Source organism: Lolium rigidum, chromosome 7 (assembly GCF_022539505.1).
Source record: "Lolium rigidum isolate FL_2022 chromosome 7, APGP_CSIRO_Lrig_0.1, whole genome shotgun sequence".
Classification (NCBI taxonomy): domain Eukaryota; kingdom Viridiplantae; phylum Streptophyta; class Magnoliopsida; order Poales; family Poaceae; genus Lolium; species Lolium rigidum.
In genome coordinates, this window is record NC_061514.1 from 83,273,722 (window position 1) to 83,342,512 (window position 68,791).

The 68,791-nt window shown below is 42.8% G+C and overlaps 2 protein-coding genes across 2 annotated transcripts in view; both read right to left on the bottom strand.

The window, feature by feature from the left end:
• The window catches only part of LOC124674684 (serine carboxypeptidase-like 35), a 7,756-nt gene extending 3,670 nt beyond the window's left edge, over positions 1-4,086 (bottom strand). Inside the window, exons 1-5 of the mRNA XM_047210730.1 lie at positions 3,834-4,086; positions 1,948-2,055; positions 1,657-1,845; positions 1,461-1,549; positions 1-119 (exon numbers count right to left, since the gene is read on the bottom strand). The exon at positions 1-119 is cut by the window's left edge and continues 202 nt beyond it. Of these exons, the coding sequence (XP_047066686.1) occupies positions 1-119; positions 1,461-1,549; positions 1,657-1,845; positions 1,948-2,055; positions 3,834-4,086 (758 nt within the window). The remainder of the gene's footprint in view (positions 120-1,460; positions 1,550-1,656; positions 1,846-1,947; positions 2,056-3,833) is intronic.
• A 26,126-nt stretch (positions 4,087-30,212) lies between these two features.
• Positions 30,213-47,302, bottom strand: LOC124671599 (putative ankyrin repeat protein RF_0381). Its single transcript, XM_047207956.1, has 4 exons — positions 46,989-47,302; positions 33,725-33,902; positions 30,881-31,027; positions 30,213-30,494 (listed from the first exon to the last, which is right to left on the bottom strand). The coding sequence occupies exons 1-4, from the start codon at positions 47,300-47,302 to the stop codon at positions 30,360-30,362; spliced, it is 774 nt and encodes a 257-aa protein (XP_047063912.1). The 3' UTR covers positions 30,213-30,359.
• Positions 47,303-68,791: the final 21,489 nt, after the last annotated feature.

Here is a 68,791-nt window from a genome sequence, read left to right on the forward strand (position 1 = left end):
AAGGAGTCGCACTCCCGCGTCACCGCCGCGTGGAGCTCGTCGGAGATGATGGCGTGGCTCCACGCGTACTCCACCATGCCCAGCTGGTCAGTCTCGTCGTTGATCACCGCGTTCCCGATCTGCTCCAGCAATCATTAGCTAGTCAATTCACACGCACCACCATGTGAGCATATAGATGTAGGTGGTCCGGTCCGACCCATTGGACCGTTGGACCGCCCCTGATTTTTGGCACCATCAGGATAAAGGTCCGGCCCATCTAAACGCAGGGTCAAAGAGGGTCGGAGCCTGTTGGCCCTAGGGTCGCACCGCACCGCAAAAGATGCCTTATCCAATCGCGGCCAGTGGCTGCGGGGAACAGGGTAGCCGGTTGCTCGTCGGCGGCCAGGCCAGCGGGTGCGGCGGCCATGGGCGTGTGGCGTCGAAGGACTTCGGATTGCTGCAGTTGATTTCATGGTTGGATGCTCCATGCAATTCGAGAGGAGAAAGATCTCATGATGCAGGAGATCGAATCTGCTGGCTTCACCTGAATTGTCTCCCGTCGGAGACCCTCCGCGTGCTGGAGCTCATCAATAGCACCAAACCAGCAGCGCCCATGGCCGCCACCATCGCATTCTTCCCACTGCTAGTGTCACTGCAGCTGCATCCTGCAATGTTCTGCAAGTTACGGGACCCTACCGCCACTGCCAGAATAAGACATGATCCACTCCCTCTGCTTGTGAGACAAATTCATCAAGCAATTATTTGCTAATTTTTCAATTGTGTTCTGATTGGATTATGCATACAGTCAGTGAATTGATATCTTGATCCGCTTCCATCTAAGCAGCAGCCAATTATCCTACACAAGCACCCGGAGCAAGCAGCGAAGCAAGCCACGCAGCCCTGCAGCGGTACTTCAGTAGCAGCAAAGGGGTCGAACCTGGGTTACCCACTACCCTAGTACACGAGGTTCGGTCCGAACCTATAACCTTTGTTTTTTCTACAGGTCCAGGGGTCCAATAACAGGGCCAACCCGGATCGGACCATTTGCATCTTGATGTGAGCAAGCGCAACGGTGCAAGTGAAATCGTGTCAGCTTCAAGTACAAAAGCAGGTGTGCTCGTCAGCTTTCACAGGGGCACGCTGAAATTATTACCGCGCGCGCGCAGTGAAAAAAGGTTTGACGCAAACAGTTGGCTGTCAGCTAAAGCGAGCAAAAGATACGTAGAGCGGGAGTATATAGCAAGTCCGTATGCACGCTCGTGCTCATCTTTGGAATAATCTTCTTTTGACAGCACTGAATCTTTTCTCTCCGGGGTACGCTCTTTTCCTCTTTATCTTTTGGGATCTTTTTAGGACACTAATTTTGTTCCATTTGCTGCGTCAGAGGCTGGTTTACGTGCCAGTTATATAGCAATCTTATGGCATGATTGCTAGCATAAGACGGGCCTATATGTCCTGTTTCGGGGGAGGAGCTTGCTTACCATGAAACCTTTGAGGTTGATGATCCTGTCCCTGCTCGCCGCTTTGTTCCCCTCGTAGATGCGATCTGCGAGCTGCGGGACGTAGTGCCCTGCAAAAAGAAGCGTATCAAGGCAGCTTCAGCAACAGATTATCTTTAGCAACAGATTACGATGCATGTAGCTTAACATAAGAAAAGAGGTTGGGCTGCACGTGTACCAGCATAGCTCTCCCCGGAGATGTAGAATTCGCGGGTCTTGAACTCCGGGAACTTGTCGAGCCAGTTGAGCATGAAGGTGTACGAGTCCTCCGCCGTCACGCGGTCGCCCAGCTGCTTCAGGTCCGACGTCTTATTCGTGTAGGAGAACCCCACGCCAACCGGCGATTCCAGGAACAGCAGGTTCACAGCTGAAATCGAACACCGATATATGTGGCGAATTGCAATTGTGAGATCAGACATGATCCAATGGAATTTAGCAAGGATGGACTAATATGGCCTTGTGTGTTTGCCTTTGTTCCACGCGTAGGGATTGCGAGTGAGCCTCTCGCCGTAGCCCCTCACCAGAAACGGTCCCAGCTCCTGGGCGGCGCCGTAGGCGATGGAAGAGCACCCGGGCCCTGCAATGGCGCGTTTAAACAACAATTTTGTTAACAGTAAATCATACAGATGCTCCCTCCATTCCATTTCGTTTTTGTGGTTTCTGTTCAAATCTAAGTTCAAATCATGACAAGAATTATAGCACTAAAAATTCAAAACTGCACCGCACTTATCGACGGTGCCAGATGGGGCTATCGAATAGTTTAGTCTAGGTGCTTAGGCTATGCATACTGTAACTAAGTTAGTATACTGTAGTTCAGAGAGAAATGTTAATCTAATCATGCAAAGGCAAGGACATGAAGATGAGACAGCTGATTTGCCAAGTACTATTCTGTGGCGTCATCTGCCGGTCAACAAAACGTCAAAGACCCTCATCTGAGTCATCTCCACCTCCACGCTCTACTACTTATCTACTCTGACACTTCACATCACTGTTTTCTTATCCTGCGAGAAATATCCATGCTTGTCCCAAGTGGAGCATCTTCCTAGTAAACAGTAAGATTAACACTGACAACCCTGACACTAATATGTGTTAGATACCCGGACAAAGGTGTAACATCAGACCGTAACACTTACGAGATATTCCCAATTCCCAATAGTTTTATACGAACACATGCTCATGGAGTAGCAGGAATTTACCTTTAATTAACCGTTGAGAACTAGCATGTGGTTTTAAACTCTAGCTTTGACGCTTTGGTGTCTCATAAATGTGAAATATTTTTCTGTGCGAGGCAATCTTTCTGTCGACAGCGAGGTGCCTGTGGTGACTTCGTTAACCTCAAAATCCATCGGATGAAGTTTTTAAACTCAGAGATGCTCATAGGGTAGGGTGTGGGAGTATAAGCGTCTTCATCTGTATTGTGTTTTCGAAAAATAGCAGGAATTAATCTTTCTAAAGTCCACAAGGATCCAGATCAAGGCATCTCTCCTCTCTATCTTTTATTTTTTCCTTAATCGCATCACTGCACGTCCTTTGGTGGTGCCCCATTTGCCGCTCTAGAACCATGTGGGCGCCGATTGCCCAGGGAGTAAAGGACGACGGCAGAGAGAGACGACGATGAGCCGTGATCTAACAGTGCTACAGGGCAGGAATGCAGAAGAAAACCGCCACGGCCCCTCTGTCCCTGTCGCTCGTCGGCGCAGGCTAATTAAGCTAGCTTCTTCTTCCAAGCAGGATCTGCTTTGCTAGCTCTCCCTGTAGCGCTGCCTTGCGCCTTCTTTTACATCCTTTTGCCATCTTTTGCAGCGTCTTTCCTGCGCCGCGAGGCTATGCTCCCTACTGCTCCGAGATCGGGATGCATGTGTGGATTCTGGCGCCTTCGCTTTGGAGCTTTTACTGCCGGAAAGCATCGTTCTCCCGGCCGTTGCATGCGACAGGGTGGTCGCAGGGCCCCCGGCCTGCGCTCTCGAGCTTTCCGAATAGGACTTCCCAAATGCCAACGGCGGCAAGAGAGAGAAAGAGCATGTCAATCGAAGTCTAAGATTTTGCCTCGGGTTTGTTGCATCTATCCTCCTCTTGGTGCTGTTTCTAGTAACTTACCACAACGCAAGCAAAAGTTAGGAACTGAAAGCCCTCTATTATGCCAGGAAATTGCGTATACGTTGTCCAAATTTGCAAGTTGCAACAGATAGACGCACTTGCCGCCTGCAATTTTCGCATGATACGGCAGTAATACTAAAATGGTTGAGGCAGTTCGTTTCAAATACGGGAAACAGAAGCAAGAATCACAAGTGGGCTGGGCAGCAAACAAGAGATGCAGAGCTAGGGACGAACTGAACTGAACGCATGCGCGTGTACCTCCGTTGAGCCACAGTAGCAGGGGCTTCTTCTCGGGCTCCTTCTCGGCCTCGAAGAACCAGTAGAAGAGCGCCCTGTCGCCGCCCGTCCCGACGTCGACGTAGCCGGCGTAGTGCTTGAACCCGACCTCCGGTTGCCCAGGGAGCCCGGTCACGCGGTCGGCCTCCGGCCGCGGACTCCAGGACGCTCCGGTGACCGCAGACGACGCTGTTAGTAACGCCGTGGCCAGGGAGAGCAATGCCATGTTGGCCATGGCCGATGCCGTTTCTGTGTGGAGCGCTTGTGTGTGTGCGTGCTGTTTGCTCTGCTCTGTTTGGAGTTCTGGCTCTTCCCTCCGCTTGGGGTGTGCGGGTTGAAGAAGAAGGAAGGTTGGTTTAATAGGCAGGGAGGTTGTAACCAGTTGTGGTGAATTATTTGGGTTAGTGGGTGGTTTTAAAAACAGTGAGTTCTTTTTTTCTGGATGGAATACAAGTGTTTCTGGTGGGTGGTCTGGGCGTCGTATGGGCTTTGGGCGCACCGGCGAAGGATTGGGAGCCTGGAGAGATGGCACTGACTTGTGCTCACTGCCTGCAGTTCTGTCGCAATGTTTAGATAATATAATGGATAAGTTTACTGCATCGGGTACGACGAGCTGCACCGATGTTTGTCTTATAATGTCTGGGAAATACAAGCAATTTTCGCATAATTTAACAAGAAATAGTAAATAAAATATGACTAAGAATATATGAAATAAATCAGTCCATCTAACCGGTAATATTAATTCTAAACAAGATGCCACAGCAAGAAAAGGCAGCATGATCTCAACTACAAGACAATGGAAGAAGATTCGTCAAGCTTCAAATGCTTCAGACACGAATTGTTATGCACAAGTACCAAATCGTCAGCTCTTTCAGTAGTCAGCATATTTCTCTTGAAGCCCCATATAAAAGAACGCAAAATCTAACTCTTGGCTGACCACTGTGTGACTTACAGCGTGCTCACGCGCCGAGGCCGCGCGATTCCGATCGGACGGCTCGCGTCTGTTTCCATCTTCCTCCTGCTCACGTGGTGGGGACCCACGGCCACGGAGACAGACGCGCGTCGTTTGCGGCACACGCGTCGATTCGAATTTGCTCGCCCGAAGAGAGAGACCAAATCCCCATTCGCTCCCCCGAGCCGCTCGCGATAACCTCGTCGCCGGCGGCCGATTCGCTCGGTTTTCCGGCTGAGAGGTGGTCTCTGCATCTCCAATCGACGTATCGAAGAGGGGGTGGGTGGATTTGGTAGGTCCGGCGGCTTGAAGGGAGAGGAATTTCGTGGCCGCCTTCCTTGCACCAACCTCGTCGCCGGCGGGCGATTCGCTGTGGTTTCCGGCTGAGAGGTGGTTCTCTGCATCTTCGAATCTACGTATCGAAGCGGGGTTGGGTGGATTTGGTAGTTCCGGTGGCTTGAAGGGTGAGGAATTTCGTGGCCGTCTTCCTCGCACCAAACTCGTCGCCGGCGACGATTTCGCTGCGGGTTCCGGTGAGGCGTGAAGAGGCGGAGGTTCCTCTGCAACTTCGACCCTCCGTATCGAAGCGGGTGAGTTTCGATTTGCCATTTCCTGCCATATTCTCCACTTGATTTCATTTCTCGAACCGCAGTAGTCGTCGCCGGCCATGATTCGCTCGTATTTTCGGGCGTAGATTGGTGAGGCGCAACCTATGTTCATCCGGGACGACCCCTCTCGCTTTTGTGTTCACGAATTTGTGACCCTGGCCATCTTCATCGTTTTTGTAGGGATTTCATCTTCGATCAAGCTCGCACTGCAGTCCTCGTGGGCGTCAAGTTCACCTCCAAGTTCACCTCCAACATATGATTTGACTTCCTTCCAAGTTCGTCCAGGAAGTGTGTTCAGGTTCACAAGGTAATCCATGGTTGAGTTCAAGTTTTGGTGTGTTTTCAGCATTCATGTTTTAACCTGCCGCATTGTACTCAGCAATGTTTAGTAATCCATCTGACTTGAACTATGAAAATGTAGAAGTAATTATGCAATGAAGAAGTATTTGGTGTCGCTGCAGGGTTAACTTATGTTGTATACATGCTTTTGTAAACTTAGTTAGAAGTAACTAACTGTTTTTTCATTGTTACAAGTAACATAAAGATGTTTTGATTGTAGAAGTAACTCATTGTTATTTGTGCTTATGGCAAGTAACTCAATGTTTTTCATTGTTATTTGTGCTTCTGGCATGTGTGTTTCAGTACATGTACATAACATTATAAGTTACTTTTGTAGATTCAGCATTAGGTGGTGTTGTTAGGATTTTTGTCCGAAGTAACTATGTTGCCTACTCCTTTTTTTGAAGTAACTCGTGTGTTTTATGAAGTTGCATGAAAAGTAAACTGAATTTGATTTGAGAATTTTGATAATTCGGTGAACTTACTTTTCTTTGTTACAGATTCACTACATGAATGTTATTTTTGCTGAATGTTACTTTGCCTTTTGTCGGGTAGTTGCTTATTTTCGCTCCATTCTTGTGCTAACAATTGGGATCATTATGACGCCTTATCGTAAGTTTAGTTATTCTTGTGCTTTTTTTTATTAGGTACTTGTTTTGTGTTTAAGGTTTTCATCCAAGTAATCCAAAATCTGTTCATGTCATGCGGAAGAATGTTAAAACACCAAGGTCTGGTCACCCAAAATTTAAGAATCTAAGGAAAAGGTTGCGGTACAAGCACAAAAAAGAGGACTCCGAGAGATGTTCCGGATGTTGAAAAACAATTACCTTCGGAGATTCATAGTGTACCCAAAGATGTTGAAAAACAATTTCCAGGAAAAAGGAAAAAAAGGTAAACATGCTTGGTTTGATGTAACTTTCTTCCTGTCCTGCAGGCTTGTTTTTGTATGTACTGGTATTTGACATGCTTGGTGCTTTATGCAAGCAATCTGTTTTTTAACAGAGCATCCCCAATGAAAGTTGTTAAACTATACAAGAGTCAAAATGCAAGTCATCGTCAATTTATTTCAGACAATGGGTTTGGCAGTTTCCTGGGCATAAAATGTTCAAAGTTGCACCCAGATCTCTCCAACTACTTGATGGGCAGCGTCAACCATGAGTCATGCTCTCTTGATTTTCCTGGCAGAGGAAGCATTCCAATAACAGATGAAGTTGTCAAAAAGGTTCTTGGTTTACCATTGGGAAAATATCCTGCTCTATACACAGGTGGATTCCGAAGCTACTTCATTTGTTATGAATACCCTTGGTTTCGGCAATGGCAAGCAACCAAAGTTGACGGATGTCGAGACTAAGTCGAAGGCGATGGTAAAAGGCGATGATTTGTACTTTATGACATGGGTGATGTATGTTGTCTGCTCTGTGCTAGCTCCAACTACTGGTATTAGAGTTTGTCCCAAGTGCTATCCAGCTATAATGGATCCATCAAAGATAAAAGACCTCAACTGGTGTCGATTTGTGATCAATGTCCTCATTGAGATAGCGAAGGCAAAGGGAGTTAAAAATCCATTCAAAGCTTGCATGGCATTTTTGGAGGTGAGCATATTTAACTTATGTACTATCAACTTGTATTATATGTTACATCTCTTTCTATTTTTTCATCTGCTTCTTTTTGACATGCGATTCTTTACATTGACTCACCTGGATACTCGAAGATGTCAATGTCAGTCGAGATGGTCCAAGAATATGTGCCTGGGATAACAAATCGGCAACTCAAGCTATCGAACAAGACTTGAATGATGACGTGTCTTTTGGAAGATTACCTGTAAGTTACTTCGAAGATTTCATGCATTTTTACTTCTTTTTTTATCCGGTTCATTTTTAACTAATTTTCCATGTTTCCTTCCTCAGCTGAAGAAATGTTTCAGGACCACTGGTGTGTTGATGCTAAGCACACCCATTATGATTGAGAACTTCGTTAAGGCAAATGCGCCCTCAGATTGCGGAGAAGAAGTAAGCTCAACCACATCACAAGCATTTTTCCAACTTTTTAAACTGTTTCTTACCATGTTTCCCTACATCCTTGTATTCTAACTATGTATATTGCCTTCGAAAATAGGAAATCTCAAGGTATAGGGAAGTCTGCACAAGAGATGTATAGCGAAATTGATGTAGCAATTGCAAAGTTCTCGATGAAAGTTTCAACCATTAATATCGCTAAAAAACGAAGAAATCTTCAACCAGATCTACACCATCTTCAAGAGGTCCAACTGAGAACAAGACTCGACAAGCAATTTTCGGGAGAGGAAACTGATGGTTCAGATTCTGATTACCAAGTCAACTTGTCTGGGTTTGAAAGCGAAAGTGAAGGCGAAGGAAGCAAGGAGAATGCATATGGCAGTGATTATGATGATTTTGTCTGTGTTCCCAGGAAGAGGAAGAATTGCAATCAAGTTGTGCAGCAGAAGCGTCAATCAGATGACTTAGGAAGAAATGATGAGTTACCTTGCAAGGTGGTTCAGTCACATGTACTCAAAGAACTCACAAAAGCATCAGAAGTGGTTTTGCCTGCACCACAACTACTGGATGACAACATAGCTCGAACAGTGAATGACGCAACTTGTAAGCTGCCAAGGCCAAGCAAACTCAAACAAAAGAAGAAGATCAAGGCTGCCAATGTGAACTCCGATGCAGTACCCGAACAGATGATAGCACCAGAAGTAGTTTGTGTTCCACAACAGCATCAAGACACTGTTGGTGCAACTAATGTCACAACTACGAAGATGCCAAGGCCAAGCGAACCCAATGGAAACAAGAAGAGGAAGTCTGCCGATGTGAACTCCGATGCAGAACCGTCTAACAAGGCGGCAAGATATGTGATTCTTCCTCAGGAAACCAGAGGGACTTTGCAAGTGGAAGAAAAGGTTGCCATATCTGCTCTGGAAAACTTGAGATTGTATGCTTCTGATTCACAGTCAAGTAATGATCTTATTGGATGTGAAGTGAGTGCACATCCAACTACAGCTGAGTCACGAACACTTGCATTACCAGGAAGAGGATGCTTGAAGCAAACCGAGGACTGGTCATCTGTGCATGCCATCAGGAAAGTAACAACTTACTGTCCAGCTATAGACATGTCTGATGCGAGAACCATTCACGCCAAGTTGATCGATGCCCCTCTCGAAGGATCTGTTGCATCTGCTGTTCATCCTGAAGAGGCATCTATTACAAAGAAATCAGTGTCTTGGGCAGCCGACGCAGTGGTCAATCTTAATCAACAGTGCATACCACCTGTTCATCCTATCAAGGACTTGCATACTACCCAAGAAAATGAAACTACAACATTACCTTTGATTACACCTATTCTGCAGAAGGGAAGCCCGACCACCATTGCTAGGAGGCCTGTAACCAGATCAATGTCTCCATTGAAGGCAGCAAGTTCTACCAATACTGATGTCATTCCAGTTACCAGATCAAAGTCGTGTCTGAACCCAATATTTATTTCCAGAGAAAACGCCAATGTAGAAGAAGGAAGATATAGTCCTCACACTGGAAATAACAACAACGACACTACAACTCCTGGTAGCCATGGAAAGTTTGAAGTGGCGACTAGCATACAAGGGAAGAAAACATTCGGCCTACTCGATGACACGACAACAAAGAAGCTTGATTTACACATCACTGCATACAAGGACGAGACAAAGTTTATGGCTGCCCGGGGAAGCGGAGATCATTTGATCTGGGGTTTGATAGTCCAAACAAAGAAAATGATAAAGGTAAAGAAGAGGTTGTCACTGGGCTTCCTGTGATTACTTCAAGCAATGAGGATGAGTTCTATGGACCAGCTGAAGATTATGAAATGCTTGCAGCCATGGTGGGTGAGAAGTATTTCCCAACAAGCAGCTGCACTTTGAATGTTACTTCAGTTGAGGACACTGCAAAGCAGAAAGTAACTTCTGAACATGTAACTTCAGAGGGAACATCCAGTAAAACTCCTATTCCTCAGGCTCACAAGAAAAGAGTAATAAAGCCAGCAAAGACGCAGATTATCTCCATATGTTCAGCAGGGCAAAAAAGCTGAAGAAACTATTACAAAGGAATCAATTGACATGTACAACCGAATATGTATGCATGGATCGAAACAGAAGACACATCTGAAGGGTCACCTGATAGTTGATTATGGAACATATTTTGTTCATGTCCCAGATTTTGCTGATTCAGTCCAACCTGAAGGTTGGATAAGTAATTCGACTATGGAGGTTGGATTACATGTTCTCTCTAAAGAATTGGAGCCACAGAAAAAATGTGTGATGCCTCTCATCATAGCTGTAAGTGTTACATATAAGAACCCCCTCACCTTTTTAATATCCATGTTTAGTAACTCAAATCCATTTGTAACTTGGTTTTGTCTGTAGCTAACCTGTATACTTCTCATCAAATGTAACTCTGTTAAATTTTGAGAAGTGACTCTGTTAAATGTAACTAACCTGTATACATATGTTTTTCACAGTTACACATCTGTTTTAAATTTTGAGAAGTAACTCTGTTGAATTTTATTATGTACATGATAACATGTTAACCTTTTTTAAAAGATCATAATAATATCATTTTAGGCTACTTCAAATCCTGATCTATTTTCTTGCTATTCTTGCTGACTAGAACAAATTGCGAGACCATGCCTTCACCGGCAAGGACATTAAGAGGGTGTTTTCATTCACGAGAGAATAACCGTCTTGACCACAAAGAGCAGGTTACATAAACTACTTTTTTTCCCTCCACATAGTTGTTTGCTTTTTAACTTCCAACTGTGTTGACAGAGTTACATATGCAGGTCATGTTTCCTGTACTACAGAACTTATCTACTATCGACGATCCAAAGTAGTTTTGTGGACACTACTACCTAATCAACCTCAATCTCAAGGCTGAGAGGTTCGAAATTTTTGATTCCTTGAGGAATCTTGGGGACAAGAAGCTCAAGAAAGATAGTGCAATCATAATTGATTCTGTTAAGACTCTCCGGGCCGAAACTACAAGTCTGTCAAATGTATCAATTCAAAACTATGAAACGATTTACATCCCATCTCCTAAACAACTTACAACGTAAGTTACCCCATATTTTCTCTCTTTTTTGTCTACATTTTTTCAGACATTTGCATTCTAGCAAAACTTCAAAAACTAACACTGTTTTTGCATTTCCTTGTTGTTGTAACACACGTTAGTTGTGATTGTGGATACTCAATGTTGAAATGCATTGAGTTATGGGATGGAAGAAAGTTGGGTCATTTCGACCAAAAGGAAATGCCACTATACAAGATGCTATACAGCTTCAAGTGGCTTGACTGGTGGGAGAACAAGATTTCATGGCGAAACAAGTTCAAAGCCAAAAAAATGACAAGTTTTACAAAATGGTAATTCATGTAATGTTTTTTCCCAAATCATTTTTGTGTCTTCTATTTATGCAAGACAACACGGTTCACCGAGTGTTATGCTTCTGGTCATACATTGCAAATCAACATATATATCTTTCACTTGGGAAACACAAAGTAGTTTTCAGTAAACTCAATACTAGAAAATGAAACACAAGTAAACACCACTAATCTAAACACCCTGCATCTTCGATCCATATGGCTCAAGCAGTACAAGAAATTTTTCTGTCCAACTTTTGTTTCTACTTCTCATGTGCTGACACAATTTTTTACTTCCTCATCATTGGAAAAGCTGAATAATTGGTGTCTTCTCTTTCATTGCAATCTTAGATGGACAATCTCTTGGATTATGCAAGCTTGACCCACAAATTGTACATTTTGTTGGTTTTGCGGAGTTTAAGATGTAGTCCACTCTTCTTCCTCTTCTCCTCCGGCCTCCCTTTGTTACTGTCAAAGGTGGATCCCTAGCTTTCTTGTTTACATGCATATTATGTTCAGCACCAACAGTTGAGCTGCTAGGATTTTCTGTAGTTTCAGCATGTTCTGCACATGGAGGAACTGTTTCCTTCTGCTTCTTTTTTCTCTTCAATGCATCTGCCGCTTGTTTCTTCATTGCTGCAAATTCAGCTTCCATTGCACGCATATGTTTCCTAGCCACTTCATCTGTTTTTTCGAAGCACATGCATTAACCGCTAGTTTTGCGAAATCTTTAGTGAGGTTACCATAGCGAAGTAACCTCATTTCCTTCCTAGACAATTTGCCCGCCGGCATCTCGCTGGGGTTCGATCTGAGGAATACGTATGTCGGGAGGGGGAATTGACCACCTAGGTAGAATGTAACGTTCTGGCATTACTTCTACTTTACCAACAGCAGACATAACCTTTATTATATGGCAACAAATCAACCAATCTCTAGTAAATTTGCAGCATTCACAACTGTATTCGTCTTGCTCCAGATTTGCAGTTATCCTGTAATTCCTTGCTCCATAACCAAATGATGGCGTGTATTTCACACGTTCGTTGGGCAACCCCAAGAGGAAGGTATGATGCGCACAGCAGCAAGTTTTCCCTCAGAAAGAAACCAAGGTTTATCGAACCAGGAGGAGCCAAGAAGCACGTTGAAGGTTGATGGCGGCGGGATGTAGTGCGGCGCAACACCAGGGATTCCGGCGCCAACGTGGAACCTGCACAACACAACCAAAGTACTTTGCCCCAACGAAACAGTGAGGTTGTCAATCTCACCGGCTTGCTGTAACAAAGGATTAACCGAATTGTGTGGAAGATGATTGTTTGCAAGAAAACGAGTAAGAACAAGTATTGCAAGAGATTTGTATTTCGAGTATAAAAGAATGGACCGGGGTCCACAGTTCACTAGAGGTGTCTCTCCCATAAGATAAAAGCATGTTGGGTGAACAAATTACGGTCGGGCAATTGACAAATAGAGAGAGCATAACAATGCACATACATGTCATGATAAGTATAGTGAGATTTAATTGGGCATTACGACAAAGTACATAGACCGCCATCCAACCGCATCTATGCCTAAAAAGTCCACCTTCGGGTTATCGTCCGAACCCCTCCAGTATTAAGTTGCTAACAACGGACAATTGCATTAAGTATGGTGCGTAATGTAATCAATAACTACATCCTCGGACATAGCATCAATGTTTTATCCCTAGTGGCAACAACACAACACAACCTTAGAACTTTCATCCATCGTCCCGAGTGTCAATGCGAGCATGAACCCACTATCGAGCATAAATACTCCCTCTTGGAGTTACTAGCATCAACTTGGCCAGAGCCTCTACTAATAACGGAGAGCATGCAAGATCATAAACAACACATATGCAATAACTTGATAATTAACATAACATGGTATTCTCTATCCATCGGATCCCGACAAACACAACATAGAGTATTACGAGATAGATGATCTTGATCATGTTAGGCAGCTCACAAGATCCAACAATGAAGCACAATGAGGAGAAGACAATCATCTAGCTACTGCTATGGACCCATAGTCCAGGGGTGAACTACTCACTCATCACTCCGGAGGCGACCATGGCGGTGTAGAGTCCTCCGAGAGATGAATCCCCTCTCCGGCAGGGTGCCGGAGGAGATCTCCAGAATCCCCTGAGATGGGATTGGCGGCGGAGGCGTCTCTAGAAGGTTTTCCGTATCGTGGTTTTTTCGCATCAGGGGTTTCGCGACGGAGGCTTTAAGTAGGCGGAAGGGCAGAGTCGGAGGGCTGACGAGGGGCCCACACCACGGGCGGCGCGAGCCCCCTTGGCCGCGCCGCCTTGTGGTCCGGCCACCTCGTGGCCCCACTTCGTATGCTCTTCGGTCTTCCGGAAGGTTCGTGGCAAAATAGGCCCCCGGGTCTTGATTTCGTCCAATTCCGAGAATATTTTGTTACTAGGATTTACGAAACCAAAAACAGCGAAAACGAGCAATCGGCACTTCGGCATCTTGTTAATAGGTTAGTTCCGGAAAATGCACGAATATGACATAAAGTGTGCATAAAACATGTAGGTATCATCAATAATATGGCATAGAACATAAGAAATTATCGATACGTCGGAGACGTATCAAGCATCCCCAAGCTTAGTTACTGCTCGTCCCGAGCAGGTAAAACGATAACAAAGATAATTTCTGAAGTGACATGCCATCATAACCTTGATCATACTATTTGTAAACATATGTAGTGGATGCAACGATCAAAACAATGGTAATGACATGAGTAAACAAGTGAATCATAAAGCAAAGACTTTTCATGAATAGTACTTTCAAGACAAGTATCAATAAGTCTTGCATAAGAGTTAACTCATAAAGCAATAAATCAAAGTAAAGGTATTGAAGCAACACAAAGGAAGATTAAGTTTCAGCGGTTGCTTTCAACTTGTAACATGTATATCTCATGGATAATTGTCAACATAGAGTAATATAACAAGTACAATATGCAAGTATGTAGGAATCAATGCACAGTTCACACAAGTGTTTGCTTCTTGAGGTGGAGAGAAATAGGTGAACTGACTCAACATAAAAGTAAAAAGAATGGTCCTTCAAAGAGGAAAGCATCGATTGCTATATTTGTGCTAGAGCTTTTATTTTGAAAACATGAAACAATTTTGTCAACGGTAGTAATAAAGCATATGAGTTATGAAAGTTATATCTTACAAGTTGCAAGCCTCATGCATAGTATACTAATAGTGCCCGCACCTTGTCCTAATTAGCTTGGACTACCGGATCTTTGCAATGCACATGTTTTAACCAAGTGTCACAATGGGGTACCTCCATGCCGCTTTGTACAAAGGTCTAAGGAGAAAGCTCGCATTTTGGATTTCTCGCTTTTGATTATTCTCAACTTAGACATCCATACTGGGACAACATGGACAACGGATAATGGACTCCTCTTTAATGCATAAGCATGTGGCAACAATTATTATTCTCATATGAGATTGAGGATATATGTCCAAAACTGAAACTTCCACCATGATTCATGGCTTTAGTTAGCGGCCCAATGTTCTTCTCTAACAATATGCATGCTCTAACCATAAAGGTGGTAGATCTCTCTTACTTCAGACAAGACGGACATGCATAGCAACTCACATGATATTCAACAAAGAATAGTTGATGGCGTCCCCGAAACATGGTTATCGCACAACAAGCAACTTAATAAGAGATAAAGTGCATAAGTACATATTCAATACCACAATAGTTTTTAAGCTATTTGTCCCATGAGCTATATATTGCAAAGGTGAATGATGGAATTTTAAAGGTAGCACTCAAGCAATTTACTTTGGAATGGCGGAGAAATACCATGTAGTAGGTAGGTATGGTGGACACAAATGGCATAGTGGTTGGCTCAAGGATTTTGGATGCATGAGAAGTATTCCCTCTCGATACCAGGTTTAGGCTAGCAAGGTTATTTGAAACAAACACAAGGATGAACGGTGCAGCAAAACTCACATAAAAGACATATTGTAAACATTATAAGACTCCACACCGTCTTCCTTGTTGTTCAAAACTCAATACTAGATGTTATCTAGACTCTAGAGAAACCAAATATGCAAACCAAATTAGCAAGCTCTAAGTATTTCTTCATTAATGGGTGCAAAGTATATGATGCAAGAGCTTAAACATGAGCACAACAATTGCCAAGTATCAAATTATCCAAGACATTTTAGAATTACTACATGTAGCATTTTCCAATTCCAACCATATAACAATTTAGCGAAGAAGAAACTTCGCCATGAATACTATGAGTAGAGCCTAAGGACATACTTGTCCATATGCTACAGCGGAGCGTGTCTCTCTCCCATAAAGTGAATGCTAGGATCCATTTTATTCAAACAAAACAAAAACAAAAACAAACCGACGCTCCAAGCAAAGTGCATAAGATGTGACGGAATAAAAATATAGTTTCGGGGGAGGAACTCGATAATGTTGTCGATGAAGAAGGGGATGCCTTGGGCACCCCCAAGCTTAGACGCTTGAGTCTTCTTAGAATATGCAGGGGTGAACCACCGGGGCATCCCCAAGCTTAGAGCTTTCACTCTCCTTGATCATATTGCATCATACTCCTCTCTTGATCCTTGAAAACTTCCTCCAGACCAAAAACTCGAAACAACTCATTAGAGGGTTAGTGCACAATAAAAATTAACATGTTCAGAGGTGACACAATCATTCTTAACACTTCTGGACATTGCATAAAGCTACTGGATATTAATGGATCAAAGAAATTCATCCAACATAGCAAAAGAGGCAATGCGAAATAAAAGGCAGAATCTGTCAAAACAGAACAGTCTGTAAAGATGGATTTTATTAGGCCACCAGACTTGCTCAAATGAAAATGCTCAAATTTAATGAAAGTTGCGTACATATCTGAGGATCATGCACGTAAATTGGCTTAATTTTCTGAGCTACCTACAGGGAGAGTAGACCCAGATTCGTGACAGCAAAGAAATCTGGAACTGCGCAGTAATCCAAATCTAGTACTTACTTTACTATCAAAGACTTTACTTGGCACAACAAAACTCAAAACTAAGATAAGGAGAGGTTTCTACAGTAGTAAAAAACTTCCAAGACACAAATATAAAACAAAAATACTGTAGTAAAAACATGGGTTGTCTCCCATAAGCGCTTTTCTTTAACGCCTTTCAGCTAGGCGCAGAAAGTGTAACTCAAGTAACATCAAGAGATGAAGCATCAACATCATAATTTGTTCTAATAATAGAATCATAAGGTAACTTTATTCTCTTTCTAGGGAAGTGTTCCATACCTTTCTTGAGAGGAAATTGATATTTAATATTACCTTCCTTCACATCAATAGTAGCACCAACGGTTCGAAGAAAAGGTCTTCCCAATATAATGGGGCAAGATGCATTGCATTCAATATCCAAGACAACAAAATCAACGGGGACAAGGTTATTGTTAACCATAATATGAACATTATCAACTCTCCCCAAAGGTTTCTTTTTAGCATTATCAGCGAGATTAACATCCAGATAACAGTTTTTCAATGGTGGCAAGTCAAGCATATCATAGACTTTCTTAGGCATAACAGAAATACTTGCACCAAGATCACATAAAGCATTACAATCAAAATCTTTGACTCTCATTTTAATGATGGGCTCCCAACCATCCTCTAGCTTTCTAGGAATAGAAGTTTCAAGTTTTAGTTTCTCTTCTCTAGCTTTTATGAGAGCATTTGTAATATGTTTTGTGAAAGCCAAGTTTACAGCGCTAGCATTGGGACTCTTAGCAAATTTTTGCAAGAACTTTATAACTTCAGAGATGTGGCAATCATCAAAATCTAAATCATTATAATCTAAAGCAATGGGATTATCATCCCCAAGGTTGGAAAAAATTTCAGCGGTTTTATCACGAAGCGGTTTCGGCGGTTTAGCGGTTTCGGGTAATTTTGCGCTTTGCACTAGGAGTAGAAGCATTGCCAACACCAATTATTTTACCATTGATAGTAGGAGGTGCAGCAACATGTGAATCATTAGCATTGCTAGTGGTGGTAATAGTCCAAACTTTAGCTACATTTTTCTCTTTAGCTAGTTTTTCATTTTCTTCTCTATCCCACCTAGCACGCAGATTCAGCCATTAATCTTATATTCTCATTAATTCTAACTTGGATGGCATTTGCTGTAGTAACAATTTTATTTTCAATATCCCTATTAGGCATAACTTTCGATTTCAAAAGATCAACATCGGAGGCAAGACTATCAACTCTAGAAGCAAGAATATCAATTTTATTGAGCTTTTCCTCAACAGATTTGTTAAAGGCGGTTTGTGCACTAATAAATTCTTTAAGCATAGCTTCAAGTCCAGGGGTGTATTCCTATTATTGTTGTAAGAATTCCCATAAGAATTAGCATAACCGTTACCATTATTATAAGGATATGGCCTATAGTTATTACTAGAATTGTTCAGATAAGCATTGTTGTTGAAATTATTATTTTTAATGAAGTTTACATCAACATGTTCTTCTTGGGCAACCAATGAAGCTAACGGAACATTATTAGGATCAACATTAGTCCTATCATTCACAAGCATAGACATAATAGCATCAACCTTATCATTCAAGGAAGAGGATTCTTCAACGAGAATTTACCTTCTTACCTTGTGGAGCTCTTTCCGTGTGCCATTCGGAGTAATTAACCATCATATTATCAAGGAGCTTTGTTGCTTCACCAAGAGTGATGGACATAAAGGTACCTCCAACAGCTGAATCCAATAAATTCCGCGAAGAAAAATTTAGTCCTGCATAGAAGGTTTGGATGATCATCCAAGTAGTCGATCCATGGGTTGGGCAATTTTTAACCAAAGATTTCATTCTTTCCTAAGCTTGAGCAACATGTTCATTATCCAATTGTTTAAAATTCATTATGCTACTCCTCAAAGATATAATTTTAGCAGGGGGATAATATCTACCAATAAAAGCATCCTTGCATTTAGTCCAGGAATCAATACTATTCTTAGGCGAGAGATAGCAACCAATCTTTAGCTCTTCCTCTTAATGAGAAAGGAAACAATTTTAATTTTATAATGTCACCATCTACATATTTATACTTTTGCATTTCACACAATTCAACAAAATTATTGAGATGGGCAGCGAGCATCATCGGAACTAACACTGGAAAATTGCTCTCGCATAACAAGATTTAGTAAAGCAGGTTTAATTTCAAAGAATTCTGCTGTAGTAGCGAGTGGAGCAATAGGTGTGCATAGGAAATCATTATTATTTGTGCTAGTGAAGTCACACAACTTAGTATTTTCAGGGTTGGCCATTTTAGCAGTAATAAATAAAGCAAACTAGATAAAGTAAATGCAAGTAAACTAATTTTTTTGTGTTTTTGATATAGCAAACAAGACAGTAAATAAAGTAAAGCTAGCAACTAATTTTTTTGTGTTTTGATATAATGCAGCAAACAAAGTAGTAAATAAAATAAAGCAAGACAAAAACAAAGTAAAGAGATTGGATTGTGGAGACTCCCCTTGCGGCGTGTCTTGATCTCCCCGACAACGGCGCCTGAGAAAATATGCTTGATGGCGTGTATTTCACACGTTCGTTGGGCAACCCCAAGAGGAAGGTATGATGCGCACAGCAGCAAGTTTTCCCTCGGAAAGAAACCAATGTTTATCGAACCGGGAGGAGCCAAGAAGCACGTTGAAGGTTGATGGCGGCGGGATGTAGTGCGGCGCAACACCGGGGATTCCGGCGCCAACGTGGAACCTGCACAACACAACCAAAGTACTTTGCCCCAACGAAGCTGATGAGGTTGTCAATCTCACCGGCTTGCTGTAACAAAGGATTAACCGAATTGTGTGGAAGATGATTGTTTGCAAGAAAACAGTAAGAACAAGTATTGCAGCAGATTTGTATTTCAGTATAAAAGAATGGACCGGGATCCAAAGTTCACTAGAGGTGTCTCTCCCATAAGATAAAAGCATGTTGGGTGAACAAATTACAGTCGGGCAATTGACAAATAGAGAGAGCATAACAATGCACATACATGTCATGATAAGTATAGTGAGATTTAATTTGGCATTACGACAAAGTACATAGACCGCCATCCAACTGCATCTATGCCTAAAAAGTCCACCTTCAGTTTATCGTCCGAACCCCCTCCGGTATTAAGTTGCTAACAACAGACAATTGCATTAAGTATGGTGCGTAATGTAATCAATAACTACATCCTCGGACATAGCATCAATGTTTTATCCCTAGTGGCAACAGCACAACACAACCTTAGAACTTTCGTCACTTCGTCCCGGTGTCAATGCGGGCATGAACCCACTATCGAGCATAAATACTCCCTCTTGGAGTTACTAGCATCAACTTGGCCGAGCCTCTACTAATAACGGAGAGCATGCAAGATCATAAACAACACATATGCAATAACTTGATAATTAACATAACATGGTATTCTCTATCCATCGGATCCCGACAAACACAACATAGAGTATTACAGATAGATGATCTTGATCATGTTAGGCAGCTCACAATATCCAACAATGAAGCACAATGAGGAGAAGACAACCATCTAGCTACTTCTATGGACCCATAGTCCAGGGGTGAACTACTCACTCATCACTCCGGAGCGACCATGGCGGTGTAGAGTCCTCGGGAGATGAATCCCCTCTCCGGCGGGTGCCGGAGGAGATCTCCAGAATCCCCAGAGATGGGATTGGCGGCGGCGGCGTCTCGGAAGGTTTTCCGTATCGTGGTTTTTCGCATCGGGGGTTTCGCGACGGAGGCTTTAAGTAGGCGGAAGGGCGAGTCGGAGGGCGACGAGGGGCCCACACCACGGGCGGCGCGGCCCCCCTTGGCCGCGCCGCCTGTGGTCCGGCCACCTCGTGGCCCCACTTCGTATGCTCTTCGGTCTTCGGAAGGTTCGTGGCAAAATAGGCCCCTGGGTCTTGATTTCGTCCAATTCCGAGAATATTTCGTTACTAGGATTTCTGAAACCAAAAACAGCGAGAAAACGACAGCGGCACTTCGGCATCTTGTTAATAGGTTAGTTCCAGAAAATGCACGAATATGACATAAAGTGTGCATAAAACATGTAGGTATCATCAATAATATGGCATAGAACATAAGAAATTATCGATACGTCGGAGACGTATCACCAAACACTGCATTTCTGATTGGAGAAACCTCAAACAATGAAGGATTAATTTGCTGTATGTTGTAGGATGTAAATTTCTTCAACTCAAGTTGAAATCGCCTGAATATGGGTAGTGTGTATATGGATAGTACTTGCTCCTCCATTGGAAAGTCACACCAAGTTTTAGAGTTTTGTCCTCACCCATAAATTCATGTGAATCTTCGAGTAATATCTATCCTCTCTTGTAACTTCATGTATTGTTTGAAGAAACGTATGCGGGCTTGCATTTGGGTCAACATATCTCTTCGAGCTTGCATTGAATCCTTCACTTGCGAGCAGATAGTTTGTAGGAAAGGGAAGAACCTATCCATAAAGTAAGCTGGGACAAATTTAGCTCTAATTTCATATAGGTAAGCAAGGTCTGTGTTGTCCGATACACCATGCCTCTCAATCATCTCTCCCCATCGGTTCTCAAACTCGACAGGTGTCAGGCTGTAGTCAACAATTTCATTGAACTCCCTTCGTAGTTCCTCATGCTTCGCCATGAAAGGGCCGAGAGGGGATCCTTGTGCATTTTGCATTATATGCCACCGACAGTTCCTATGGCATGAGTTAGGAAACATTTCCTGGATGGCGGTAGTAATAGCGAGCATCCTGGTCAGTGATGATATTCAGAGGGTGTAAACCATCCATAGCATCAAGGAACTGCTCAAACAACCAGACAAAGTTACTTATCTTCTCATTCCTCAAGAAGCCACATCCCAACTGGATTGTCTACCCATATCTGTTAATTCCAATGATGGGTGCACACGGCATCTTATAAGCGTTTGTCATGTATGTAGTGTCAAAGGATATGCAGTCATTGTAATTCTTGTAAACTTCTCTAGTGGGTCCATCGACCCAAAATATGTTTTCAACCTCTGTCCTCACTATCAAGTTTGTATTTGTAGAAGAAATTTGGATCTTCTTTCTTCGGTTCCTCAAAGTAACTAAGAAGCTCCGGTATGTCTTTCACATTTTGCTTCTCATCTATACTTGCCATGTAGTTGCTTATTGTCTTCGTGTCATAAGGAAGCGCTTTTCCTGTTCCATAAAGCTCAGACATGATGTCCATTATTCTTCCTGCTGAGAGGTTCACACTGTCTAACAGATCAATGAACTTCTTTTCTTCTTTTGGTATTTTCTTGTGTGATCGTAAATACTTCTTCAGACCAAGCTTCTTGATAGTTTCATGAGTGTGCTCTTCAATGAACTGTGTTACTTCCCATATTGAACCCTTCCTTTTTACACGCATTTTTGCTTGACAGTTAGTCCGTATCGTGATTGCTCTGTTCCTCAACTTCACTGCCTCAGTCTCTTCCTTCTCTGAATTAGTTCCAGACTTGTTGCACACAAACAAGTACTTGTCCTTCTGCTTGTCCAATACTGAATTTCTGGAAGAACTCATCTTCATAGAGAAACCAACATGTTCGGCATACCTGTTGTAGTGCACTTTAGCAGCCTCCCACGTATCAAATTTCATCCCTAGGTATGGTTTACGTGGTGCAAATCCTTCTGGCGTTGACTGCACCTCACCATCACTGCCACTTTCTTCACTAGATAGCGTTTGACCAGTCGGAGCACCATCAGTAGTATCATCTACGACATGAATCCGGAATTAGCACCGAGTACCATCTACCGATGCGCCTTGGACTGGTGCTTCGGTTCCATCCGGTTCAATGAAGTCATCATAGTCGGGCGGATGGTTCGAGTCAATACCATGCAGTGTTAAACCAATCCATTGCCTGCAAAGAAGAAACAAGTTAAAACATTTTTTTGTTACTTCACCCATGTTTGGCATCAAAACAAAACAGCAAAGGGCAAATCACTTCTTCACATTGTTTGATTAACAAGCATCAGCTACTGTTAGCTTTATACAAGTACTGTTTTATGGTTCTTACACCCTAATTTTCTTTCTTTTTTCATGCAGATATCATTCATGCCTACATCAGTGTTCCAAGATATCATTCATGTTTGTTTTACTGCTTGAATACTTCCTGCTGTCTACAAGATCAACACAACCAGGTTCTCAGCTTGCACCTCCCTGATGGCTTCTACAGAATTCAAAGGCCATCAACTAGATTACTTCCTGAAGGCTAGAATGTCAAGTAGATTACTTTCCTGAAGACTTCTACTGACTTTGGTACAGACAACAACTCAGCAGGAACTGTGAGTAACATGTGAGTTCCATCCAGTATGTAACTTTTTGGTTGTGGTAGATCTGGATGGAATAGCTACAACTGGATGGAACTGCTAGATGAATACTGGTAATACTGGATGGAACTGGATGAATTTGAATCATGTTTTTTTCTTTGTTTACCTTTCTTACTTCTCTGGGCGTCGTCCAGATGAAGCAGCTCCTGTTGTGTTACTTCCTGAAGGATCTGGGGATCAATTCATGGAGGTTCTAGGGTTTGCCTTCCCTTCCTGCTGCCTCCTCTTGCTTCGCCGGCGGCGGTGGAGAAACAGGGGAGGAAGAAGAACCCAGATCTGGTTAGGTAGGATCCTTTTCTATAGCTGCTTCCGTCGAGACAAAGTAACGTGGGTTGTTTTCTTCGTTGTTTTAACGTGGGCTGTGTGGTCCTCTCATTTCCTTTTTGGGAAAGAAGAAAAAACGCGTTTTGCCCCTAATGGGCTGTCCGAACTGACCATCGGGGTAGGCCCAATAGTGGTTGACCACTGTGTAGTCAAGCCCATAAAAGAATATGTCCTCCAATTCGAAGAGGATGATTCAAAAAAAAAAAAAAAGAGCTTGGAGCCATGGATTGGAGCTTGCCTGCGTACAGATTCTCAAAGATTTACAAACGACAAAGACTTGAAGACGATCGGCGAGGCGCTGCCGGCGGCGCCGAGAGGACCTTTCTGATGGGCCGATACTTGAGTCTCCGAGATGTGGCAACTGCAGATGACGGCGAGAGGATTCCATGCGACTATGGACAAGTTACAGGCCGTACGTATCCCTGAAGTATCCCCAACTGTATTCTTATTTTTTTTCCAATACTTCAATTCATAAAAAATGGGATACTTCGTATCCCAGCGTATCCCCGCGTATCCCCGTCCGCGTGCAGTATCCTGCGCTGATACGGCACCGTATCCCTGCAACGTAGTGCAGATGTGGGGCTGTGGGAGCCGATTGCCGAAGGAGTAAAGCACGACGGCAGAGAGAGAGACCATGAACCGTGATCTAGCAGTGCTACAGGGCAGGAATGCAGGAGAAGACCGCCATGGCCCCCTCTAGCTCTGACCGTATCGCACTCGGAGCACAGTAATTAGGACATCTCTAATGTGACGACGCGAACGTTTGCCACCGTATGGATCGAAAATGCGTCTCGACCCGTTCTAACAGGGCGATACATAGTGATCGGACTGTCCGCAGCGACGCAAACGCGGCCCAAAAATGCGGCAGGTTTACGTCTCTGCGGATGGCCCGCCTGGCAGCGGTAGATGTTTCGTCTTCCGCGGCATAACTTACAAGCGACATGTTGCACCTTTTCAGAGCCGCGTTAATGGCGCGCCTCAGCTTCCGCGAGCATGCGTTAGTGGCAATGGCAGGACATTGAAAGCGAGATGTTTGCGTGTGTGCAGCGCTTGTGTGTGTGCGTGCTTCTGTGTGGAGCGCTTGTGTGTGCGCGTGCTGTTTGATCTGCTCTGCTTGGCTTCCTGGCTCTCCACTTGGGGTGTGCGGGTAGAAGAAGAAGGAAGGTTGGTTTAATAGGCAGGGAGGTTGTAACCAGTTGTGGTAAGGGTTGTGGTAAATTATTTGGGTTAGTGGGTGGTTTAAAAACAGTGAGTTCCTTTTTTCCCTGGATGGAATACAGTGTTTCTGGTGGGTGGTCTGGGCGTCGTATGGGCTTTGGGCGCACCGGCGAAGGATTGGGAGCCTGGAGCTCACTGCCTGCAGTTCTGTCGCAATGTTTAGATTATATAATGGATAAGTTTACTGCATCGGGTACGACGAGCTGCACCGATGTTTGTCTTATAATGTCTGGGAAATAGAAGCAATTTTCTCATAATTTAACAAGAAATAGTAAATAAAATATGACTAAGAATATATGAAATAAATCAGTCAACCATCTAACCGGTAATATTAATTCTAAACACACAAGATGCTATAGCAAGAAAAGGCAACATGATCTCAACTACCAGAATTAAGCTGACATAAAGACAATGGAAGATGATTCGTTCGTGTTGCCAGGTTGTCGCCAATATAGTCGTAGAGGCTTCTGATGTCGAGGAAAAATTGTTAATGGGGAAGAAGTCATCGATGTTCGTGATGAAGTGAGTAACCACGGAAAAACGTTCCCAAAAATCTTATCGCCGCTCTCCCGTACATGATCACAAGAGACTGGGGTTTCGGTAGCCTACTGCCCCGACTCGCGTTGCACGCCACAATACGGGGTGGGGAATACATCGGTCGACAACGCAAAGCTCTGGAACCGATAGGAGGCTATGGCGTTTATGTGGTGATGTGTCTTTCTGGAGAGGGGCGACCTTACTTTTTTAGGCATAGATGAGGAGGCAAACTAGCTGCATTGGAAAATGAAAGCAGGAGATGGAAGAAAAATTGAACATACAACGGTATTCATTGTCAATTCAGATTCGTATTTTACTATCCACTGGCACAACAGGATGAGCCCGCATGTAGTAGTCCCATTCTCATGGTCATACAACAACTATAACAACACCCCATTATAAAGATCTTAAACTCTCTCTAACCTACCAATATGAGACTGAACTTTTGTCCCATCTCTTGCCTTACTTTTTTTTGGCGAATTAAAATATATCAATCAAGGCTAAGGAGTTTGATCCTAGTTACAAGCATCTCTAATAATGTCTGGTCCTCCCGGAACCAAGTCTTGGAGCATCTAGACATGCTACCAAGTCTTAGAGCATCTCTTGCCTTACATGAATGGAACATTTGAGTCTTCTATGATTTTCAGAAATTATGGAAAGACTAAATGGGCTGTGGCGCTGTGCCATAATACACACAATTCCAACATACTTTTCCGCGAGCGCAATTTTAATTTGGCTAGTGTTTAGATTTTTCACCAATTACGTTTAGTTTTTGTTCATGTAATAATTCACTAGTCAGTATTTCATGAGCTTGTTTTCGACTGTTATTCCAGTAGTTCGTGGTATACTATTTGGGTTAGTGGGTGGTTTAAAAACTGCGAGCTCTTTTTTCCCTGGTGTAGGTGGTTTGGGGGTCGTATATATTCTGGGAGCCTGGAGAGATGGCACTAACTTATGCTCACTGCCTCCTTATCACTGCCTGCAGTCTTGTCCCAATATTTAGATTCTGGATGGATAAGCTTATTAACTGCATCGGGTACGACAAGCTGCACCGATGTTTCTACTCGAAAACTCGGAAGTCAGCCCGAGCTCCGGTGATCCGCATATCCTAAGTGCATCGCACCGTTGCCTTTTTAGATGACGTCATGGCATGTGTCTTTTGTACGGTGCAGCCTATGTATGCAAATACACGGTGGTTTTGTTGCCAACCACTTTTCATCGTAGGAAACGTTCTGATGCTCCCCCGATAGTGTGCTGGCATCCCGTGTTCATGTTCTGGCAACCGGCAGAATCCTGGACCGTGTCCTGTTCCTAGATGGTTTGGAACGTACAGGAAATGCGCGTCTTCCTGTTCCACCAGGTGCCTCTCTGTTTATCGGATCCAATGACTATATGACCTAATCCCCTGCCCCTCCCCAACACAGGTCAAGAACAGAGCAATGGCCCGATCTAGATGCTCAAGCTCCGGCGCCGCCTCCCACCAGCGCAGGGTCGTGGACCGCACCCCTCCTCTTTTTGTTATAAGGCATCTCCAGCGGCGCAACGCATTTTAATGTCCGCGAGCGTCCGTTTGCGTCGCACTGCGAACGCTAAAATGACCGTTTTTATCCGCGCGTCCGTTTGCGTCTGGGGGTGCTCCAGCGGGGCGACGCATTTATTTTTTTCTTGTTTTTTCCTCTTCTCCATTTAAACATAAACATAGTTCCAAATATTACATATTGAAACATGATTTTACACAAACTAACACATAGTTTGGAACATGGTTTACACAAACTAACACATAGTTTGAACCATGGTTGACACAAATATAACATTTTTTAAAAAAGAAACCAGTTGTGTTGATTTCCGTATGTTCGCTGCCAAGAAAGAACATTCGAGGGCACACCCAATCACCCAAACTGGAAAATCCAGCGGGAGGAGACGGTGCCCTTGTTGGTTCTACCGAGGAAGAACATCCAGAAACCTCGATTACTGGCTTCGTCTGGCCCGTAGCCAGATTCGCTACAAAGAAAGAACACTCTAAGTTCTAACTATCGGTGTCCGAGCCGGATTCGCCGGTGTGATAGTGCCTGCGGCAGGCTGTGTCGTCGAACACCTTGACGATCATCTCGCCGTCCCCCTCGTAGAGGAAGGTGAGCTGGCAGCCGGGCTCGAGCGCGAGGTCACGGGCGAACTTGTCCCACCCCGTGTGCAGGTACATCTTGCCCTGCCCGTCGAACAGGACCTCCACGGGCCAGCGGCAAAAGTTGAAGCTGGCCTCCCGTAGCTGCAAATGCGCCGGCTCGACGCCATCGACGAACTTGTCCGGGAGCCGCTTGATGCCGAGTGGGTCGTCGTCGATGCGGAGGAGGAACTCGATGCAGCGGTCGTCCTGAGAAGACGAGGAGGGCGCATGCGACGGCGAGCGTGGGGCCGTTGCTGCTCCACCACGGCGGCCCCTTCCCCGGCACCGGGGGCGCCCAGGGCCGCGGCCTCGACCGCCTCGCCGGTCACCAGGACCGGCCATGGACTTCCTCGCGGGCCTGGATGCGTGCAGGAACACCTAGGCGGCGCTACGGTCGAGCTTTGTGGCGGCTAGGGTTTCTTTGGAGGAGTGGATGAGGAAGAAGAACACGCGCCCCCTTTATATAGGCCGGAGGCATGCGGTGGCTGCGGGACGCGTGGCGTCGCCATTAACGTGGTTGGCGGAGGTGGGCTGCGGCCGCTCGGCAGCGCCATTAACGTGGCGCAGGCTGCCGAAGCGACGCAGTCACTGGCGCGTTTGAGAAGACGCATCGACGCAGAGTCGCTGCCAGGCGGGCCCGACGAAACGTCTGCCAGACGCGAGCGGACACTCTCCGGACATCCGTGGAGGCGCATATTTGAGCCAGGTTTGCGTCTCCGCGGATGGCCCGGTCACTTTGCGTCGCCCCGCTGGAGGAGGTGCCAGACGCATTTCCGGTCACGGCGGACGCAAACGGTCGCGGTCGCTGAGCGACCGTTTGCGTCGCGGCTGGAGATGCCCGAAGATCTACCTGACACCCAAGGCAGTGCAAGCCTAGGATAAAAAAAAAACCCAACTGAGCGGGAACCAACATTATGTATAATTATCTATCAAAAAAATCTGCCAGAACTGCATATCATGCAGGCCCCCACAAGTGCCATCTATGCGGAAAGAAATTGTTGCAAATTTTATGAAACACAAGTGTGGAATCGTCTGCTTAAATCCCCTGGATCCTCATCTGCCCCAGAACTTATAGGGTTTGTGTAGATGAAAAATCATATCAGCACCTCTGTTGTGTCGAAGCACCAAAACCCGCGCACTTGCCCCCACAATGATATGAATCCACATTGTTACACACATTCGGTGCCATGACATGTGTGGCATGTAAGCATGAAAATTGTTCACAATCGACTGTCATAGCCCCTGCAACTATCTGGATTTTCAGTTTTTTACAGACAGAGGCAAACAATTTGAGCAACAAGAGATGCCAGCATCTTTTTGTTATAAGTTCTACCTGACATCCAAGGCAGTGCAAGCCTAGGATAAAAAACCCAACTCCTTTGCAAGATGTAATACCAACGAGGCATATAGGAATTAAGATCGACCTCCCACATACACATCATTACAATACATATGTTCTTACATAAAACAGGACAATGCCACGCAGGGCAGCGAAATACTGTCAATATTACAATACCAGGATCTATGTATCAAGCTACATCCTTGCAACGCACAACCTAATGGTTTACCAGGAGCACCTCCATCTGCGAGACGCGCCATCGGATTAGCCCACACACACTAAGTGCTTACATGCTTTCCAAAACAACAGGCCTTCATGCTGCCACTCGTATGGTGGTTAACAGCTACCCCAGCTATGTGCAAAATGACCAAAATGTTAACCTACTCCTAGGTTAACACGCACCGGCCCGTTATCCAGATAGTCCTAATAGTCAACTACTAAATAAGAGAATAAGAAACCCACACCAAGCAATTGGTGCAGCATCTACCAGTTGTTGTGAACCAGGTAACCAGGGACCTCCCCAGAATTGGCCCTGGAAGCATTGATCTGGTATAGCATCTTCCTCCTTAGTTGGGACACCTGTCTCTGCACAAAGTTGAATTTTTTGGGTAACACAATCAGGCAAGCATTCATACAGTAGGTGGTACACTGGTAAGAAATACAGTACATCAGGTCAACACTTTTCAAATCATCAATAAAGCCGCTTACGTGGCTTAGCCCGTCCTGTAGGTTTGGGACGGTCTCCCCATTCAATTCAGTTGCATATAGGAAAACATATACACTGGTGTTCTCGCTGGAAAAACAAATTAAACAAGCATTTTGTACCGATCGTTAGTCACTGGATTTTTGCATAGCAACACACATGGACACATTGGATGCATTTTTTCAGGGTTTTTTCCCACAACTTACTGGCTGCATCGAGGGTGCATCGAACTGTGGTAACGGACCACCCACTCAGACTCCACAACATTCCACCTGTAACCATGCCGCTCACCGCAACGCCTCAGCCCAGTCAGCAAGCACTTAGTCGAGTCACCGTGTTTTGACACGAATGATGCATCGGTTGCGCCCTGGTAGAGAGGGTCCAGCACATTTATTACTTTGTCAAGCAAATTGAACCCATAGAGCGACCATGAATCCATCAGACGGACCGTCGCCATTATCTGTAAGTTCCGTCGAAAGCAACAAGCCCCCTTCCACCCCCATTATCCGGCTCATTATCAGATGGAATTCAGCCACCGCATCATTTTTGAAAAATTCCTGCAAACCCAGAGGATCCTATTCCTAACACCACCAAGGCAATTACCTGAAAGCTGACTACCTACCAAGATCTATCTGTGCCAAATGCGCTCCCAGAAACTAACCATATGAACACCCAAGTTTGTCCCAATGAGCAGACGAAACACAATTAGAGGTTCTACAAGCAGGAACAAAATTAAACGTCTATCCCGCACGAAGAAGGTTCTCTGGCAGTGTCAGTACCTCCTCTTCCACCTAGAGACGAGGGCGCATCCACTCGCCTCACTTGCACCGGCGAGGGACGCACAAGCTGTTTGCTCCGCAGCATCCCCAGCAACCAGCATGCCCATTCGCTCCGACCACAGAATTACCAGACCCGTGGCTGCTGCTGCTGTCCTCCTTGACGGCCATCGCCGTATGGGCGAAGGCAGCTTGGTTGCGACGAGCATCCCACGATGGCCTCGACCTCACCAACGCAGCCCCCACCTTGCGCGAGCAATGCTTGCAGGCTAGGAAAAAAACACCCAGCATGAATTAGATTTTGCCCAAGAAATGGGAAAGCAAAGGGGATCAACCTATCCGTGTGGCTGGTACCTCGGCTCCAGATCTCCAAAGAAGACGGCTTCCATACCGCGCCCAGCAGCTTCAAGCAGAAATGAGTAATGCCCGGGATCCTCTTCCCTCGCTCCAGCGCGGTGATTGAGCGCCTCCACATGCAGTTTCACCTGGCCATGGCCGAGGGCTGGAGAAGCGAGCGGCGGCGGCTGGAAGGAGGAGATGCTAGGTTATTTTTTCACTTGCCACCCCGATCCGTCTACTAGTCACCACATAACGAGCAGCGGGTTAAGTCTAGTTGGTCAACCTGATTTTTCTAGATGGCAAGTGTTCAGATACTTAAAACAGGGAGTACATAACAAAATTGTTCTTGAGGGCAACTTTGTCTATTCCAGATGGTCTCCCCTCTTTTCTTCACCTTAGGGCAGCAACAGCATTTGTCAGCCTTCAAGCATTGCCTTGGCTGCATCAATCAGCGCAGGTCTGAAGCTATCGGATGCTCGACCAAGTGCAGTATACCCTTCTTTATCCTCAATGTCAACATCAGCACCATGTCTAATTAGCAGAAGGGCAACCTACAAAGTGATTGCAGTACAAGAATTAAAATAACAATAAAGACAGGCCCATTCACTTGGGCAATCATAAGATAATCGATCAAGTATATGGCCTATTGAAAACAAACCAATTCCTGCTCTCCTGGAGATATCAGGATTTACTACATGAACTTCTGCAAGGCAATATGAACCAGGTGGTCAACACAGTGGCCTAAACGCCAAGGCAGCCTAACATCGTGGCCACGATATTCTAAACGTATAAAGTAAGTGGATGCTCAGGGTGCACATTAAAAAGAACACAAAAGTCTTAGGGTATTATTTGGTTCCAACTATTTGAAATTGAAAGTGCATCAAGTAACCTATGGGTGCCAATGATGAGGTAGTACAAGAGAGCAAGATTAAAGTACCCCTCTGTCCTCGCATATAACGGCGTGCATTAGAGGAGATTGTCCTGTCTTGTCAACCGCATCAATATCTGCGCCTTCCTCGATCAGGCCTTCACACATATCAGCATTTCCAGTACTTGCAGCTCTGTGTAACGGTGTGCAGCCAAACTGACAAAATAGTAATTCAATATTTAAAATTACATGTCTGCCAAGTCAATTAAAACTGCGGCGGCAATGAAGATGTATAAAGCAGGTAAGTAGTGGACAAACAAATTTCACAAGAAGTGCTGAACAAGACCATTTACACTTAAATGATAAATTGTATTCCTAGATATAGACGGAAGTCATATTCTATGCCCAAACAGGATCAAGAGGACAGATAAGTTTTGGAGAAGTAAATGTCCACAAAAGATTATTCTGCTGTAAAACTTTCAGTTTTTGTTTGTATTTTTATTTATTGACCAACTAAATGTCAACATTTGATTCTCTTTATTGCAATTCAATCTTTCTGGCCAGCCACGAAAGCATAATTATAAAGGAAACTCAGGCTTGAGAGTTTGCCTATGGTATCCCTTTCTATACCATTAGAGCATGTCTAACAGGCCCCGTATTTTTTCGCCCCGTAAAACGCGAGTAGAGGGCCCTGTATCCGGTTTTCACCGGCCGAAAACTCGGACGAGCTAGCAGACCCCGTTTCCCACCCCGTAAAACAGAATATTCTGTTTTACGGGGTGGGAAACGGGGTCTGCTAGCTCGTCCGAGTTTTCGACCCCTCAAAACAGGGTTTTTTGACAAATTGCATATTAGAACCAACACACCATTCACATAAAATAAATGTTTTACATCACACAATAATCGTCTTAATTATTACAATAATGTTTGTCGGAAATGTCAACAAATGTTCTAATGGAAGAATTAAACAAATAACAAATGTTTCACACATACAACAAATAGGAAATGAATGTTCCACACATACAACAATGGGAAATGAATGTAAAAACTCATTGGCCATGCAATCGCCAATGGTGATCAATCGGATCTTGGGTGAGCTGGTGATGAGTCTCGGCATTTTCAATGCCTCGATGAGCTGCAAGAAAAGCTTCAAGCCGATCAGGGTTCCTCTCGGGCTGCACTCGGGTGCCAACATTGTCATAGAAACATGGCAAGTTTAAACCTCTTTCATCTTCAATGATCATGTTGTGAAGAATCACACAACATGTCATGACATCAACAAGAGTTTCCTTGTCCCAAAACCTAGTAGGACCCCTGACAATTGCAAACCTTGCTTGAAGGACACCAAAAGCTCTCTCAATATCCTTGCGGCATGCCTCTTGATTTCTGGTGAAGCAAGCTTCATTTCTTGTCAAAGGCCTGTCCTTTTTCTCTTTTATGGACTTGACAAGGGTTGCATAGTTAGGGTAAATACCATCTGTGAGATAGTACCCCATGGTGTACTCATTGTTCATAACTTTGTAGTTACAAGGTGGAGCATCACCCTTAACTAGTCTTGCAAACAAAGGGGATCTATTCAAGATGTTGATGTCGTTGAGTGTCCCCGGCAATCCAAAAAAGCATGCCAAATCCATAAGTCTTGAGAGGCCACGGCTTCAAGAACAATGGTAGCATCACGGATTTTGCCACAATACATGCCATGCCATGCTTTTGGACAATTTTTCCATGTCCAATGCATGCAATCCAAACTACCAAGCATCCCCGGCCACCCCCTCTTTTCATTGATCTCCATGAGCCTTTTTGTATCATCCTCATTTGGAGCTCGGAGATACATCTCTCCATACAACTTGATCACCATCTTGGCAAACATACGCACGCAATCCGTGGTTGTTTGCACACCAATGCGAAGGTACTCATCGGTATAATCTGCTGGTATACCGTAGGCAATAACCCTCATGGCGGCGAAATTTTTTTGGTATGGGCTAAATCCCATGACTTGGGCAGCATTTCTTTTTTGCTTGAAATAATCGCAATTTGCCTCGCAATCTTTGACGATTTTCTCGAACAAAGTCCTACGCATTCGGTACCGTCTACGGAAGAGGCGGGGAGGATAGGTCGGTACCTCGGCGAAATAATCTTGCATCAGCTCGCTCGTGGCCGAGCGCGCGGTTCCGCGGAATGCACATACGCCCCATCACGGATCCTTTCCGCTGATCCAGCAGCTTCATGCGGTCCTCCGTTTGCTTCAATCCGAACAGGAGCAGCATCATCTCCATCTCATCGTCGTTGAGCAGCTCGTCGATATCCGAATCGCCGGAATCCGACGACGACCAATCGGTGGTCGTCGCGTCCAAATCCGCCATGTGCACATCCTCCGAAGCCATCTACCACGGTGTACCATACATCAGCCCCAAATCCGACCAATTTACCGGCGGCAACGAAGAAGAACGCGGCGGAATACTCACCGGCGGAGAAGACCACGGCGGGAGGGCGGGCGGCGCGCGCGGAGGGACGCGGAACTTCGGCGGGGGCGCGGCGGAGGTGCGGCGGGCGTCGAAGAACCTCGACGAGGCTGGGCGGACGGCGGAGGGGCACGGATCTGACGGATTGCGGCGGCGGCGCGCGGGGTGGCGGCGGCGGCGCGCGGGGGAAAACGGGTGGGGGGAACCGAAATGTCCGCGCGCGCTTTTGGAATTGGGATGCCGGCTTCGCCCACTATCCCCGCTCCCACCCCGCACAAGTAGGGGGCGAGGACCCGCCCCGTACTCGAAAACAGCAAAACCCGATTCGGGGGGCGTTTTTACGGGGCGTGCTAGACGGCCGGGTAGAGCCGAAACCCTCAAACCGGCGGTTATTATACGGGTTTGCCCCTTTTACGGGGTCTGTTAGACCTGCTCTTAGAAGTTTACATACCTTATCTTTTTTGTTGACATTTGCACGACGAGCTATTAGCGTTTCATCAATGGCACGGCGTCCTTTGCTAGCAGTGTAATGAAGAGCAGTTCGGCCAGCATCAGTAGCCAAGTCAACATCAGCATCTGGTGTTATAAATTTAGTTAGGAAGAACTTAAGAGGACCAAAGTTTAGACTACTGGAATGCAAATTCAAACAGATACATTATGTTTTTTCTTTAATTCCAAGCCTACCCTACAAAAAGTTTGGCTGGTGGAAATTCTGGTTTAAGATTTTCCCTATAAGTTGGCCAATGTTAGGCATATCAAAATGTTGGCAACGATATAAACAAAGACCAAAAACAAACCAAACACACCCTTAATCCTTTATAACAAAAGACAGGTCTACTACAGTCTGCAGGGTGATAGTAGAACTAATAATTTCATTGCAAAAGAGTTTACGCCGTTATACATTGCTATAGACTGCAGAGTTAGCTTTTCTGAAGAATAGGAACTCACTCGGGAACTTAGAAACAAAGATATGTTTACATAGACATGAACTTTTCAGAAATGAATATACAACATTTCCTATAAATCAATCCTATCCTTGCCATGCATGGCAGAACTAATTTTCTTGCAAGATTGATATACAAACTAGAGTGCCATATCATAGGAAAAATACTGAATATGAACTATCACCAGGATAATCCTCTTGTGATATTCATGAGTCCTGACAATTTTTTCCTGGAAAAATAAACACCACAGAAATAATGAGCTCAAGATCACAGCAGCCCGGGCGCTATTCGTCCGCCCTCTGTTTCTACTGTCTTATAATGTTCCACGAGCACAATTTGAATTTGGCTATCGTGTAGATTTTTCTAGCAATTATTTACAGTTCTGTTCATTTACTAGCTCACTAGTGAGTGTTTCATGAGCTTCCTTTCGATTATTATTAGCTGATCCAATAGTTTGGTTCACTATAGTGTTTGATTAACATGTGTACATAACGGCTTATTTTCTTTTGTTAACTAGTCCGTCCCTCCCAAATAAATGTTGCGTGAGATTTCTTTAAATTCGGATATAGATAATAAATAGCATCTAGATACATCTAAAATTTTAATAAATCTTAGACAAGTTACATGAGACGGGTTAAGTATATCAAAAATGATACCGTCCCACACCTGGTGAGTGAAAGATGTCAACATGGGTTAGGTCAATAAAGTTCTCCTAAATGCATTTTTTAATCTATACCTAATAATAAAGGTTCTAACGCATTAATAGGTTTTTACTGGGCCTTTTGGCCGGCTGGTCCAGTGACTCATTTTCTTTAATTTCAACACACATCAAACAATTTCTCTGTCTAGCAAAAATGAACTGAGCTTGCAAACACAAATCCTGATACCGGGTGTCCTTTGTTGTGAACCTACTCTAGTGTTCGATGCAATGCTCGTGAGACTAAGAGCGGGGGGCTATCGCACCACTAGGGTCCAACCTGTTTTTTTTTCCTTAGTTGTTCCGTTGGAAATTTGCCAAATTTTCAGACAAGAATGATGGAGTGGAATGGGATAGATTGAATTAAATTAAAAGCATATAAAAACCAAATATAATAGTAATACATTTAATAAAAACTATAGTCAAATTAAGTATATGAGTGTATGTATATCAAAAAGAAACTTGCGAGAGTATGCCAATACATTGTATCACTTTTTCTTAATGTGTGGATTGTTGTGTTATATAAATTTTGTAGTTAAAATCATGTACATTATTGAAATATACATAGTGCCAATAAAGACCACCATATTAATAAAAACCGAATCGGATTTATTATAGAATTTTATAATTGGACATATAAATAGACATATTTTTGCCCCACATGCATACTATGTTAGAGGAGAAAATGGGGAAAAACCCTAAAGTAAGGCTAGGGCTATGGTGTTCTGCTCACTAGATTATCATGTAAAATTTATTTGAGCCATATACATGTTTTTACTACAAATTTTTTGAATCATTAGCAAAAAAACTATTTTTGTACTAACTGCAAATTCATCCAAATCCTTATTTTCAATAAAATTTAAGAATGAGGTCCACTATTATTACCGGTTTGCGGTATTACAAGTCGGTGGCGACTGTTTTTTTAAGTGTTTTATTATTTGTTTCCCCCGGTGCAACGCACGGGCACTTTTGCTAGTTTCTAATAAAGGTAATATATTAACAAAAGAAAAGTACATCCGGCAGCTGCAACTCAATACCACCAATAATTGAGTCATCGAGGATGCACATGGCTAAAATATTAAAAAGAAAAATAACCAAGACATATGGCACACAATAAGCAACGCTGGCATCAACTACTCCTCTAGCAACACATGAGCCGCGTGAAGCCGAGAAGGCTCTCCAACAGCCACGACTGCACGAAGGTAATACCACACAAGTGTCACTATCACCGAATCCAGTAAGACTAGACCATGAGTTTTACTTTGTTGCGCATGAAACTTGCTCAGTTGGTTGACGACCGCGTCGATGAGGCGTCTCGCCCCCTTCATGATGAGGTGGCAAGTATCAAGTTGTTGTTGGCACGCATTGGTTATTCTTTGGAGTCGACAGAGGCATGTTACTCTGGTGGGCAGGACTTTGCCATTGTGCAGGCTTCGTTTTCGCTTGGCTCCGGTAAGCAGAATTCATCAGTGGTTGAGGAAGAACATCTCTATAGTTGTTCATCTCCTCATGGTAGCCCTGCTAGTCGCCGTAGCATGTTGTGATGTCTCTAAGACCGAGTGCATAGACGGTTCTCATTCGCGACAAAAGTGTGGTATGTCTTGTCGTACCATTGGCTTGTCATTCGCGAACATCCAAGGCTTCTCAATGGGACATATTGAATGGATCATAACGAACAAGAGGGGGGTGAATGGGCGCTACACAATTTTCATGTCTTTTTCAGTTTTTATGTGATGCGGAAGTAAAGGTGATAACTTTGGTGATAGGGGTGTTCCTAGTATGATCCTAGGCTAGTGCAACAAGCAAAGGAACCGAGCAAGGTAGTAAAGCGAGGGAGCGAACAACCGGGGACGCGGAGATGAGGCGAGGTTTGTTTCCCGTAGATCCTCCCACAAAAGGGAGTACGTCTGCGTTGAGGAGGTGCTAACCACGAAGACTAGATGGCCACGAAGGCCTCACCTTATTCCTCGAGAAAGCCCCACGAAGGAGCTTCCCCTTCTCCACTAAGTAGCCGGTCGAGGCGGTGGTTCCTTCACAAGGTTGGGGCGAGCTCCGGAGGCTCCCAACACCCTATGGGGCTAGCACAACTCGAAGCTAGCCTTCATAGGAGCACTTCCTCCAAGATCCCACCATAGGAACCCTAACTCCAAGATCCACTAAGGACTAGATGATATTGGTGAAATCTCTCTTGGTAGAACTATAGATCGGGGCCTCCTCCACCACTCCTCAAAGTTTGGGCAAGATTGGTTGGGTAGGTGGGGAGATCCTCAAGGTTTGAGCTCGGCAACAATGGAGGAGTGAGAATGAGAAGAGATAAAATCGAGCTGGAGAAGAAGGGGCCCTTTTATAGGCTCCCCCAAATCCAACCATTATGTGCAGATCCCGCCCAACCGGTAGTACCGCTTGGGCAAGCGGTAGTATCGATGTCGGTTCCGCTGAGGTACCGGCATGGCCTCTCCGAGCCCCGGACTCCATCCGGTAGCTTGGCGGTACCAGAGCGGTAGTGTCGTAACTCAAACTACGGTACCAAAGCGGTACCATGTAGGAACTACCGGTTGGGAGCGGTACTTCCGCTCAAGGTACCGTCAAGGTACCACACTTTGCTCTGTGGGATTTTCTGCGTGCAATCCCAGAGTGGTACTTCAGGAAGGTACCAATAGGGTAGCGGTACTACCGCTACTGGTACCGGTAGTACCGGTCAGGCAGATTCTGCATTTCCTGTTTCCTTCTCCAACCACGTCACCACACGACACACACACACAAAACCAGAAAACCTATAAGCTACGCTTGAGTCTTCCGATCGTGATGTGTTCAGCGAGGGCACCGTGCACCTGCAAATCTATCAAAGATAATCTATGCGCACGGTTAAATTCATTCAAGTGTTGTTATCAAACACACAAAACACGAGGTATAGATCTTGCTCTTTCAATCTCCCCCTTTTTGGTGTTTGATGACAACACAAGAATTTGGAACATAGTATAAGATATTATGATAAGGTTCTAGATTTGCAAAAACTAGACGGAGCTCCCCCTAGACGTGTGCATAGTTAGAATATGCATTTGAATACAAATACACACATCCTAGAGATACAACTCCCCATAGATTCTACAAACCATGCACATAGGCAACAAGGATATTTGACATGTTCATATAGCATATGCACACTATGGAGGTAACATATGGTAATACAAAGATTTTTGGGTGAATGTGTCATACCTTTGCCTTGAGAAAGCCCCAAATTCCAATAGTAATGCCTCCATGGAAATGGTGTAGCCACAATAGATGAAAACTGAATACAAATATAGGCTACCACGAATAGGTCTTATTACAAACCGGGAGATCCACGAATAGAGTAGCAAAGTAGCAAGCATACGAATAAGTCTCTCGAATAACAAGGGATATAAAGTGATGCCAAGGCCGAAAAACCAAAATGAAGCACCAAGCCCTTGGCATCCCCATGCAAATACCCGTCCTAATAGAGCAACTTCTCCCCCTTTGGCATCGGAACACCAAAAAGGGAGAGGAAGTTGATACGTCTCCGACGTATCGATAATTTCTTATGTTCTATGCCATATTATTGATGATACCTACATGTTTTATGCACACTTTATGTCATATTCTTGCATTTTCTGGAACTAACCTATTAACAAGATGCTGAAGTGCCGATTCTTTGTTTCTGCTGTTTTTGGTTTCAGAAATCCTAGTAACGAAATATTCTCGGAATTGGACGAAATCAAGTCCCAGGGGCCTATTTTGCCACGAACCTTCCAGAAGACCGAAAGGGATACGAAGTGGGGCCACGAGGGGCTGCCACCATAGGGCGGCGCGGCCCAGCCCTTGGCCGCGCCGACCTGTGGTGTGGGGCCCCCGTGTGGCCCCCACGCTGCCCTTCCGCCTACTTAAAGCCTCCGTCGCGAAACCCCTAAGGCGAAAAACCACGATACGGAAAACCTTCCCGGAGACGCCGCCGCCGCCAATCCCATCTCGGGGGATTACGGAGATCTCCTCCGGCACCCTGCCGGAAGGGGATTCATCTCCCGGAGGACTCTACACCGCCATGGTCGCCTCCGGAGTGATGAGTGAGTAGTTCACCCCTGGACTATGGGTCCATAGCAGTAGCTAGATGGTTGTCTTCTCCTCATTGTGCTTCATTGTTGGATCTTGTGAGCTGCCTAACATGATCAAGATCATCTATCCGTAATACTCTATGTTGTGTTTGTCGGGATCCGATGGATAGAGAATACCATGTTATGTTAATTATCAAGTTATTACATATGTGTTGTTTATGATCTTGCATGCTCTCCAGTTATTAGTAGAGGCTCCGGCCAAGTTTTTGCTCTTAACTCCAAGAGGGAGTATTTATGCTCGATAGTGGGTTCATGCCGCATTGACACACGGGACGAGTGATAGAAAGTTCTAAGGTTGTCGTTGTCTTGTTGCCACTAGGGATAAAACATTGGCGCTATGTCCGAGGATGTAGTTGTTGATTACATTACGCACCATACTTAATGCAATTGTCCGTTGCTTTGCAACTTAATGCTGGAAGGGGTTCGGACGATAACTTCGAAGGTGGACTTTTTAGGCATAGATGCGGTTGGATGGCGGTCTATGTACTTTGTTGTAATGCCCAATTAAATCTCACTATACTTATCATGACATGTATGTGCATTGTTATGCTCTCTCTATTTGCCAATTGCCCGAGCTGTAATTTGTTCACCCAACATGCTTTTATCTTATGGGAGAGACACCTCTAGTGAGCTGTGGACCCCGGTCCATTCTTTAATCTTGAAATACAAATCTGTCTGCAATACTTGTTTTACTATTTTCTCTGCAAACAATCATCTTCCACACAATACGGTTAATCCTTTGTTACGGCAAGCCGGTGAGATTGACAACCGCACTGTTTCGTTGGGGCAAAGTACTTTGGTTGTGTTGTGCAGGTTCCACGTTGGCGCCGGGATCTCTGGTGTTGCGCCGCACTACATCCCGCCGCCATCAACATTCAACGTGCTTCTTGGCTCCTCCTGGTTCGATAAACCTTGGTTTCTTTACGAGGGAAAACTTGCTGCTGTGCGCATCATACCTTCCTCTTGGGGTTCCCAACGAACGTGTGAGTTACACGCCATCAAGCTCTTTTTACGGCGCCGTTGCCGGGGAGATCAAGACACGGCTGCAAGGGGAGTCTCCACTTCCCAATCTCTTTACTTTGTTTTTGTCTTGCTTTATTTTATTTACTACTTTGTTTGCTGCACTTATATCAAAACACAAAAAAATTAGTTGCTAGTTTTACTTTATTTACTTGTCTTGTTTGCTATATCGAAAACACAAAAAAATTAGTTTACTTGCATTTACTTTATCTAGTTTGCTTTATTTACTACTGCTAAAATGGCTACCCCTGAAAATACTAGGTTGTGTGACTTCACTAGCACAAATAATAATGATTTCCTATGCACACCTATTGCTCCACCGCTACTACGGCGGAATTCTTTGAAATTAAACCTGCTTTACTTAATCTTGTTATGAGAGAACAATTTTCAAGTGTTAGTTACGATGATGTTGCTGCCCATCTCAATAATTTTGTTGAACTATGTGAAATGCAAAAATATAAAGATGTAGATGGTGACATTATAAAATTAAAATTGTTTCCTTTCTCATTAAGAGGAAGAGCTAAAGATTGGTTGCTATCTCTGCCTAAGAATAGTATTGATTCCTGGACTAAATGCAAGGATGCTTTTATTGGTAGATATTATCCCCCTGCTAAAATTATATCTTTGAGGAGTAGTATAATGAATTTTAAACAATTGGATAATGAACATGTTGCTCAAGCTTGGGAAAGAATGAAATCTTTGGTTAAAAATTGCCCAACTCATGGACTGACTACTTGGATGATCATCCAAACTTTCTATGCAGGACTAAATTTTTCTTCGCGGAATTTATTGGATTCAGCTGCTTGGAGGTACCTTTATGTCCATCACTCTTGGTGAAGCAACAAAGCTCCTTGATAATATGATGGTTAATTACTCTGAATGGCACACGGAAAGAGCTCCACAAGGTAAGAAGGTAAATTACGTTGAAGAATCCTCTTCCTTGAATGATAAGGTTGATGCTATTATGTCTATGCTTGTGAATGATAGGACTAATGTTGATCCTAATAATGTTTCATTAGCTTCATTGGTTGCCCAAGAAGAACATGTTGATGTAAACTTCATTAAAAATAATAATTTCAACAACAATGCTTATCGGAACAACTCTAGTAATAACTATAGGCCATATCCTTATAATAATGGTAACGGTTATGCTAATTCTTATGGGAATTCTTACAACAATAATAGGAATACACCCCCTGGACTTGAAGCTATGCTTAAAGAATTTATTAGTACACAAACTGCCTTTAACAAATCTGTTGAGGAAAAGCTCAATAAAATTGATATTCTTGCTTCTAAGGTTGATAGTCTTGCCTCCGATGTTGATCTTTTGAAATCGAAAGTTATGCCTAATAGGGATATTGAAAATAAAATTGTTACTACAGCAAATGCCATCCAAGTTAGAATTAATGAGAATATAAGATTAATGGCTGAAGCTAGCGTGCTAGGTGGGATAGAGAAGAAAATGAAAAACTAGCTAAAGAGGAAAATGTAGCTAAAGTTTGGACTATTACCACCACTAGCAATGCTAATGATTCACATGTTGCTGCACCTCCTACTATTAATGGTAAAATAATTGGTGTTGGCAATGCTTCTACTCCTAGTGCAAAGCGCGCAAAATTACCGAAGCTGCTAAAGCTGCTGAAGCTGCTTGTGATAAAGCTGCTGAAATTTTTTCCAACCTTGGGGATGATAATCCCATTGCTTTAAATTGTAATGATTTAGATTTTGATGATTGCCACATCTCTGAAGTTATAAAGTTCTTACAAAAACTTGCTAAGAGTCCCAATGCTAGCGCTGTAAACTTGGCTTTCACAAAACATATTACAAATGCTCTCATAAAAGCTAGAGAAGAGAAACTAAAACTTGAAACTTCTATTCCTAGAAAGCTAGAGGATGGTTGGGAGCCCATCATTAAAATGAGATTCAAAGATTTTGATTGTAATGCTTTATGTGATCTTGGTGCAAGTATTTCTGTTATGCCTAAAAAAGTCTATGATATGCTTGACTTGCCACCATTGAAAAACTGTTATCTGGATGTTAATCTCGTTGATAATGCTAAAAAGAAACCTTTGGGGAAAGTTGATAATGTTCATATTATGGTTAACAATAACCTTGTCCCCGTTGATTTTGTTGTCTTGGATATTGAATGCAATGCATCTTGCCCCATTATATTGGGAAGACCTTTTCTTCGAACCGTTGGTGCTACTATTGATATGAAGGAAGGTAATATTAAATATTAATTTCCTCTCAAGAAAGGTATGGAACACTTCCCTAGAAAGAGAATGAAGTTACCTTATGATTCTATTATTAGAACAAATTATGATGTTGATGCTTCGTCTCTTGATGTTACTTGAGTTACACTTTACGCGCCTAGGCTGAAAGGCGTTAAAGAAAGCGCTTATGGGAGACAACCCATGTTTTTACTACAGTATTTTTGTTTTATATTTGAGTCTTGGAAGTTTTTTACTACTGTAGCAACCTCTCCTTATCTTAGTTTTGAGTTTTGTTGTGCCAAGTAAAGTCTTTGATAGAAAAGTAAGTACTAGATTTGGATTACTGCGAGTTCCAGATTTCTTTCGTTGTCACGAATCTGGGTCTACCTCCCTGTAGGTAGCTCAGAAAATTAAGCCAATTTACGTGCATGGTCCTCAGATATGTACGCAACTTTCATTCAATTTGAGAATTTTCATTTGATCAAGTCTGGTGGCCTAATAAAATCCATCTTTACGGACTGTTCTGTTTTGACAGATTCTGCCTTTTATTTCGCATTGCCTCTTTCGCTATGTTGGATGAATTTCTTTGATCCATTAATGTCCAGTAGCTTTATGCAATGTCCAGAAGTGTTAAGAATGATTGTGTCACCTCTGAACATGTGAATTTTTATTATGCACTAACCCTCTAATGAGTTGTTTCGAGTTTGGTGTGGAGGAAGTTTTCAAGGATCAAGAGAGGAGTATGATGCAATATGATCAAGGAGAGTGAAAGCTCTAAGCTTGGGGATGCCCCGGTGGTTCACCCCTGCATATTCTAAGAAGACTCAAGCGTCTAAGCTTGGGGATGCCCAAGGCATCCCCTTCTTCATCGACAACATTATCAGGTTCCTCCCTGAAACTATATTTTTATTCCGTCACATCTTATGCACTTTGCTTGGAGCGTCGGTTTGTTTTTGTTTTTGTTTTTGTTTTGTTTGAATAAAATGGATCCTAGCATTCACTTTGTGGGAGAGAGACACGCTCCGCTATAGCATATGGACAAGTATGTCCTTATGCTCTACTCATAGTATTCATGGCGAAGTTTCTTCTTCGTTAAATTGTTATATGGTTGGAATTGGAAAATACTACATGTAGTAATTCTAAAATGTCTTGGATAATTTGATACTTGGCAATTGTTGTGCTCATGTTTAAGCTCTTACATCATATACTTTGCACCCATTAATGAATAAATACTTAGAGCTTGCTAATTTGGTTTGCATATTTGGTTTCTCTAGAGTCTAGATAATATCTAGTATTGAGTTTTGAACAACAAGGGAGACGGTATAGAGTCTTATAATATTTACAATATGTCTTTTATGTGAGTTTTGCTGCACCGTTCATCCTTGTGTTTGTTTCAAATAACCTTGCTAGCCTAAACCTTGTATCGAGAGGGAATACTTCTCATGAATCCAAAATCCTTGAGCCAACCACTATGCCATTTGTGTCCACCATACCTACCTACTACATGGTATTTATCCGCCATTCCAAAGTAAATTGCTTGAGTGCTACCTTTAAAATTCCATCATTCACCTTTGCAATATATAGCTCATGGGACAAATAGCTTAAAAACTATTGTGGTATTGAATATGTACTTATGCACGTTATCTCTTATTAAGTTGCTTGTTGTGCGATAACCATGCTTCTGGGGACGCCATCAACTATTCTTTGTTGAATATCATGTGAGTTGCTATGCATGTCCGTCTTGTATGAAGTAAGAGAGATCTACCACCTTTATGGTTGGAGCATGCATATTGTTAGAGAAGAACATTGGGCCGCTAACTAAAGCCATGAATCATGGTGGAAGTTTTAGTTTTGGACACACATCCTCAATCTCATATGAGAATAATAATTGTTGCCACATGCTTATGCATTAAAGAGGAGTCCATTATCTTTTGTCCATGTTGTCCCGGTATGGATGTCTAAGTTGAGAATAATCAAAAGCGAGAAATCCAAAATGCGAGCTTTCTCCTTAGACCTTTGTACAGGCGGCATGGAGGTACCCCATTGTGACACTTGGTTAAAACATGTGCATTGCAAAGATCCAGGTAGTCCAAGCTAATTAGGACAAGGTGCGGGCACTATTAGTATACTATGCATGAGGCTTGCAACTTGTAAGATATAATTTACATAACTCATATGCTTTATTACTACCGTTGATAAAATTGTTTCATGTTTTCAAAATAAAAGCTCTAGCACAAATATAGCAATCATGCTTTCCTCTTTGAAGGATCATTCTTTTTACTTTTATGTTGAGTCAGTTCACCTATCTCTCTCCACCTCAAGAAGCAAACACTTGTGTGAACTGTGCATTGATTCATACATACTTGCATATTGTACTTGTTATATTACTCTATGTTGACAATTATCCATGAGATATACATGTTACAAGTTGAAAGCAACCGCTGAAACTTAATCTTCCTTTGTGTTGCTTCAATACCTTTACTTTGATTTATTGCTTTATGAGTTAACTCTTATGCAAGACTTATTGCTTGCTTGTCTTGAAGTACTATTCATGAAAAGTCTTTGCTTTATGATTCACTTGTTTACTCATGTCATTACCATTGTTTTGATCGCTGCATTCATTACATATGTTTACAAATAGTATGATCAAGGTTATGATGGCATGTCACTTCGAAATTATCTTTGTTATCGTTTTACACTGCTCGGGACGAGCGAACTAAGCTTGGGGATGCTTGATACATCTCCGATGTATCGATAATTTCTTATGTTCTATGCCATATTATTGATGATACCTACATGTTTTATGCACACTTTATGTCATATTCGTGCATTTTACGGAACTAACCTATTAACAAGATGCTTGAAGTGCCGATTCTTTGTTCTGCTGTTTTTGGTTTCAGAAATCCTAGTAACGAAATATTCTCGGAATTGGACGAAATCAAGTCCCAGGGGCCTATTTTGCCACGAACCTTCCAGAAGACCGAAAGGGGTACGAAGTGGGGCCACGAGGGGCTGCCACCATAGGGCGGCGCGACCCAGCCCTTGGCCGCGCCGACCTGTGGTGTGGGGCCCCCGTGTGGCCCCCCACGCTGCCCTTCCGCCTACTTAAAGCCTCCGTCGCGAAACCCCGAGGGCGAAAAACCACGATACGGAAAACCTTCCGGAGACGCCGCGCCGCCAATCCCATCTCGGGGGATTCCGGAGATCTCCTCCGGCACCCTGCCGGAGAGGGGATTCATCTCCCGGAGGACTCTACACCGCCATGGTCGCCTCCGGAGTGATGAGTGAGTAGTTCACCCCTGGACTATGGGTCCATAGCAGTAGCTAGATGGTTGTCTTCTCCTCATTGTGCTTCATTGTTGGATCTTGTGAGCTGCCTAACATGATCAAGATCATCTATCCGTAATACTCTATGTTGTGTTTGTCGGGATCCGATGGATAGAGAATACCATGTTATGTTAATTATCAAGTTATTACATATGTGTTGTTTATGATCTTGCATGCTCTCCGTTATTAGTAGAGGCTCTGGCCAAGTTTTTGCTCTTAACTCCAAGAGGGAGTATTTATGCTCGATAGTGGGTTCATGTCTGCATTGACACCTGGGACAGTGACAGAAAGTTCTAAGGTTGTGTTGTGCTGTTGCCACTAGGGATAAAACATTGGCGCTATGTCCGAGGATGTAGTTGTTGATTACATTACGCACCATACTTAATGCAATTGTCCGTTGCTTTGCAACTTAATACTGGAAGGGGTTCGGACGATAACTCGAAGGTGGACTTTTTAGGCATAGATGCAGTTGGATGGCGGTCTATGTACTTTGTCGTAATGCCCAATTAAATCTCACTATACTTATCATGACATGTATGTGCATTGTTATGCTCTCTCTATTTGTTAATTGCCCGACTGTAATTTGTTCACCCAACATGCTTTTATCTTATGGGAGAGACACCTCTAGTGAACTGTGGACCCCGGTCCATTCTTTAATACTTGAAATACAAATCATCTTGCAATACTTGTTTTACTATTTTCTCCGCAAACAATCATCTTCCACACAATACGGTTAATCCTTTGTTACGGCAAGCCGGTGAGATTGACAACCTCACGCGTTTCGTTGGGGAAAAGTACTTTGGTTGTGTTGTGCGGGTTCCACGTTGGCGCCAGGATCTCCGGTGTTGCGCCGCACTACATCCCGCCGCCATCAACCTTCAACGTGCTTCTTGGCTCCTCCTGGTTCGATAAACCTTGGTTTCTTTCTGAGGGAAAACTTGCTGCTGTGTGCATCATACCTTCCTCTTGGGGTTCCCAACGAACGTGTGAGTTACACGCCATCAGAAGCATGCTAGCGCCCCAAGGGGATCACTCGTCATCCTCATCCTCTTCTTCGTCCTCGTCCTCCTTGTCGTCCTCGTCTTCATCATCCCCATACATGTGCTCGTCCTCCTCTTCTTCCTCATCTTCGTCTTCGTCTTGGACATGGCCCTTGCCATGAGGTGGTGAGAGGGGCGCACAATGCGCTCGGGAATGGATTCCTCGGAGCTCGACCAAGTGTGCTTGGACTTCCATTCTCCGGGAGGAGTGATGTTGTTCTCGGAGCCATCGGAGATAGGGAGATTTATATGAGCCATCATCGCCTTTTGGTGTTGAAGGATCTTCTTGTTGTTGACGTGGGCTTGGTACATCCTATCTTGGAGGTCCTCCTTGAAGCAAAAAAAACTTATTGAGGCGAGCGACGAGCTTGGCGAAGAGGCCTTTGGTCTTGACGGAGTTGGGCACAAAGTCGGAGTCGTCACTATCGGCTTCCTCCTCCTCCTTTTCCTTGGGAGCATTCTTGCCATACCTTGGTTGAGAGTGATGCTTGACATTGGGGTTGCGCTCTTTGTGGATAGTGATTGGGTAGCATTGTTCAAGGAGGTCTCCACGGTTGGCTTCCGCCCACTTGAGGCAAATGAGCCTCATGATGTATGATGCATATTGGGGAAGCTTGCGGAGGAAGGAACAATCTTGCATCTCATGCCATATGTAGTCCATGATGTCCAATTGCTTGCCTCAACCCTTCATCTCTTGAGTACGCACAAGAAGGTTCACAAGGAAACCATGCACTTCATCGTGGTTGGTGTGCTTGGGGTTGATGTTGTTGCGGTATATGCGATTCATGATGTCGTAGGTAGGAAGGAGGTCATAGGCACTTCCACAAAGTACTCGCCCGGGGAGGTAGAGGTTGACCATCTTGTCCTTGCTCATAGGCTTGTGTTGAAGATGAATCCAGAAGTAGTTGATATCATTTCCGGGGAGATGATAGCCAATGCCCCTTGCAAACTCCTCCGAAGTGGCCTCCATCACATGCTCCTTAGTCATTCACTTGATAGAGCGGACACCGGACTCTTCTTGAAGGAACACCGCGGTGGCATAGAATTGATAAATCACCTCCTTGGAGTAGTTGTGGGTGAAGGTCATCAAGGGGATAAGTCCTTGCTCTTCGCATATCTCAAGTACCTCTCCAAAGTATTCGGGCATCGAGCGGAGCTTGTCCATGTTGATGGAGAATTGGGGCGACAATTGAACTCCTTTGCCCTGTAGACTTCATTGTATATTCTCTCTTGGTTGGGGTGGTAGAAGTAGTTGTTGGGGCATAACCGAGGATTCCTTGGCACCACATAAGGGTTGACTCCCCTTATCTCCAAGACTTGAGACTTGTTGAGCCCACTCATAGGCTTTTGGGGACCCGAGGTGGTCCTCTTACTAGCTTCTGCTGCCCTTTGACGCTTGGTGGTCCTTGGTGAGAGAATCTCCTCTTGTTCTTCTTGCTCTCGGTGACGACGAGGAATGGGAGGCTTGACCTTGGCGCCACCACGGGGCTTGGATGAACCTGTGAATCAGCATAGGTTGCAGGGGGAATAGGGGATAAGTGCACAAGCCTCGGAATTATAGCGCAAAAGGACACTAACAAGCAACAAAAGTGAAATTTCACATAGCGGTAGTACCGCAACCTAGCCCGGTAGTACCGGTCACGAATGACCGGTACTACCGCTCGAGCACAACACCACTAGATTTAGGTCGAGATTCATAGCATTGAGGCACAAAGTTTCACATAGTGTTGCTAGCTAGTATCACTCTACATGGAAGAGCTTTCTAGGATGATTCTCCACCAAGAACTCCAACAAACCCTAACCTATGCATCTAGGGAATCCAACAAACCCTAGAGAGAGAGGTTCGAGTTCACACCGGAGGCCATGGTGAGGAAGGAGGTGGGGAAGCTTCTCCACGGAGGAGATTTGGCCGGGGATGGCCGGAGGAGGAGATCGGGGCTGGTCTCCTCGGGTTCTTCGAGCTTGGGAGTCGCCTTTGACTTGAGGTGGGTGGGGAAGAGTGATGGATTTGATAGATCCATCCCCACCCGGTACCTTAAGTCAGACTCGAAAGCGGTAGTACCGGTCACATGAGTGGTAGTACCGCTTTCCGGTACTTAACCGGTACCTCCAGCGGTAGTACCGCTCCTAGGCAAAATCCTGACAGTCGTCAGGACACTGCACAGGGGTGGTAGTACCGGCCTGACCACCGGTAGTACCGGTCTCCAAAGCTCAGAAAACCCAGATTATGGTGTAGGCTTGTGCTTTTAGACTGAAATGGCTCAAGAGGTGGGTATTGGCTTAGGATTAGATGGAGAAACTGTTAAGGTACTACTCAACCAAGCTTGCAAGAATCAACATGAAAAGCCAAGCTTGGGTGAATCTCCCACAAAGAACATGGAGAAAAAAACCAAAATAAAATGGGAAAGAAAACAAAAGAAGGTCAAAGAAAATAAAAAAAGAACCAAAAGCTCCTCAAAGAGGAGGTTGGTGGCCGAGGCCACCATGTAAGAGTATAATAGCGTGAGGTAGCGTAGATGTATCTAGGACTCACAACTAAGACTCAACATGAAGCTCATTAGTCACTTATTTGACAAATAGAGTATGTTTTGGATTTCTTTATCCATTATGGGGGAAGGATAGCTCAATAAGTTTAAACCACACTCCCCCTATGTTCATGCGTGCTTTCCATCAAGACATTAGCTAAAGAGTGGTATGTGTGCACGGCGGTCAAGCGAAATTCGACGGATCTATGATATTTAGCTCATGCCACAACTCAATGAAACGCTTCTCATCCAAGGGCTTTGTGAAGATGTCCGCCAATTGCTCCTTGGTGCCAATGAAGGATAGGACAATATCTCCTCAAGCAATGTGATCCCGGATGAAATGATTCCTTATATCAATGTGCTTCGTCTTGCCATGGAGAACCAGATTGTAGGCGATCTTGATGGCGCTCTCGTTATCACACAAAAGAGGAACCTTGCTGTACTCAAGTCCATAATCCCGCAAGGTTTGCCTCATCCATAAGATTTGAGCACAACTACTCGCCGCGGCAAAATACTTGGCTTCCGCGGTAGAGACGGAGACACAATTTTGCTTCTTCGAGTACCAACACACCAATGATCTCCCAAGGAAGTGACAAGCGCCGGATGTAGACTTCCTATCAAGCTTGTCTCCCGCCCAATCTGAGTCGGTGAATCCAACCAATGAGAAGTCTGTGTCCCTTGGATACCATAGTACGAAGTTTGGGGTATCAACTAAATATCGAAAGATCCTCTTCACCGCCATGATATGGCTTTCCTTCGGATTTGCTTGAAACCGTGCACACATACCAACACTTAACATGATGTCCGGACAAGAAGCACAACGGTAAAGAAGCGAACCTATCATCGAACGGTAGAGCTTGGGGTCCACCTCCTTGCCAGTCTCATCGAGGGTGAGTTGACACTTTAAGTGAATTGGGGTTCCTATACCGTTGGCCCCCTTCATATCGAAGCGCTTGAGCATGTCTTGAACGTACTTTGCTTGATTGATGAAGGTGCCTTGACGCATTTGCTTGATATCGAATCCAAGGAAGTACTTGAGTTCCCCCATCATTGACATCTCGAACCTATTTTTCATCAACTTGGCAAACTCATCATTAAACTATGTGTTAGCTGATTGATGTCTACGGGTGCTTCTATTCTTGTAGACAGTGTTGGGCCTCCAAGAGCAGAGGTTTGTAGAACAGCAGCAAGTTTCCCTTAAGTGGATCACCCAAGGTTTATCGAACTCAGGGAAGAAGAGGTCAAAGATATCCCTCTCATGCAACCCTGCAACCACAAAGCAAGAAGTCTCTTGTGTCCCCAACACACCTAATAGGTGCACTAGTTCGGCGAAGAGATAGTGAAATACAGGTGGTATGAATAAGTATGAGCAGTATTAACGCAGCAGTAGTAACGCAGCAGTAGTAACGTAGCAGTAGTAACACAGTAAAACAGTAAACAAGCAGCGATAGCAGTATTTAGGAACAAGGCCTAGGGATTAGACTTTCACTAGTGGACACTCTCAACTTTGATCACATAATGGAATAAATAAATGCATACTCTACACTCTCTTGTTGGATGATGAACACCACTAATTGCGTAGGATTACACGAACCCTCAATGCCGGAGTTAACAAGCTCCACAATATTCAATGTTCATATTTAAATAACCTTAGAGTGCATGATAGATCAACATAACCAAATAGATCACATCAATACCATCATAGTAATAGTTAACTTCACAATCCATAAGAGATCACGATCATAAACTACGCCAAGAACTACATGATGCACACCCTGTCCACTTTACACCATGCAGGAGGAATAGAATACTTTAATAACATCACTAGAGTAGCACATAGATAAATTGTGATACAAAACACATTGCAATCATAAAGAGATATAAATAAGCACTTCACTACGCCATTCATAACGGTGAATAAGTATTACGTGAAATATAGCCTAAGAGACCCACACGGTGCACACACTGTCACCTTTACACACGTGGGACAAGGAGTCTCCGGAGATCACATAAGTAAAACCCACTTGACTAGCATAATGACATCTAGATTACAAGCATCATCATATGAATCTCAATCATGTAAGGCAGCTCATGAGATTATTGTATTGAAGTACATAGGAGAGAGATGAACCACATAGCTACCGGTACAACCCCGAGCCTCGATGGAGAACTACTCCCTCCTCATGGGAGACATCAGCGTTGATGGAGATGGCGGTGGTGTCGATGGAGAAGCCTTCGGGGGCACTTCCCGTCCCGGCGGCGTGCCGGAACGAGACTCCTGTCCCCCGGATCTTGGCTTCGCGATGGCGGCGGCTGCGGAAGGTTTCTCGTACCGTGGCTTTTCCGTATGGAGGTTTTAGGTCTGGGACCTTTTTATAGGCGAAGAGGCGGCGTCAGAAGGTCAACGGGGCGACGACACCATAAGGCGGCGCGGCCAGGGCCTGGGCCGCGCCGGCCTATCATCTGGGGCCTGTGTGGCCCCCTCCGGCGACTCTCGGGTGTTCCGGATGCTTCCGGGAAAAATAGGACCCCGGGCGTTGATTTCGTCCAATTCCGAGAATATTTCCTTACTAGGATTTCTGAAACCAAAAACAGCGAGAAAACGAGAACTGGCCCTTTGGCATCTCGTCAATAGGTTAGTTCCGGAAAATGCATAAATACGACATAAAGTATGCATAAAACATGTAGATATCATCAATAATGTGGCATGGAACATAAGAAATTATCGATACGTCGGAGACGTATCAGCAGCCCCAAGCTTAGTTCCTGCTCGTCCCGAGCCGGTAAACGATAACACAGATAATTTCTGAAGTGACATGCCATCATAACCTTGATCATACTATTGTAAACATATGTAATGAATGCAGCGATCAAAACAATGGTAATGACATGAGTAAACAAATGAATCATAAAGCAAAGACTTTTCATGAATAGTACTTCAAGACAAGCATCAATAAGTCTTGCATAAGAGTTAACTCATAAAGCAATAAATCAAAGTAAAGGTATTGAAGCAACACAAAGGAAGATTAAGTTTCAGCGGTTGCTTTCAACTTGTAACATGTATATCTCATGGATAGTGTCAATGTAAAGTAATATAACAAGTGCAATATGCAAGTATGTAGGAATCAATGCACAATTCACACAGGTGTTTTTCTTAAGGTGGAGAGAGATAGGTGAACTGACTCAACATTAAAAGTAAAAGAAAGGTCCTTCAAAGAGGAAAACATCGATTGCTATATTTGTGCTAGAGCTTTTATTTTTAAAACGTGAAACAATTTTGTCAATGGTAGTAATAAAGCATATGAGTTATGTAAATTATATCTTACAAGTTGCAAGCCTCATGCATAGTATACTAATAGTGCCCGCACCTTGTCCTAATTAGCTTGGACTACCGAATCATCACAATACACATGTTTTAACCAAGTGTCACAATGGGGTACCTCCATGCCGCCTGTACAAAGGTCTAAGGAGAAAGCTCGCATTTTGGATTTCTCGCTTTTGATTATTCTCAACTTAGACATCCATACCGGGACAACATGGACAACAGATAATGGACTCCTCTTTAATGCATAAGCATGTAGCAACAATTAGTGTTCTCATATGAGATTGAGGATATATGTCCAAAACTGAAACTTCCACCATGATTCATGGCTTTAGTTAGCGGCCCAATGTTCTTCTCTAACAATATGTATGCTCCAACCATTAAGGTGGTAGATCTCTCTTACTTCATACAAGACGGACATGCATAGCAACTCACATGATATTCAACAAAGAATAGTTGATGGCGTCCCCAGAAACATGGTTATCGCACAACAAGCAACTTAATAAGAGATAAAGTGCATAAGTACATATTCAATACCACAATAGTTTTTAAGCTATTTGTCCCATGAGCTATATATTGTAAAGGCGAATGATGGAAATTTTAAAGGTAGCACTCAAGCAATTTACTTTGGAATGGCGGAGAAATACCATGTAGTAGGTAGGTATGGTGGACACAAATGGCATAGTGGTTGGCTCAAGGATTTTGGATGCATGAGAAGTATTCCCTCTCGATACAAGGTTTAGGCTAGCAAGGTTATTTGAAACAAACACAAGGATGAACCGGTGCAGCAAAACTCACATAAAAGACATATTGTAAACATTATAAGACTCTACACCGTCTTCCTTGTTGTTCAAAACTCAATACTAGAAATTATGCCTGCTGATAAGGCTCCTGGCCCTGATGGCTTTAATGGTCATTTCCTCAAGAGCTGCTGGTCAATCATCAAAGAGGACATTTATGCCTTATGCAATGAGTTTTATGAAGGTAGTCTTAACATGGAGAGTATAAATATGGGTTACATCACTCTTATACCCAAAATTGGAAGTCCAGAGTGTGTCAATGATTTCAGGCCAATCACTCTACTGAATTGTTGTTTGAAGATAATTACAAAATTATTGGCTAATAGACTTCAGACAGTAGTTCTAACAATTGTTCATAAAAACCAGTATGGTTTCTTGAAAGGTAGATCTATTCAGGACTGCTTGGCATGGGCATTTGAATTTATCCATCAATGTGAGGCATCCAAACAGGAAATTATTTTGCTCAAATTAGATTTTGCTAAAGCCTTTGACACTATTGATCATATAGCCATGCTTAAAATATTGAGACAAATGGGCTTTGATGAGAAATGGTTAAAATGGATTGAAAATATTTTTGGCTCAGGTATGTCTGCAGTACTACTAAATGGTGTTCCTGGTAGAAAGTTTCATTGTAAAAGAGGGGTGAGGCAAGGGGATCCTCTATCACCTCTTATTTTCGTCCTAGCTGCTGATCTGCTACAGTCTGCCATCAATAAAGCATTTAGGGATCATATCATCCATGCTCCTTTTTCTCCCGACTATGGAATGGATTTTCCAGTTATTCAGTATGCTGATGACACAATAATTATATTGCCTGCAAAACTTGATGAAATTATGGTAATGAAGGAAATTCTGAACAATTATGCCTCTTCAACTGGTCTGCATATCAATTATCATAAGTCGCTAATGATTCCAATAAATACCAGTGACTGTACTACCAACCTTCTAGCTCACAGTTTGGGGTGTATTATAGGCAAGATGCCATTTACCTATCTGGGGTTGCCTCTTGGCACGACTAAACCCACGGTCCAGGATATGATGCCCCTAGTCGACAGAATCGAGAGAAGCCTAACTGCAAACTATATGATGATGGCATACAGTGGTAGAGTCACAGTTATTAATTCTTTGCTCACTTCTATTGCCATGTTTGCAATGTGCTCAATCAAGATCCCTCCTAAAATTCTGGAGCATGTGGAGAAGATAAGAAGATTATGTTTATGGAATAAGAAGGATGAGAATGGCGAAGAGAAGTGCAACTCCCTTATTGCATGTGAGAAAGTGTGTAGACCAAAAAAGAAAGGTGGTGCTGGAGTGTTGAACCTGAAAATTCAGAATGAGGCTTTACTGTTGAAATACTTGCACAAGTTTTATAATAAAGCTGATGTTCCATGGGTGCACTTGATTTGGAACTCCCACTTTACTGGAAAAATTCCACATGCAGTCGATAACTCTGGCTCCTTTTGGTGGAAGGATGTCTTTAGTCTATCCCCTACTTTTAGAGGAGTTACTTCGTGTCAGATTATTTCAGGAACATCTATCTTACTTTGGAAAGACCCCTGGATAGAGGAAACTGCAGCGATCAAATATCCAAGGGCGTATTCATTTGCCGTCGATGAGGATGTTTCTGCTAAAGTATTCCTTACTCGTGACAGATTAGATGCTAGCTTCCACCTCCCAGTTTCTTCTCAAGCTTTGCAAGAAATTAGAGATATGCAAATTCAGTTAGCTGACACCACTCTGAGTGTTCAGGCTCATGATAAATGGACATATATTTGGGGAGAAAAAGAATATAAATCCAATCAGTACTACAAATTCTGCTTCAGAGATATTATTCCACATGAAGCGTTTCCCTGGGTATGGAAATCAAAGTGTGTTCCTAAAATGAAATTTTTTTGTTGGCTCTTATTATCAGATAGGCTGAACACAAAAAATATGATGAGAAGAAGGCAATTCAAAATTGCTGGGAATAACTATAATTGTTTGACTTGCCATCAGGGGCCTGAAGAGACTATAGAACATCTATTTTTTCATCGTCCGTTCAGTACAGAATGCTGGAATGAGCTCGATATTCAGTGGTCACAGAATAGTGGAAGATTGCAGATGATTTCGGATGCCAGAAGGACTTGGACTAAGCCTCTGTTCATGGAGGTCTTCACTATTGCTGCCTGGAGTATATGGAAGGAAAGGAACAACTTTTGCTTCAACGGGATTGAACCCGAGCTAGCATCCTGGAAGTCTAGATTTAAGACAGACTTTATTCTCCTAGTTCATAGGACTAAGGACTCTCTTCATCCTTTTATACATTCCTTGATTAGAAACCTTTAGACGTTCCTCTCTTACAAGTTTGTAAAATGTAACTACACCACATTTTTGAGGTTTTATTAATACAAAAGCAGTAGGAGCCTTTCCTACTGTTGAAGGTTCAAAAAAAAAATACTAGAAATTATCTAGACTTTAGAGAGACCAAATATGCAAACCAAATTAGCAAGCTCTAGGTGTTTCTTCATTAATGGGTGCAAAGTATATGATGCAAGAGCTTAAACATGAGCACAACAATTGCCAAGTATCAAATTATTCAAGACATTTTAGAATTACTACATGTAGCATTTCCCGATTCCAACCATATAACAATTAACGAAGCAGTTTCAACCTTCGCCATGAACTTTAAAAGCTAAGAACACATGTGTTCATATGAACCAGCGGAGCGTGTCTCTCTCCCACACAAGAATTTTATTCAGAGAATGAAAATAACAAAACAAAAATAAAAGCACACAGACGCTCCAAGTAAAGTACATATGATGTGACGGAATAAAAATATAGTTTCAGGGGAGGAACCTGATAGTGTTGTCGATGAAGAAGGGGATGCCTTGGGCATCCCCAAGCTTAGACGCTTGAGTCTTCTTAGAATATGCAGGGGTGAACCACCGGGGCATCCCCAAGATTAGAGTTTTCACTCTCCTTGATCATATTGCATCATTCTCCTCTCTTGATCCTTGAAAACTTCCTCCACACCAAACTCGAAACAACTCATTAGAGGGTTAGTGTACAATAAAAATTAACATGTTCAGAGGTGACACAATCATTCTTAACACTTCTGGACATTGCATAAAGCTACTTGGACATTAATGGATCAAAGAAATTCATCCAACATAGCAAAAGAGGCAATGCGAAATAAAAGGCAGAATCTGTCAAAACGAAACAGTCCGTAAAGATGGATATTATTGAGGCACCAGACTTGCTCAAATGAAAATTCCCAAATTGAATGAAAGTTGCGTACATATCTGAGGATCACTCACGTAAATTGGCATAATTTTCTGAGTTACCTACAGAGAATTATGCCCAGATTCGTGACAGCAAGAAATCTGTTTCTGCGCAGTAATCCAAATCTAGTATGAACCTTACTATCAAAGACTTTACTTGGCACAACAATGCACAAAACTAAGATAAGGAGAGGTTGCTACAGTAGTAACAACTTCCAAGACTCAAATACAAAATAAAAGTACTGTAGCAAAATAAACACATGGGTTATCTCCCAAGAAGTTCTTTCTTTATAGCCATTAAGATGGGCTCGGCGAGTTTTAATGATGCACTCGCAAGAAATAGTAGTTGAAGCAAAAGAGAGCATCAAGAGGCAAATTCAAAACACATTTAAGTCTAACATGCTTCCTATGCATAGGAGTCTTGTAAATAAACAAGTTCATGAAGAGCAAAGTAACAAGCATAGGAAGATAGAACAAGTGTAGCTTCAAAAATTTCAGCACATAGAGAGGCATTTTAGTAACATGAAAATTTCTACAACCATATTTTCCTCTCTCATAATAACTTTCAGTAGCATCATGAGCAAACTCAACAATATAACTATCACATAAAGCATTCTTACCATGAGTCTCATGCATAAAATAATTACTACTCCCAACATAAGCATAATGAATTTTATTAGTTGTAGTGGGAGCAAATTCAACAAAGTAGCTATCATTATTATTCTCATCAAGTGTAGGAGGCATAGTATAATCACAACAAAATTTACTCTCCATAGTAGGTGGCACCAAAAGACCACTATCATTATAATCATCATAAATAGGAGGCAAAGTATCATCAAAGAAAATTTTCTCCTCAATGCTTGGGGGACTAAAAAGATCATGAAAACCAGCTTCCCCAAGCTTAGAACTTTCTATATTATTATAAACAATGGTGTTCAAAGCGTTCATACTAATATTACTACCAGCATGCAAATAAGGTTCCATAGGTTTTTTAATTTTCGCATCAAACCATCCATGTCTTAAATCGGGAAATAGAATAAGAAGCTCATTTTTGTCCATTATGCCAAACTAGTGTAAACAAGAAACAAAAAGATGCAATTGCAGGATCTAAAGGAAATAGCTTCGAGTACTTACAACGGCGAAAATAGCTTAGTAGCCGAGATCCGGAGTGTGAGTACCTTTTACCTTTCCTCCCCGGCAACGGCGCCGAGAAAATAGCTTGATGTCTACGGGTGCTTCTATTCTTGTAGACAGTGTTGGGCCTCCAAGAGCGAGAGGTTTGTAGAACAGCGAGCAAGTTTCCCTTAAGTGGATCACCCAAGGTTTATCGAACTCAGGGAAGAAGAGGTCAAAGATATCCCTCTCATGCAACCCTGCAACCACAAAGCAAGAAGTCTCTTGTGTCCCCAACACACCTAATAGGTGCACTAGTTCGGCGAAGAGATAGTGAAATACAGGTGGTATGAATAAGTATGAGCAGTAGTAACGCAGCGAGTAGTAACGCAGACAGTAGTAACACGATAAAACGAGTAAACAAGCAGCGATAGCGATATTTAGGAACAAGGCCTAGGGATTAGACTTTCACTAGTGGACACTCTCAACTTTGATCACATAACAGAATAAATAAATGCATACTCTACACTCTCTTGTTGGATGATGAACACCACTAATTGCGTAGGATTACACGAACCCTCAATGCCGGAGTTAACAAGCTCCACAATATTCAATGTTCATATTTAAATAACCTTAGAGTGCATGATAGATCAACATAACCAAATAGATCACATCAATACCATCATAGTAATAGTTAACTTCACAATCCATAAGAGATCACGATCATAAACTACGCCAAGAACTACATGATGCACACCCTGTCCACTTTACACCATGTAGGAGGAATAGAATACTTTAATAACATCACTAGAGTAGCACATAGATAAATTGTGATACAAAACACATTGCAATCATAAAGAGATATAAATAAGCACTTCACTACGCCATTCATAACGAGTGAATAAGTATTCGTGAAATATAGCCTAAGAGACCCACACGGTGCACACACTCTGTCACCTTTACACACGTGGGACAAGGAGTCTCCTGGAGATCACATAAGTAAAACCCACTTGACTAGCATAATGACATCTAGATTACAAGCATCATCATATGAATCTCAATCATGTAAGGCAGCTCATGAGATTATTGTATTGAAGTACATAGGAGAGAGATGAACCACATAGCTACCGGTACAGCCCCGAGCCTCGATGGAGAACTACTCCCTCCTCATGGGAGACGAGCAGCGTTGATGGAGATGGCGGTGGTGTCGATGGAGAAGCCTTCGGGGGCACTTCCCCGTCCCGGCGGCGTGCCGGAACAGAGACTCCTGTCCCCCAGATCTTGGCTTCGCGATGGCGGCGGCTCTGGAAGGTTTCTCGTACCGTGGCTTTTCCGTATCGAGGTTTTAGGTCTGGGACCTTTTTATAGGCGAAGAGGTGGCGTCAGAAGGTCAACGGGGCGACGACACCATAAGGCGGCGCGGCCAGGGCCTGGGCCGCGCCGGCCTATCATCTGGGGCCTGTGTGGCCCCCCTCTGGCGACTCTCGGGTGTTCTGGATGCTTCCGGGAAAAATAGGACCCTGGGCGTTGATTTCGTCCAATTCCGAGAATATTTCCTTACTAGGATTTCTGAAACCAAAAACAGCAGAAAACAGGAACTGGCCCTTTGGCATCTCGTCAATAGGTTAGTTCCAGAAAATGCATAAATACGACATAAAGTATGCATAAAACATGTAGATATCATCAATAATGTGGCATGGAACATAAGAAATTATCGATACGTCGGAGACGTATCACTGATCCAAATATGATGTCATCTACATATAATTCGCATATGAAGAGCTCACCATTGACTTTCTTAGTAAAAAGAGTGGGGTTGATTTCCCCACTTCGAAACCACGGTCTTCAAGCAATTCCCTGAGGTGATCATACCAAACTCGAGGAGCTTGTTTGAGACCATATAGGGCCTTATTGAGCTTGAAGATATGGTCCGGGAAATGGGGGTCCTCGAACCCCGGGGGTTGCTTCACATACACCTCCTTATGCAAAGGACCATTAAGAAAAGCACTCTTTACGTCCATTTGTTGGAGTTTACAGCCATAGTGAGCGGCAAAGGCTAAAAGGATACGGATGGACTCGAGCCTTGCAACGGGTGCGAAAGTTTCGCCAAAGTCCACGCCTTCTACTTGAGAATAGCCTTGTGCCACCAATCTTGCTTTGTTGCGGATGACGATGCCATGCTCATCTTGCTTGTTCTTGAAGACCCATTTGGTGCCGATAACGTTGCGGCAATGATCGGGTCGCTTCATGAGAGTCCACACATCATTCCTCTTGAAATTGTTGAGTTTCTTGTGGTGACCCGGCATACCACTGCATGGTGTAGTATGCAAGTCTGATATAACACCAATGAAACACCGTTCCACTAGTATTATATCGCTCAGAGTGGTACAACAGAAACATATGCGGGTCCAAGGCATGTCTATAGAATTACAACATTGACTCTATTACATAAGATCAGCACAGCCTCCTACTTTACAATGAGGTAAATCTGCAAATAAACTCCAGAAGAACGACTCGTAGTCTAATTCTATCACGAACTCTATTTGTAGAGTATTTGACTAGCTATAGAGGCTACGAATAGATTCTAGCTAAGTAGGAGCTAGGTTGAGGAAGCTAGTTCCTTTCTACTGCTAATCTAGGTTTTCTCCTTGTTGGATGTGGTATCTGACTCTTCCGGCGGATTCTCGTCCCTTGGAGTAGTTGTTGACTTCTCGGTCTTCGAGTTGCACTTGTAGATCCTCCTTCGATGCCTCCATATCTAAGCGGGGATTTAAGAGTGGGATGAGTACGAGCGTACTCAACAAGTTCATTATAGGAAAGAGGTGTTTAATGCACTAGCTACGGCATTAGACCGGAAAGTCTAATACCAATGCAGGTTTTCATAATCATTTCTTCAAGAGGTTGCTTTTATTCGGAAGAGCTATGTCCGTCAGCCTTCACCGGTTTACTAGAACTTCATGGAGCTCCTTTCCGACAGCGTTCGCAGTTCCATATCCCGAACGAGGAGTGACAGGTCACGGTTCTTTACACTCTGCAGAGGTGTGTTGCTTTACCCATAAGAGATCTTAACCTTGGTGCCAACCGGGCATATGTTCCCGTCCACACTTCCTTTGGTGTGAGGCCCGGTATAAGGTCTAGCCAATCATGTTCCTCCGCTACCTCGAACACCCACCCTTTGTTGCATGCGCCGACCCTGGGTCCACGTCGGTCCCATTATTCCCGTAATTTCGGGGTGGACCCCGACCACGACAACAATGCTCGGGCTCTTACCATACACTCCTACGCCGGTGGCTGCAACCCATCATAGACCGCATTACCGTGGGGAATTAGAATGGGATCCCCACCCTCCGGTTGTTCCGCAAGACACAACTGCTACGGCAAGCAATGCTTTACCGTGGGGAATTAGAATGGGATCCCCACCCTCCGGTTGTTCCGCCGTACACAAGCTGCTACGGTAAGCGCATCCGTTGATGAACGAGAGGTGGAAACACTTTTGACTACTCCGTCCCACTCCGGATCTTATGGTTAACACGGGTATTACGGCACAAGAATCATCGGCGACATTTGTTGTTTAATCCTAGATGGATATAAACCCGTGCAATGGAACCTCCACCATATCAACACAATCCGTGGTTCCATTGCCCACCACATAGTCATATTCATAGTTATGAAAGTAGTGGTTTTGGTTTTTATGCAATAGTGATAACCATAATACTTTGCAATTAATTTGATAGAAATACTCAAATGACATGAGCAAGTGATGAACTTGCCTTTCTTGACTGCAAGATTATGCAGGCAAGGTCTTCGATACGCAATAACTCCAAATTCTGAAATAGCATCATCGTCCGTAAGGACGATGTTTAAAAGATTGGCAAGGATGCAATAATGCATAAGAATGAGATGCAATCGCTCTAAGCGTGGCCTAACCCCGATGATTTAGGATTAATGAGTGGTAATAATTGATTCAGGGTGTGTTGCACTTTTAGAGTGATTCACAAACAAGGTTCTTATTCAGGTGTGTTTACTTGGTATCATGAACATGGAGATAATAAAGCACGAGTAATCAATTAAGCACACAAAGAATGATAATTGGCCTAATGTTAACATGTAAAGAACAGCTTGTCATTTTTTAGTACTATATGGCATGGTTAATGATTACTTGTTATATTCTTCAAAAGAATAACTTTTGAAGAACATGTTCTTTAATATTGAACAAGTATGACAATTGGGTTTCGGTTTGTTATAATTTATTCTGGTTTCAAGTAGTTTCGGAGTAAGTATAAGATGGATCACAACATAGTTGGATTCATCGAAACTAGGGCTTGTTAGGTTGAGATAAGCTTAGGCATTCTAAGCAATTCATTATACATGGTTGTTGTCAAGGTTGGTTTATCTTGCTAGTGATAGCCGGCTAGGGTTTATAGGTCCTTATAAGCGGTGGTTGGTGATGATTCCCTCTTTGCTTCAAAAGAATAACTTTTGAAGAACATACTTCTTAAATAATAAGAAGTATATCAATTAGGGTTGAAGTGATCTAGGTTTTACTGTTGGTTCTATTAAGTAAGGAGTAGTTGACCCTTGAATAGGATGGTTCATAATTATGAAGTATTTGTAGGGTCCAGTGGACTATGGTTATGTAATGCTAAATATTGGGCCTAGATGCTATTTGGGTTCATCACCATGGTGTGATGCTAAATAGGAATGAATAAGAATGATGGCTTTGGTAATAAGATCTAGGGTTTACACTTGGTTAACGCTATTTGATTATCTAAGTCTAATGAAGATGAACATATGGGATACCCATATATTAGTGATAAGTCTTCTACCTTTTATGTGGCCAAGACAAGTATCTATGTTCTAAATGGTTCTATGTCTTGAAATGAAAGTATCATGATCACATATTCTAACCTAGGGTTTAGGTTAGAGGCAGGTTAAGGTTCTCATGTAATATTAGAACTAGGTTTCTAAATGAATTTAGGGTTTAGGGTTACACATGAAATGATGAGTTCCAAGTTTTCTTCCATATGGAACTAGGGTTTACTATTTACCATGAAGTTTTATGTTTAGTAACTTCATTTTGAATTTGAAGTTATTAATAACTTCTAAAAAAATATTGAATTTGGCATTTATCATTTTTTTAAATAATTAATAATTAAGGTAATTATTAATTAGGGTTTGAATTCCACTAATAAAGATTTAACAAATTAACAAATAAAGAAAATTAACTTTAATGTTTTCTTTATTTTTCTTACTGGTTTTTATTTATTTTATACCTTTTTCCTAATTATTGGATTTTTAATTTAATTTAGAATTAGAAATAATGGCTTAAATAACAAGTATTAAATAATTGAATTTTTATTAAAAATAAAAATTTCATTTTATATTTTTATTGGATGGAGTTTTCTTTTCTAAGAATTTTAATATCTCATTTATATTTTTCTCGACTTAAAATGAATTTTCTAAATTATTTTAAAGTTTCGGAATTATGAAATTGATTTAAAATGACTCTAAATACTAATGTTACCCGGACGAACACCCACACAGTCAATGACCTGGTGGGGCCGTGTCCACCTCACCTGCCACGGGGCTCTTGACCAAGTCAAAATAGCCACCGTGGCAAGGAGGCCACTGACCGGCGGCCAGGCGAGATCGCCGCCGGCGATAGGGTGTTCCCGCGGGCGTGAGAAGAGGCTCATTGGGCAATACTCACCGAGGCTAGTCTAGTGGTGGCAGCGCCACCCCCTATTGGTCACCGTGAGCGGCGGCGACGGTGATGCCCGACGGCGGTGTTCCCGAGCAAATGGTGCGGCGAGGCTACGGAGTGCTAGCGAGCCGGGCGAGCATGCTAGTTGGTAGAGGGGCTCACCGGGAGCACGACGAGCTTGACGACGAAGCGAATGGAGCTCGGACGGCGACGAAATCATCCGAGAACCCGGCGGCGGTGGTCGGAGAAATTGGCCAAATTCGCCGGTCCAGGGCTCCTCATCTTGCAAGCTTCGACGAGAAGAACGAGGAGAGGATGGTGGTGCCTGGGAGTATCCTCGGCGAGGCTCGTGGATGCCTTAATCACCGACGGTGAACGGAGGCCGGCGGGCTAGGGTTTCGTCGTTGGGGGAGAATGGAGCAGAGAGAGGAAAAATGGAGGGCGTCTGGGCGTTTTATACCTTCTCCGCCGTGCGCTTGCGGTCAATATTGGCGGCGGGGACGCGGGACGTGGCGACGTCGGCTCGGTGGGCGAGCTCCCGTGCGCCCGCAGGAGAAGACGAAGACGACGACCTCCCTCCTCGTCTTTATCCATCGCGAAGGGGTACGGGCCGGTGCCGGGTGGTGTTTCGAGCCGGGCCGGGCCGCTTACCGGGCCGTGTTGCCGGGTTGCGGCTGGGCTGCACCATGGGCTGCACGGCTAGGTGAGCCAGGTAATGTTTTTCCCTTCTTTTCTTTTTCTCGTTTTATTTTCTGTTTTCTATTTTGAATTCTCGTTTTATTTCACATCTGTTTTGCAGGATTCTTAATGCATGGATCCTTTTGGGAGTTTATAAAGATAATGATATAGCTTCATATAAGATCTTAAAAATATTATATATGTTTAATTACACCCTTGTGTATTAAATGTTATTAGAGATTGGAAATGGGCATCTATATAGTCAAAAATTTCAATATCAATTTAAGTTGGTCCAAACTATTTTCCAATTGGCCCTTTTAAGTACATGTTGGTAGTGAGGTTTATGTTACCTTGCAAGAAACAACTTTCAATGCATAGTTCATTATTTAGCTTCTATTTAAGAATATGATCCCATGACATTATTTCATGTGATCATGGTTGTTAAGGATTTGGGAAATTGTTTAGGCTATCTTCCAAGTATTAATCTCTTCTACTAAACCCTTTCGTTTAAAATGGTTAAGATGGATCTTATTCCTCTCATTAGACTTCTATTTATCCGAAAACAGTAGTTAGTTGAACCTATGTAGCATGGCTTGAGAAATAGGTTAAATTGGTATCTCGGATTCATTTTAGGGTTGGCTGAACAATTCCCTTATTCCTATTTTAGCTTAGGCATGGTTTTAGTTTTATATTATGATCACCATAGTGATACATAAACTAGGGTTTGAGATTTACTTCTAGGGTGTAGAGATGAGATGACACCATATTGCATGTGATAGGGTTTAATCTCCCCTAACCATGATAAGGTGGTTATTTACTTAACATTTTATGTTCCCCTCTAGTTATGATGATATTGAGAATTAGTTTTATCTTCTACCAATTGGCTTCTATTATTAAACTCAATTTAACATTTAAGTAACTACAGTGGTTGTAGTTCTTTTTATAGTTAACTTTGGTCCTATGGATTGATGATTTCTCCCATATAAAGTATGGAGTTTTACTCTAAAGCTTTCTTAGATGAAGAACAAGTGGAATGTATGTGTGGTAGAATTCTACTTGTGATCACCAAGTGGTTCACAAGTTAAGGTTTAGGATATAAGCCTATTGTTGCATACTAATGATCTCCCCATGATTTCATGTGGTGAATGATATCTACTTATCCTATTAGGGTTTAACTTATCCTCACATTTCTCAAGGGCATGATCATGGTTTAGGCATGATCAACTTGTTCTTAATATCTTTACCTCAAGTTCTCAGGATTTATGATCATCACTCAATCTATAATGATCAAGGTTTGGCTTCCTATGATATCTCTCATTTAATAGGTTTCCCACTCTCAAGAATAAGTGTTGTCTTGATCAATTAAATATATAGCACTTCTATTTTACTTTCTAGGATAAAACTTCTATGATTGCCTCATTAGTTTATATCCCAGGAGAATGCCTGAGATATTATGTTAGGGTTCTACTCCAACAATGATGATATGATCATCTGGTTATAAAAGTAGTTCTCTCCCTCAAATCCAGATGTTTCCTCAACTAACTTGAGTGTAACACCATAGATTAAGCTCTCCCATTTAAGAACAGTTATTCTAGGATTTATGGTGTACTCCTAATATTTATTTAGGTAGCTAAGCTAAAGATTCAATTGTCTAACTAAGTGGGTTTATCTCTCTAGGAATGGTCTTGGATAATATCCTAGGGTTTCTCTTAAAGATGATGATTTGAATACTTGGATGCATATCCAAGGTTTAACTCAAGGTTTGTTAATGCTTCTCTAATAATTGTAATAGATCTCTCACCTCTCTAGGTCTGATTCTTAACTATTTAGAATAGAGAAGAATATATATTTCTTAGTTGGAACTCCTTGTCTTGCTTCCAAGGTTAAAGTAGAATAAATACCATGAGGTTCATGGTTGGTTCATAGATTAGTTTGAGACATGGAAAAGATAAGTGAAGAATAGTTTCTCTAATATATTGTTGCTTGATTTCCAATTGAATGGATGTTCATATGTTATGGCAAGGAATATCATGTTTTGATCTTTAATAAGGTAAAGTAGTTGATCCTTGATTAATAAGTTCTTGTGTTGATTTTAATTTCATTTGATCTAACCCCTTAGATCAAATTATCTCTACCCAAAACAATGTTTTAACAAAGTCACATTGAGGTTTATAACGCTCGACTTGATGAGCTACTTCAATTCCACCAAGGTCAAGTGAAACTTCAGTTACTGTGACTGTTTTACTTTAAAGCGCGAAAATTCCCCATATTTTCTATGCATGAATGCAATGCACACATCTGTTTCCTCTATTTTTGTAACCCCATTACCTGGGATATTACAGTCTCTACCCCTTAAACTAAACTTCGTCCTCGAAGTTTGATCTCTCTCACGTTTCCGAAGTGTGGTTCTGACTTATGCAGACTATATCTTTTTTCGAACTCCGTATTGATCTCACTAGATATAATTGAATATATCCCTTGTCCAGATTCTTCCTGGAATCCATTAGTGTTTGTCATCACAGACTTAATCTATTACTTTCCTTTACTTCTCATGATTTCCTCCAATATTATAAGCTTGTTTCCTTTCTCATTGAATATTCAATGATTGGGACTTCTTCTTGTCCCGACAGATCTTAATTGAGGACTAATCGGATAACATTCTCCTATTTGATAAAATAGGTCTTTGTCTTTCCCTTACTACCAAAATTGCAGTAATGGTACTTGGTAATGTACTTACCATGGGAATGGTTGTGATGGTTTATTTCCCAAAGAATGGATTAGACTCATTTAGTCCATCCAATCATGGTTTACAGTTGATAGCTATAACTATTTTGGGTTATTTAGGTTCCATGAAAGGAATCTTTCAAATTGACTTTAGTTTTGGTATAGTCAATCTCCTTAAGTCTTTGGTCTCCTTGAGCTTTATTTGGTCTCCTATATTTCCTTCTTCCAACTTCATTAAGCTTAACTTACTTGAGATTTCATACTTCTGAGTAAATATTTCTCCCTTTCTCAAGTGATAGTCATCTTCTTACTTCCTCGAGGTATAAACCTCGGCTTCTGGTCTGACATCCTTCTGAAAGTAGTGTTCAACAATCTTATGAAAATAAGATTGAACTTCCTCTCAGTTCAGACCTTCTTCTTCTATTATGCTCAAAGTATTGAGTTATTGTACATCCAACTCAATCTTTACTCTACCCCTTAGAGTTTTCTTATGGTCTTCAATTCCTTTTCTTCCAACTATTGGACTGATGGTTGGAATATTGGTCTAGGTCTAACTTATGGGTTTATACTTCTTCTAAGGTCTCGCGAAGAATGCTTTGTGGTGTATCCACTCAATTGTGGACATCCAATGTGAATCCTTCGACTAAATGATTATAGATCTAGCTATTTGGCTGACAAGATTTTTATTTGTTCACAAACTTTGGTTACAAATAATTAAATCGTGGACTATTTGTAACACCAACTGATACCACCTGTGATTATTATACTAACTGTGGCTATTTGATATCTAAAAAATGGATTCTATTGTAGGTTCTGATCAACTGGACGAGACATCTTCTACTTTATCTCGCAGTATTGATACTATACCAATTGTGGTCTTCTGATATCGACTATGGTCTTCTTATGTCTGCTATGATTTCATATATCACCTTCCTTCGTTCAGGGTTTATTTTGCAAGAAAACCACTAGCCGACACTATGATTATAGTATCCTAAGTGATTTCCTATGCATTCCCTCTTCTATGTTGACTATGGATCTCGCTTCGAGCTTCACCATAATCATCATATTTCTCACCTTCATGCTTCTTATGTACTAAAGTACTCCTCTCGTTGAAGTAAAGCATGAATGTTGATTGGCACTTCCTTCGAGTATTGTGGTTGCTTCCCACAACTTTGTTTCCTTTATCCGATGAACCTTCATCTTGTCTTTAAGATCTTCGAGTTCATCACTTCCTCACACGAATACCATTACCCTCTAGATCTTTAACATCAAGTAAGAACTTGATATAGCAACATGCATTTGCATATCAAAGTCAAACTTCATGTATGGATCTAGTCAAACAATGAAAATCCAACAAAATCCAAGAAGATTCAGCTTTGTGCATATAATACACACCATCATAAGCCTGAATATGATTGTTGAGTAAGACATCTCTAAACATCAGGCTGAGATGTGTAGTATATAACACCACATAATATAGGTTTATATCGTGATACTTAGCACGAATATATGGAATTCTACTATTTGTCTCAACCTTTACCTTAATTGCACATTTGCAAGTGAGATAAACTTGACACAAAGTGGTTTGGGATAGTTAAAGTTAACCTAGTTTTGTTTGGAAGTACTTACTTAACTTACCATATAATATTGAGGACTATTTCACATGATATGTCCAGTTTCTAAATTTATTATCCTAGAGACATAACTATTGGAATATAGCTCCTATACTTCCTAGTTATTGTATCGTAAGACTATGGACCTAATGTGCTTGACACAGTTCCCATGGTTTTGGGAACATAATTCTTGCACTATTTTTTAGCACTTGGCTTCTTATTGTACTCCTCTTAATTAATTATGAGGTTCTAGTCCATCACATAATGATTCTCAGGTGAATCTTATATGATTACTATCTCTACCATGGAAGTAGACATATTTTATTCCTATCTCTCTTCATTACCTCCCATGATTGACTCATCATGGTCTATACTACCTCATATAACTTATATAAATTCCTTACTATAAGT

Excerpts from the sequence above, each read along its gene's own strand:
- LOC124671599 (XM_047207956.1), bottom strand. The coding sequence starts at position 47,302 with ATGGACTACATATGGCATGAGATGCAAGATTGTTCCTTCCTCCGCAAG. Across the intron at positions 33,903-46,988 it reads CTCGTCGCTCGCCTCAATAA|TAGTCTAAACTTTGGTCCTC; the intron begins GTTTTTTTTGCT and ends TTTGCATTCCAG. Across the intron at positions 31,028-33,724 it reads ATGTCAACAAAAAAGATAAG|TTTGGCTGCACACCGTTACA; the intron begins GTATGTAAACTT and ends CTATTTTGTCAG.